Raw genomic sequence first — 72,089 nt, forward strand, 5'->3', positions numbered from 1 at the left:
GCCTATTTAATAGGCATATTTAATAAGTCTATGTTGCTGAAATAAGCCTATTTAATAAGCCTATTTAATAGGCCTATTTAATAAGTCTAAGTTGCTGAAATAAGCCTATTTAATAAGCCTAAGTTTCTGAATGAGCCTATTTAATAAGCCTAAGTTGCTGAAATAAGCCTATTTAATAAGCCTAAGTTGCTGAATAAGCCTATTTATTAAGCCTAAGTTGCTGAAATAAGCCTATTTAATAAGTCTAAGTTGCTGAAATAAGGCTATTTAATAAGCCTAAGTTGCGGAAATAAGCCTAATTAATAAGCCTAAGTTGCTGAAATAAGGCTATTTAATAAGCCTAAGTTGCTATAATAAGCCTATTTAATGAGGCTATTTAATAAGTCTATTTAATAAGCCTATTTAATAAGCCTATTTAATATGCCTATTTAATAAACCTATTTAATAAGTATTTAATGAGCATATTTAATAAGTTTATTTAATAAGCCTATTTAATAGGCATATTTAATAAGTCTATGTTGCTGAAATAAGCCTATTTAATAAGCCTATTTAATAAGCCTATTTAATAAGCCTAAGTTGCTGAAATAAGCCTATTTAATAAGGCTATTTAATGAGTTTAAGTTGCTGAAATAAGCCTATTTAATAAGCCTAAGTTTCTGAACTAAGCCTATTTAAAAAGGTATATTTAATACGTCTAAGTTGCTGAAATAAACCTATTAAAAATGCTATTTAATAAGCCTAAGTTGCTGAAATAAACCTGTTTAGTAAGGCTATTTAATAAGCATAAGTTGCTGAAATAAGCTTATTTAATAAGCGTAAGTTGCTGAAATAAGCCTATTTAATAAGGCTATTTAATAAGTCTAAGTTGCTGAAATAAACCTATTTAATAAGCCTAAGTTGCTAAAATAAGCCTATTTAATGAGGCTATTTAATAAGTCTATTTAATAAGGCTATTTAATAAGCCTATTTAATAAGCCTATTTAATAAGCCTATTTAATACGCCTATTTAATAAACATATTTAATAAGTATTTAATGAGCCTATTTAATAAGTCTATTTAATAAGCCTTTTTAATAAGCCTATTTAATAAGGCTATTTAATAAGCCTATTTAATAAGTCTATTTAATAAGTCTATTTAATAAGCCTATTTAATACGTATTTAATGAGCCTATTTAATAAGCCTATTTATTGAGCCTATTTAATAAGCCTATTTATTGAGCCTATTTAATAAGCCTATTTATTGAGCCTATTTAATAAGCCTATTTATTGAGCCTATTTAATAAGCCTATTTAATAAGTCTATTTAATAAGACTATTTAATAAGCCTATTTAATAAACCTATTTATTGAGCCTATTTAATAAGCCTATTTAATAAACCTATTTATTGAGCCTATTTAATAAGTCTATTTAATAAGCCTACTTAATAAGCCTATTTAATGAGTATTTAATGAGCCTATTTAATAAGTCTATTTAATAAGCCTATTTAATAAGGCTATTTAATGAGCCTAAGTTGCTGAAATAAGCCTATTTAATAAGCCTATTTAATAGGCCTATTTAATAAGTCTAAGTTGCTGAAATAAGCCTATTTAATAAGCTAAAGTTTCTGAATGAGCCTATTAAATAAGCCTAAGTTGCTGAAATAAGCCTATTTAATAAGCCTAAGTTGCTGAATAAGCCTATTTAATAAGCCTAAGTTGCTGAATAAACCTATTTAATAAGTCTAAGTTGCTGAAATAAGCCTATTTAATAAGGCTATTTAATAAGCCTAAGTTGCTGAATAAGCCTATTTAATAAGGCTATTTAATGAGCCTAAGTTGCTGAAATAAGACTATTTAATAAGCCTAAGTTTCTGAACTAAGCCTGTTTAAAAAGGTATATTTAATAAGTCTAAGTTGCTGAAATAAACCTATTTAAAAATGCTATTTAATTTACCTAAGTTGCTGAAATAAACCTGTTTAATAAGGCTATTTAATAAGCATAAGTTGCTGAAATAAGCTTATTTAATAAGCCTAAGTTGCTGAAATAAACCTATTTAATAAGCCTAAGTTGCTAAAATAAGCCTATTTAATGAGGCTATTTAATAAGTCTATTTAATAAGCCTATTTAATAAGTATTTAATGAGCCTATTTAATAAGCCTATTTATTGAGCCTATTTAATAAGCCTATTTATTGAGCCTATTTAATAAGCCTATTTATTGAGCCTATTTAATAAGCCTATTTATTGAGCCTATTTAATAAGCCTATTTAATAAGTTTATTTAATAAACCTATTTAATAAGCCTATTTAATAAGCCTATTTATTGAGCCTATTTAATAAGCATATTTAATATGCGTATTTATTGAGCCTATTTAATAAGTCTATTTAATAAGCCTATTTAATAGGCCTATTTAATAAGACTAAGTTGCTGAAATAAGCCTATTTAATAAGCCTAAGTTTCTGAATGAGCCTATTTAATAAGCCTAAGTTGCTGAAATAAGCCTATTTAATAAGCCTAAGTTGCTGAATAAGCCTATTTAATAAGCCTAAGTTGCTGAAATAAGCCTATTTAATAAGTCTAAGTTGCTGAAATAAGGCTATTTAATAAGCCTAAGTTGCTGAAATAGGCCTAATTAATACGCCTAAGTTGCTGAAATAAGGCTATTTAATAAGCCTAAGTTGCTATAATAAGCCTATTTAATGAGGCTATTAAATAAGTCTATTTAATAAGCCTATTTAATAAGCCTATTTAATAAGCCTATTTAATATGCCTATTTAATAAACCTATTTAATAAGTATTTAATGAGCCTATTTAATAAGTCTATTTAATAAGCCTTTTTAATAAGCTTATTTAATAAGCCTATTTAATAAGCCTATTTAATAAGTCTATTTAATGAGTCTATTTAATAAGCCTATTTAATAAGTATTTAATGAGCCTATTTAATACGCCTATTTATTGAGCCTATTTAATAAGCCTATTTATTGAGCCTATTTAATAAGTATTAAATGAGCCTATTTAATAAGTCTATTTAATAAGCCTATTTAATAGGCCTATTTAATAAGTCTAAGTTGCTGAAATAAGCCTATTTAATAAGCCTAAGTTTCTGAATGAGCCTATTTAATAAGCCTAAGTTGCTGAAATAAGCCTATTTAATAAGCCTAAGTTGCTGAATAAGCCTATTTAATGAGGCTATTTAATCAGTCTATTTAATAAGCCTATTTAATAAGCCTATTTAATAAGCCTATTTAATACGCCTATTTAATAAACCTATTTAATAAGTATTTAATGAGCCGATTTAATAAGTCTATTTTATAAGCCTTTTTAATAAGCCTATTTAATAAATATTTTATGAGCCTATTTAATAAGCCTATTTTTTGAGCCTATTTAATAAGCCTATTTATTGAGCCTCTTTAATAAGCCTATTTATTGAGCCTATTTAATAAGCCTATTTAATAAGTCTATTTAATAAGCCTATTTAATAAGCCTAATTAATAAGCCTATTTAATAAGCCTATTTATTGAGCCTATTTAATGAGTCTATTTAATAAGCCTGTTTAATAAGCCTATTTAATAAGTATTGAATGAGCCTATTTAATAAGCCTAAGTTGCTGAATAAGCCTATTTAATAAGCCTAAGTTGCTGAAATAAGCCTATGTAATAAGCCTATTTAATAAGCCTAACTTGCTGAATTAGCCTATTTAATAAGCCTAAGTTGCTGAAATAAGCCTATTTAATAAGTCTAAATTGCTGAAATAAGGCTATTTAATAAGCCTAATTTGCTGAAATAAGCCTATTGAATAAGCCTAAGTTGCTGAAATAAGGCTATTTAATAAATCTAAGTTGCTGAAATAAGCCTATTTAAAAGGCCTAAGTTGCTGAAATAAGTATATTTAATAAGCATAAGTTGCTGAAATAAGCCTATTTAATAAGTTTAAGTTGCTGAAATAAGGCTATTTAACAAGTCTAAGTTGCTGAAATAAGCCTTTTTAATCAGCGTAAGTTGCTGAAATAAGCCTATTTAATAAGCCCAAGTTGCTGAAATAAGCCTACTTAATTAGGCTATTTAATAAGCCTAAGTTGCTGAATAAGCCTATTTAACAAGCCTAAGTTGCTGAAATAAGGCTATTTAATAAGTCTAAGTTGCTGAAATAAGCCTATTTAATAAGCCTAAGTTGCCGAAATAAGCCTATTTAATAAGCCTGTTTAATAAGCCTAAGTTGCTGAAATAAGCCTATTTAATAAGCCTATTTAATAAGCCTATTTAATAGGCCTATTTAATAAGTCTAAGTTGCTGAAATAATCCTATTTAATAAGCCTATTTAATAGGCCTATTTAATAAGTCTAAGTTGCTGAAATAAGCCTATTTAATAAGCCTAAGTTGCTGAATGAGCCTATTTAATAAGACTAAGTTGCTGAAATAAGCCTATTTAATAAGACTAAGTTGCTGAATAAGCCTATTTAATAAGCCTAAGTTGCTGAATAAACCTATTTAATAAGTCTAAGTTGCTGAAATAAGCCTATTTAATAAGGCTATTTAATAAGCCTAAGTTGCTGAATAAGCCTATTTAATAAGTCTAAGTTGCTGAAATAAGGCTATTTAATAAGCCTAAGTTGCTGAAATAAGGCTATTTAATAAGTTTAAGTTGCTGAAATAAGCCTATTTAATAAGCCTAAGTTGCTGAAATAAGCCTATTTAATAAGGCTATTTAATGAGCCTAAGTTGCTGAAATAAACCTATTTAATAAGCCCAAGTTGCTAAAATAAGCCTATTTAATGAGGATGTTTAATAAGTCTATTTAATAAGCCTATTTAATAAGCCTATTTAATAAGTCTATTTAATAAGCCTATTTAATAAGTCTATTTAATAAGTGTAGTTAATAAGCCTATTTAATAAGTATTTAATGAGCCTATTTAATACGCCTATTTATTGAGCCTATTTAATAAGCCTATTTATTGAGCATATTTAATAAGCCTATTTATTGAGCCTATTTAATACCCCTATTTAATAAGCCTATTTATTGAGCCTATTTAATAAGTCTATTTAATAAGCCTATTTAATAAACATATTTAATAAGTATTTAATGGGCCTATTTAATAAGTCTATTTAATAAGCCTTTTTAATAAGCCTATTTAATAAGGCTATTTAATAAGCCTATTTAATAAGTCTATTTAATAAGTCTATTTAATAAGCCTATTTAATAAGTATTTAATGAGCCTATTTAATAAGCCTATTTATTGAGCCTATTTAATAAGCCTATTTATTGAGCCTATTTAATAAGCCTATTTATTGAGCCTATTTAATAAGCCTATTTATTGAGCCTATTTAATAAGCCTATTTAATAAGCCTATTTATTGAGCCTATTTAATAAGTCTATTTAATAAGCCTATTTAATAAGCCTATTTAATAAGCCTATTTAATAAGTCTATTTAATAAGTCTATTTAATAAGCCTATTTAATAAGTATTTAATGAGCCTATTTAATACGCCTATTTATTGAGCCTATTTAATAAGCCTATTTATTGAGCCTATTTAATAAGTCTATTTAATAAGCCTATTTAATAAGCCTATTTAATAAGCCTATTTAATAAGTCTATTTAATAAGTCTATTTAATAAGCCTATTTAATAAGTATTTAATGAGCCTATTTAATACGCCTATTTATTGAGCCTATTTAATAAGCCTATTTATTGAGCCTATTTAATAAGCCTATTTATTGAGCCTATTTAATAAGCCTATTTATTGAGCCTATTTAATAAGCCTATTTAATAAGTCTATTTAATAAGACTATTTAATAAGCCTATTTAATAAGCCTATTTATTGAGCCTATTTAATAAGCCTATTTAATAAGTCTATTTAATAAGACTATTTAATAAGCCTATTTAATAAGCCTATTTATTGAACCTATTTAATAAGCCTATTTAATAAGCCTATTTATTGAGCCTATTTAATAAGTCTATTTAATAAGCCTATTTAATAAGCCTATTTAATAAGTATTTAATGAGCCTATTTAATAAGTCTATTTAATAAGCCTATTTAATAAGGCTATTTAATGAGCCTAAGTTGCTGAAATAAGCCTATTTAATAAGCCTATTTAATAGGCCTATTTAATAAGTCTAAGTTGCTGAAATAAGCCTATTTAATAAGCCAAAGTTTCTGAATGAGCCTATTTAATAAGCCTAAGTTGCTGAAATAAGCCTATTTAATAAGCCTAAGTTGCTGAATAAGCCTATTTAATAAGCCTAAGTTGCTGAATAAACCTATTTAATAAGTCTAAGTTGCTGAAATAAGCCTATTTAATAAGGCTATTTAATAAGCCTAAGTTGCTGAAATAAACCTGTTTAATAAGGCTATTTAATAAGCATAAGTTGCTGAAATAAGTTTAATAAGCCTAAGTTGGTGAAATAAGCCTATTTAATAAGGCTCTTTAATAAGTCTAAGTTGCTGAAATAAACCTATTTAATAAGTCTAAGTTGCTGAAATAAGCCTATTTAATAAGGCTATTTAATAAGCCTAAGTTGCTGAATAAGCCTATTTAATAAGGCTATTTAATGAGCCTAAGTTGCTGAAATAAGACTATTTAATAAGCCTAAGTTTCTGAACTAAGCCTATTTAAAAAGGTATATTTAATAAGTCTAAGTTGCTGAAATAAACCTATTTAAAAATGCTATTTAATAAGCCTAAGTTGCTGAAATAAACCTGTTTAATAAGGCTATTTAATAAGCATAAGTTGCTGAAATAAGCTTATTTAATAAGCCTAAGTTGGTGAAATAAGCCTATTTAATAAGGATCTTTAATAAGTCTAAGTTGCTGAAATAAACCTATTTAATAAGCCTAAGTTGCTAAAATAAGCCTATTTAATGAGGCTATTTAATAAGTCTATTTAATAAGCCTATTTAATAAGCCTATTTAATAAGCCTATTTAATAAGCCTATTTAATACGTCTATATAATAAGTCTATTTAATAAGCCTATTTAATAAGTATTTAATGAGCCTATTTAATAAGCCTATTTATTGAGCCTATTTAATAAGCCTATTTATTGAGCCTATTTAATAAGCCTATTTATTGAGCCTATTTAATAAGCCTATTTATTGAGCCTATTTAATAAGCCTATTTAATAAGTTTATTTAATAAGCCTGTTTAATAAGCCTATTTAATAAGCCTATTTACTGAGCCGATTTAATAAGCATATTTAATATGCGTATTTATTGAGCCTATTTAATAAGTCTATTTAATAAGCCTATTTAATAAGCCTATTTAATAAGTATTTAATGAGCCTATTTAATAAGTCTATTTAATAAGCCTATTTAATAGGCCTATTTAATAAGTCTAAGTTGCTGAAATAAGCCTATTTAATAAGCCTATTTAATAGGCCTATTTAATAAGTCTAAGTTGCTGAAATAAGCCTATTTAATAAGCCTAAGTTTCTGAATGAGCCTATTTAATAAGCCTAAGTTGCTGAAATAAGCCTATTTAATAAGCCTAAGTTGCTGAATAAGCGTATTTAATAAGCCGAAGTTGCTGAAATAAGCCTATTTAATAAGTCAAAGTTGCTGAAATAAGGCTATTTAATAAGCCTAAGTTGCTGAAATAAGCCTAATTAATAAGCCTAAGTTGCTGAAATAAGGCTATTTAATAAGCCTAAGTTGCTATAATAAGCCTATTTAATGAGGCTATTTAATAAGTCTATTTAATAAGCCTATTTAATAAGCCTATTTAATAAGCCTATTTAATAAGCCTATTTAATAAGCCTATTTAATACGTTTATTTAATAAGTCTATTTAATAAGCCTATTTAATAAGTATTTAATGAGCCTATTTAATAAGCCTATTTATTGAGCCTATTTAATAAGCCTATTTATTGAGCCTATTTAATAAGCCTATTTATTGAGCCTATTTAATAAGCCTATTTATTGAGCCTATTTAATAAGCCTATTTAATAAGTCTATTTAATAAGCCTGTTTAATAAGCCTATTTAATCAGCCTATTTATTGAGCCTATTTAATAAGCATATTTAATATGCGTATTTATTGAGCCTATTTAATAAGTCTATTTAATAAGCCTATTTAATAAGCCTATTTAATAAGTATTTAATGAGCCTATTTAATAAGTCTATTTAATAAGCCTATTTAATAGGCCTATTTAATAAGTCTAAGTTGCTGAAATAAGCCTATTTAATAAGCCTATTTAATAGGCCTATTTAATAAGTCTAAGTTGCTGAAATAAGCCTATTTAATAAGCCTAAGTTTCTGAATGAGCCTATTTAATAAGCCTAAGTTGCTGAAATAAGCCTATTTAATAAGCCTAAGTTGCTGAAATAAGGCTATTTAGTAAGTTTAAGTTGCTGAAATAAGCCTATTTAATAAGCCTAAGTTGCTGAAATAAACCTATTTAATAAGGCTATTTAATGAGTTTAAGTTGCTGAAATAAGCCTATTTAATAAGCCTAAGTTTCTGAACTAAGCCTATTTAAAAAGGTATATTTAATAAGTCTAAGTTGCTGAAATAAACCTATTTAAAAATGCTATTTAATAGGCCTAAGTTGCTGAAATAAACCTGTTTAATAAGGCTATTTAATAAGCATAAGTTGCTGAAATAAGCTTATTTAATAAGCGTAAGTTGCTGAAATAAGCCTATTTAATAAGGCTATTTAATAAGTCTAAGTTGCTGAAATAAACCTATTTAATAAGCCTAAGTTGCTATAATAAGCCTATTTAATGAGGCTATTTAATAAGTCTATTTAATAAGCCTATTTAATAAGCCTATTTAATAAGCCTATTTAATAAGCCTATTTAATAAGCCTATTTAATACGTTTATTTAATAAGTCTATTTAATAAGCCTATTTAATAAGTATTTAATGAGCCTATTTAATAAGTCTATTTAATAAGCCTATTTAATAAGTATTTAATGAGCCTATTTAATAAGCCTATTTATTGAGCCTATTTAATAAGCCTATTTATTGAGCCTATTTAATAAGCCTATTTATTGAGCCTATTTAATAAGCCTATTTAATGAGCCTATTTAATAAGCCTATTTATTGAGCCTATTTAATAAGCCTATTTATTGAGCCTATTTAATAAGCCTATTTAATAAGTCTATTTAATAAGACTATTTAATAGGCCTATTTAATAAGTCTAAGTTGCTGAAATAAGCCTATTTAATAAGCCTATTTAATAGGCCTATTTAATAAGTCTAAGTTGCTGAAATAAGCCTATTTAACAAGCCTAAGTTGCTGAATGAGCCTATTTAATAAGCCTAAGTTGCTGAAATAAGCCTATTTAATAAGCCTAAGTTGCTGAATAAGCCTATTTAATAAGCCTAAGTTGCTGAATAAACCTATTTAATAAGTCTAAGTTGCTGAAATAAGCCTATTTAATAAGGCTATTTAATAAGCATAAGTTGCTGAAATAAGCTTATTTAATAAGCCTAAGTTGCTGAAATAAACCTATTTAATAAGCCTAAGTTGCTAAAATAAGCCTATTTAATGAGGCTATTTAATAAGTCTATTTAATAAGCCTATTTAATAAGTATTTAATGAGCCTATTTAATAAGCCTATTTATTGAGCCTATTTAATAAGCCTATTTATTGAGCCTATTTAATAAGCCTATTTATTGAGCCTATTTAATAAGCCTATTTATTGAGCCTATTTAATAAGCCTATTTAATAAGTTTATTTAATAAACCTATTTAATAAGCCTATTTAATAAGCCTATTTATTGAGCCTATTTAATAAGCATATTTAATATGCGTATTTATTGAGCCTATTTAATAAGTCTATTTAATAAGCCTATTTAATAGGCCTATTTAATAAGACTAAGTTGCTGAAATAAGCCTATTTAATAAGCCTAAGTTTCTGAATGAGCCTATTTAATAAGCCTAAGTTGCTGAAATAAGCCTATTTAATAAGCCTAAGTTGCTGAATAAGCCTATTTAATAAGCCTAAGTTGCTGAAATAAGCCTATTTAATAAGTCTAAGTTGCTGAAATAAGGCTATTTAATAAGCCTAAGTTGCTGAAATAGGCCTAATTAATACGCCTAAGTTGCTGAAATAAGGCTATTTAATAAGCCTAAGTTGCTATAATAAGCCTATTTAATGAGGCTATTAAATAAGTCTATTTAATAAGCCTATTTAATAAGCCTATTTAATAAGCCTATTTAATATGCCTATTTAATAAACCTATTTAATAAGTATTTAATGAGCCTATTTAATAAGTCTATTTAATAAGCCTTTTTAATAAGCTTATTTAATAAGCCTATTTAATAAGCCTATTTAATAAGTCTATTTAATGAGTCTATTTAATAAGCCTATTTAATAAGTATTTAATGAGCCTATTTAATACGCCTATTTATTGAGCCTATTTAATAAGCCTATTTATTGAGCCTATTTAATAAGTATTAAATGAGCCTATTTAATAAGTCTATTTAATAAGCCTATTTAATAGGCCTATTTAATAAGTCTAAGTTGCTGAAATAAACCTATTTAATAAGCCTATTTAATAGGCCTATTTAATAAGTCTAAGTCGCTGAAATAAGCCTATTTAATAAGCCTAAGTTTCTGAATGAGCCTATTTAATAAGCCTAAGTTGCTGAAATAAGCCTATTTAATAAGCCTAAGTTGCTGAATAAGCCTATTTAATGAGGCTATTTAATCAGTCTATTTAATAAGCCTATTTAATAAGCCTATTTAATAAGCCTATTTAATACGCCTATTTAATAAACCTATTTAATAAGTATTTAATGAGCCGATTTAATAAGTCTATTTTATAAGCCTTTTTAATAAGCCTATTTAATAAGCCTATTTAATAAGCCTATTTAATAAGTCTATTTAATAAGTCTATTTAATAAGCCTATTTAATAAATATTTTATGAGCCTATTTAATAAGCCTATTTTTTGAGCCTATTTAATAAGCCTATTTATTGAGCCTCTTTAATAAGCCTATTTATTGAGCCTATTTAATAAGCCTATTTAATAAGTCTATTTAATAAGCCTATTTAATAAGCCTAATTAATAAGCCTATTTAATAAGCCTATTTATTGAGCCTATTTAATGAGTCTATTTAATAAGCCTGTTTAATAAGCCTATTTAATAAGTATTGAATGAGCCTATTTAATAAGCCTAAGTTGCTGAATAAGCCTATTTAATAAGCCTAAGTTGCTGAAATAAGCCTATGTAATAAGCCTATTTAATAAGCCTAACTTGCTGAATTAGCCTATTTAATAAGCCTAAGTTGCTGAAATAAGCCTATTTAATAAGTCTAAATTGCTGAAATAAGGCTATTTAATAAGCCTAATTTGCTGAAATAAGCCTATTGAATAAGCCTAAGTTGCTGAAATAAGGCTATTTAATAAATCTAAGTTGCTGAAATAAGCCTATTTAAAAGGCCTAAGTTGCTGAAATAAGTATATTTAATAAGCATAAGTTGCTGAAATAAGCCTATTTAATAAGTCTAAGTTGCTGAAATAAGGCTATTTAACAAGTCTAAGTTGCTGAAATAAGCCTTTTTAATCAGCGTAAGTTGCTGAAATAAGCCTATTTAATAAGCCCAAGTTGCTGAAATAAGCCTACTTAATTAGGCTATTTAATAAGCCTAAGTTGCTGAATAAGCCTATTTAACAAGCCTAAGTTGCTGAAATAAGGCTATTTAATAAGTCTAAGTTGCTGAAATAAGCCTATTTAATAAGCCTAAGTTGCCGAAATAAGCCTATTTAATAAGCCTGTTTAATAAGCCTAAGTTGCTGAAATAAGCCTATTTAATAAGCCTATTTAATAAGCCTATTTAATAGGCCTATTTAATAAGTCTAAGTTGCTGAAATAATCCTATTTAATAAGCCTATTTAATAGGCCTATTTAATAAGTCTAAGTTGCTGAAATAAGCCTATTTAATAAGCCTAAGTTGCTGAATGAGCCTATTTAATAAGACTAAGTTGCTGAAATAAGCCTATTTAATAAGACTAAGTTGCTGAATAAGCCTATTTAATAAGCCTAAGTTGCTGAATAAACCTATTCAATAAGTCTAAGTTGCTGAAATAAGCCTATTTAATAAGGCTATTTAATAAGCCTAAGTTGCTGAATAAGCCTATTTAATAAGTCTAAGTTGCTGAAATAAGGCTATTTAATAAGCCTAAGTTGCTGAAATAAGGCTATTTAATAAGTTTAAGTTGCTGAAATAAGCCTATTTAATAAGCCTAAGTTGCTGAAATAAGCCTATTTAATAAGGCTATTTAATGAGCCTAAGTTGCTGAAATAAACCTATTTAATAAGCCCAAGTTGCTAAAATAAGCCTATTTAATGAGGATGTTTAATAAGTCTATTTAATAAGCCTATTTAATAAGCCTATTTAATAAGTCTATTTAATAAGCCTATTTAATAAGTCTATTTAATAAGTGTAGTTAATAAGCCTATTTAATAAGTATTTAATGAGCCTATTTAATACGGCTATTTATTGAGCCTATTTAATAAGCCTATTTATTGAGCCTATTTAATAAGCCTATTTATTGAGCCTATTTAATACCCCTATTTAATAAGCCTATTTATTGAGCCTATTTAATAAGTCTATTTAATAAGCCTATTTAATAAACATATTTAATAAGTATTTAATGGGCCTATTTAATAAGTCTATTTAATAAGCCTTTTTAATAAGCCTATTTAATAAGGCTATTTAATAAGCCTATTTAATAAGTCTATTTAATAAGTCTATTTAATAAGCCTATTTAATAAGAATTTAATGAGCCTATTTAATAAGCCTATTTATTGAGCCTATTTAATAAGCCTATTTATTGAGCCTATTTAATAAGCCTATTTATTGAGCCTATTTAATAAGCCTATTTATTGAGCCTATTTAATAAGCCTATTTAATAAGCCTATTTATTGAGCCTATTTAATAAGTCTATTTAATAAGCCTATTTAATAAGCCTATTTAATAAGCCTATTTAATAAGTCTATTTAATAAGTCTATTTAATAAGCCTATTTAATAAGTATTTAATGAGCCTATTTAATACGCCTATTTATTGAGCCTATTTAATAAGCCTATTTATTGAGCCTATTTAATAAGTCTATTTAATAAGCCTATTTAATAAGCCTATTTAATAAGCCTATTTAATAAGTCTATTTAATAAGTCTATTTAATAAGCCTATTTAATAAGTATTTAATGAGCCTATTTAATACGCCTATTTATTGAGCCTATTTAATAAGCCTATTTATTGAGCCTATTTAATAAGCCTATTTATTGAGCCTATTTAATAAGCCTATTTATTGAGCCTATTTAATAAGCCTATTTAATAAGTCTATTTAATAAGACTATTTATTAAGCCTATTTAATAAGCCTATTTATTGAGCCTATTTAATAAGCCTATTTAATAAGTCTATTTAATAAGACTATTTAATAAGCCTATTTAATAAGCCTATTTATTGAACCTATTTAATAAGCCTATTTAATAAGCCTATTTATTGAGCCTATTTAATAAGTCTATTTAATAAGCCTATTTAATAAGCCTATTTAATAAGTATTTAATGAGCCTATTTAATAAGTCTATTTAATAAGCCTATTTAATAAGGCTATTTAATGAGCCTAAGTTGCTGAAATAAGCCTATTTAATAAGCCTATTTAATAGGCCTATTTAATAAGTCTAAGTTGCTGAAATAAGCCTATTTAATAAGCCAAAGTTTCTGAATGAGCCTATTTAATAAGCCTAAGTTGCTGAAATAAGCCTATTTAATAAGCCTAAGTTGCTGAATAAGCCTATTTAATAAGCCTAAGTTGCTGAATAAACCTATTTAATAAGTCTAAGTTGCTGAAATAAGCCTATTTAATAAGGCTATTTAATAAGCCTAAGTTGCTGAAATAAACCTGTTTAATAAGGCTATTTAATAAGCATAAGTTGCTGAAATAAGCTTATTTAATAAGCCTAAGTTGGTGAAATAAGCCTATTTAATAAGGCTCTTTAATAAGTCTAAGTTGCTGAAATAAACCTATTTAATAAGTCTAAGTTGCTGAAATAAGCCTATTTAATAAGGCTATTTAATAAGCCTAAGTTGCTGAATAAGCCTATTTAATAAGGCTATTTAATGAGCCTAAGTTGCTGAAATAAGACTATTTAATAAGCCTAAGTTTCTGAACTAAGCCTATTTAAAAAGGTATATTTAATAAGTCTAAGTTGCTGAAATAAACCTATTTAAAAATGCTATTTAATAAGCCTAAGTTGCTGAAATAAACCTGTTTAATAAGGCTATTTAATAAGCATAAGTTGCTGAAATAAGCTTATTTAATAAGCCTAAGTTGGTGAAATAAGCCTATTTAATAAGGATCTTTAATAAGTCTAAGTTGCTGAAATAAACCTATTTAATAAGCCTAAGTTGCTAAAATAAGCCTATTTAATGAGGCTATTTAATAAGTCTATTTAATAAGCCTATTTAATAAGCCTATTTAATAAGCCTATTTAATAAGCCTATTTAATACGTCTATATAATAAGTCTATTTAATAAGCCTATTTAATAAGTATTTAATGAGCCTATTTAATAAGCCTATTTATTGAGCCTATTTAATAAGCCTATTTATTGAGCCTATTTAATAAGCCTATTTATTGAGCCTATTTAATAAGCCTATTTATTGAGCCTATTTAATAAGCCTATTTAATAAGTATATTTAATAAGCCTGTTTAATAAGCCTATTTAATAAGCCTATTTACTGAGCCGATTTAATAAGCATATTTAATATGCGTATTTATTGAGCCTATTTAATAAGTCTATTTAATAAGCCTATTTAATAAGCCTATTTAATAAGTATTTAATGAGCCTATTTAATAAGTCTATTTAATAAGCCTATTTAATAGGCCTATTTAATAAGTCTAAGTTGCTGAAATAAGCCTATTTAATAAGCCTATTTAATAGGCCTATTTAATAAGTCTAAGTTGCTGAAATAAGCCTATTTAATAAGCCTAAGTTTCTGAATGAGCCTATTTAATAAGCCTAAGTTGCTGAAATAAGCCTATTTAATAAGCCTAAGTTGCTGAATAAGCGTATTTAATAAGCCGAAGTTGCTGAAATAAGCCTATTTAATAAGTCAAAGTTGCTGAAATAAGGCTATTTAATAAGCCTAAGTTGCTGAAATAAGCCTAATTAATAAGCCTAAGTTGCTGAAATAAGGCTATTTAATAAGCCTAAGTTGCTATAATAAGCCTATTTAATGAGGCTATTTAATAAGTCTATTTAATAAGCCTATTTAATAAGCCTATTTAATAAGCCTATTTAATAAGCCTATTTAATAAGCCTATTTAATACGTTTATTTAATAAGTCTATTTAATAAGCCTATTTAATAAGTATTTAATGAGCCTATTTAATAAGCCTATTTATTGAGCCTATTTAATAAGCCTATTTATTGAGCCTATTTAATAAGCCTATTTATTGAGCCTATTTAATAAGCCTATTTATTGAGCCTATTTAATAAGCCTATTTAATAAGTCTATTTAATAAGCCTGTTTAATAAGCCTATTTAATCAGCCTATTTATTGAGCCTATTTAATAAGCATATTTAATATGCGTATTTATTGAGCCTATTTAATAAGTCTATTTAATAAGCCTATTTAATAAGCCTATTTAATAAGTATTTAATGAGCCTATTTAATAAGTCTATTTAATAAGCCTATTTAATAGGCCTATTTAATAAGTCTAAGTTGCTGAAATAAGCCTATTTAATAAGCCTATTTAATAGGCCTATTTAATAAGTCTAAGTTGCTGAAATAAGCCTATTTAATAAGCCTAAGTTTCTGAATGAGCCTATTTAATAAGCCTAAGTTGCTGAAATAAGCCTATTTAATAAGCCTAAGTTGCTGAAATAAGGCTATTTAGTAAGTTTAAGTTGCTGAAATAAGCCTATTTAATAAGCCTAAGTTGCTGAAATAAGCCTATTTAATAAGGCTATTTAATGAGTTTAAGTTGCTGAAATAAGCCTATTTAATAAGCCTAAGTTTCTGAACTAAGCCTATTTAAAAAGGTATATTTAATAAGTCTAAGTTGCTGAAATAAACCTATTTAAAAATGCTATTTAATAGGCCTAAGTTGCTGAAATAAACCTGTTTAATAAGGCTATTTAATAAGCATAAGTTGCTGAAATAAGCTTATTTAATAAGCGTAAGTTGCTGAAATAAGCCTATTTAATAAGGCTATTTAATAAGTCTAAGTTGCTGAAATAAACCTATTTAATAAGCCTAAGTTGCTAAAATAAGCCTATTTAATGAGCCTATTTAATAAGCCTATTTATTGAGCCTATTTAATAAGCCTATTTATTGAGCCTATTTAATAAGCCTATTTATTGAGCCTATTTAATAAGCCTATTTAATAAGTCTATTTAATAAGACTATTTAATAGGCCTATTTAATAAGTCTAAGTTGCTGAAATAAGCCTATTTAATAAGCCTATTTAATAGGCCTATTTAATAAGTCTAAGTTGCTGAAATAAGCCTATTTAACAAGCCTAAGTTGCTGAATGAGCATATTTAATAAGCCTAAGTTGCTGAAATAAGCCTATTTAATAAGCCTAAGTTGCTGAATAAGCCTATTTAATAAGCCTAAGTTGCTGAATAAACCTATTTAATAAGTCTAAGTTGCTGAAATAAGCCTATTTAATAAGGCTATTTAATAAGCCTAAGTTGCTGAATAAGCCTATTTAATAAGTATAAGTTGCTGAAATAAGGCTATTTAATAAGCCTAAGTTGCTGAAATAAGGCTATTTAATAAGTTTAAGTTGCTGAAATAAGCCTATTTAATAAGCCTAAGTTGCTGAAATAAGCCTATTTAATAAGGCTATTTAATGAGTTTAAGTTGCTGAAATAAGCCTATTTAATAAGCCTAAGTTTCTGAACTAAGCCTATTTAAAAATGTATATTTAATAAATCTAAGTTGCTGAAATAAACCTATTTAAAAATGCTATTTAATAAGCCTAAGTTGCTGAAATAAACCTGTTTAATAAGGCTATTTAATAAGCATAAGTTGCTGAAATAAGCTTATTTAATAAGCGTAAGTTGCTGAAATAAGCCTATTTAATAAGGCTATTTAATAACTCTAAGTTGCTGAAATAAACCTATTTAATAAGCCTAAGTTGCTAAAATAAGCCTATTTAATGAGGCTATTTAATAAGTCTATTTAATAAGCCTATTTAATAAGCCTATTTAATAAGCCTATTTAATAAGCCTATTTAATACGCCTATTTAATAAACATATTTAATAAGTATTTAATGAGCCTATTTAATAAGTCTATTTAATAAGCCTTTTTAATAAGCCTATTTAATAAGTATTTAATGAGCCTATTTAATAAGCCTATTTATTGAGCCTATTTAATAAGCCTATTTATTGAGCCTATTTAATAAGCCTATTTATTGAGCCTATTTAATAAGCCTATTTATTGAGCCTATTTAATAAGCCTATTTAATAAGTCTATTTAATAAGACTATTTAATAAGCCTATTTAATAAGCCTATTTATTGAGCCTATTTAATAAGCCTATTTAATAAGCCTATTTAATAAGCATATTTAATAAGTATTTAATGAGCCTATTTAATAAGTCTATTTAATAAGCCTATTTAATAAGGCTATTTAATGAGCCTAAGTTGCTGAAATAAGCCTATTTAATAAGCCTATTTAATAGGCCTATTTAATAAGTCTAAGTTGCTGAAATAAGCCTATTTAATAAGCTAAAGTTTCTGAATGAGCCTATTTAATAAGCCTAAGTTGCTGAAATAAGCCTATTTAATAAGCCTAAGTTGCTGAATACGCCTATTTAATAAGCCTAAGTTGCTGAATAAACCTATTTAATAAGTCTAAGTTGCTGAAATAAGCCTATTTAATAAGGCTATTTAATAAACCTAAGTTGCTGAATAAGCCTATTTAATAAGGCTATTTAATGAGCCTAAGTTGCTGAAATAAGACTATTTAATAAGCCTAAGTTTCTTAACTAAGCCTGTTTAAAACGGTATATTTAATAAGTCTAAGTTGCTGAAATAAACCTATTTAAAAATGCTATTTAATTTACCTAAGTTGCTGAAATAAACCTGTTTAATAAGGCTATTTAATAAGCATAAGTTGCTGAAATAAGCTTATTTAATAAGCCTAAGTTGGTGAAATAAGCCTATTTAATAAGGCTCTTTAATAAGTCTAAGTTGCTGAAATAAACCTATTTAATAAGCCTAAGTTGCTAAAATAAGCCTATTTAATGAGGCTATTTAATAAGTCTATTTAATACGTCTATTTAATAAGTCTATTTAATAAGCCTATTTAATAAGTATTTAATGAGCCTATTTAATAAGCCTATTTATTGAGCCTATTTAATAAGCCTATTTATTGAGCCTATTTAATAAGCCTATTTATTGAGCCTATTTAATAAGCCTATTTATTGAGCCTATTTAATAAGCCTATTTAATAAGTTTATTTAATAAGCCTATTTAATAATCCTATTTATTGAGCCTATTTAATAAGCATATTTAATATGCGTATTTATTGAGCCTATTTAATACGTCTATTTAATAAGCCTATTTAATAAGCCTATTTAATAAGTATTTAATGAGCCTATTTAATAAGTTTATTTAATAAGCCTATTTAATAGGCATATTTAATAAGTCTATGTTGCTGAAATAAGCCTATTTAATAAGCCTATTTAATAGGCCTATTTAATAAGTCTAAGTTGCTGAAATAAGCCTATTTAATAAGCCTAAGTTTCTGAATGAGCCTATTTAATAAGCCTAAGTTGCTGAAATAAGCCTATTTAATAAGCCTAAGTTGCTGAATAAGCCTATTTATTAAGCCTAAGTTGCTGAAATAAGCCTATTTAATAAGTCTAAGTTGCTGAAATAAGGCTATTTAATAAGCCTAAGTTGCGGAAATAAGCCTAATTAATAAGCCTAAGTTGCTGAAATAAGGCTATTTAATAAGCCTAAGTTGCTATAATAAGCCTATTTAATGAGGCTATTTAATAAGTCTATTTAATAAGCCTATTTAATAAGCCTATTTAATATGCCTATTTAATAAACCTATTTAATAAGTATTTAATGAGCATATTTAATAAGTTTATTTAATAAGCCTATTTAATAGGCATATTTAATAAGTCTATGTTGCTGAAATAAGCCTATTTAATAAGCCTATTTAATAAGCCTATTTAATAAGCCTAAGTTGCTGAAATAAGCCTATTTAATAAGGCTATTTAATGAGTTTAAGTTGCTGAAATAAGCCTATTTAATAAGCCTAAGTTTCTGAACTAAGCCTATTTAAAAAGGTATATTTAATACGTCTAAGTTGCTGAAATAAACCTATTAAAAATGCTATTTAATAAGCCTAAGTTGCTGAAATAAACCTGTTTAGTAAGGCTATTTAATAAGCATAAGTTGCTGAAATAAGCTTATTTAATAAGCGTAAGTTGCTGAAATAAGCCTATTTAATAAGCCTAAGTTGCTGAATACGCCTATTTAATAAGCCTAAGTTGCTGAATAAACCTATTTAATAAGTCTAAGTTGCTGAAATAAGCCTATTTAATAAGGCTATTTAATAAACCTAAGTTGCTGAATAAGCCTATTTAATAAGGCTATTTAATGAGCCTAAGTTGCTGAAATAAGACTATTTAATAAGCCTAAGTTTCTTAACTAAGCCTGTTTAAAACGGTATATTTAATAAGTCTAAGTTGCTGAAATAAACCTATTTAAAAATGCTATTTAATTTACCTAAGTTGCTGAAATAAACCTGTTTAATAAGGCTATTTAATAAGCATAAGTTGCTGAAATAAGCTTATTTAATAAGCCTAAGTTGGTGAAATAAGCCTATTTAATAAGGCTCTTTAATAAGTCTAAGTTGCTGAAATAAACCTATTTAATAAGCCTAAGTTGCTAAAATAAGCCTATTTAATGAGGCTATTTAATAAGTCTATTTAATACGTCTATTTAATAAGTCTATTTAATAAGCCTATTTAATAAGTATTTAATGAGCCTATTTAATAAGCCTATTTATTGAGCCTATTTAATAAGCCTATTTATTGAGCCTATTTAATAAGCCTATTTATTGAGCCTATTTAATAAGCCTATTTATTGAGCCTATTTAATAAGCCTATTTAATAAGTTTATTTAATAAGCCTATTTAATAAGCCTATTTATTGAGCCTATTTAATAAGCATATTTAATATGCGTATTTATTGAGCCTATTTAATAAGTCTATTTAATAAGCCTATTTAATAAGCCTATTTAATAAGTATTTAATGAGCCTATTTAATAAGTTTATTTAATAAGCCTATTTAATAGGCATATTTAATAAGTCTATGTTGCTGAAATAAGCCTATTTAATAAGCCTATTTAATAGGCCTATTTAATAAGTCTAAGTTGCTGAAATAAGCCTATTTAATAAGCCTAAGTTTCTGAATGAGCCTATTTAATAAGCCTAAGTTGCTGAAATAAGCCTATTTAATAAGCCTAAGTTGCTGAATAAGCCTATTTATTAAGCCTAAGTTGCTGAAATAAGCCTATTTAATAAGTCTAAGTTGCTGAAATAAGGCTATTTAATAAGCCTAAGTTGCGGAAATAAGCCTAATTAATAAGCCTAAGTTGCTGAAATAAGGCTATTTAATAAGCCTAAGTTGCTATAATAAGCCTATTTAATGAGGCTATTTAATAAGTCTATTTAATAAGCCTATTTAATAAGCCTATTTAATATGCCTATTTAATAAACCTATTTAATAAGTATTTAATGAGCATATTTAATAAGTTTATTTAATAAGCCTATTTAATAGGCATATTTAATAAGTCTATGTTGCTGAAATAAGCCTATTTAATAAGCCTATTTAATAAGCCTATTTAATAAGCCTAAGTTGCTGAAATAAGCCTATTTAATAAGGCTATTTAATGAGTTTAAGTTGCTGAAATAAGCCTATTTAATAAGCCTAAGTTTCTGAACTAAGCCTATTTAAAAAGGTATATTTAATACGTCTAAGTTGCTGAAATAAACCTATTAAAAATGCTATTTAATAAGCCTAAGTTGCTGAAATAAACCTGTTTAGTAAGGCTATTTAATAAGCATAAGTTGCTGAAATAAGCTTATTTAATAAGCGTAAGTTGCTGAAATAAGCCTATTTAATAAGGCTATTTAATAAGTCTAAGTTGCTGAAATAAACCTATTTAATAAGCCTAAGTTGCTAAAATAAGCCTATTTAATGAGGCTATTTAATAAGTCTATTTAATAAGGCTATTTAATAAGCCTATTTAATAAGCCTATTTAATAAGCCTATTTAATACGCCTATTTAATAAACATATTTAATAAGTATTTAATGAGCCTATTTAATAAGTCTATTTAATAAGCCTTTTTAATAAGCCTATTTAATAAGGCTATTTAATAAGCCTATTTAATAAGTCTATTTAATAAGTCTATTTAATAAGCCTATTTAATACGTATTTAATGAGCCTATTTAATAAGCCTATTTATTGAGCCTATTTAATAAGCCTATTTATTGAGCCTATTTAATAAGCCTATTTATTGAGCCTATTTAATAAGCCTATTTATTGAGCCTATTTAATAAGCCTATTTAATAAGTCTATTTAATAAGACTATTTAATAAGCCTATTTAATAAACCTATTTATTGAGCCTATTTAATAAGCCTATTTAATAAACCTATTTATTGAGCCTATTTAATAAGTCTATTTAATAAGCCTACTTAATAAGCCTATTTAATGAGTATTTAATGAGCCTATTTAATAAGTCTATTTAATAAGCCTATTTAATAAGGCTATTTAATGAGCCTAAGTTGCTGAAATAAGCCTATTTAATAAGCCTATTTAATAGGCCTATTTAATAAGTCTAAGTTGCTGAAATAAGCCTATTTAATAAGCTAAAGTTTCTGAATGAGCCTATTAAATAAGCCTAAGTTGCTGAAATAAGCCTATTTAATAAGCCTAAGTTGCTGAATAAGCCTATTTAATAAGCCTAAGTTGCTGAATAAACCTATTTAATAAGTCTAAGTTGCTGAAATAAGCCTATTTAATAAGGCTATTTAATAAGCCTAAGTTGCTGAATAAGCCTATTTAATAAGGCTATTTAATGAGCCTAAGTTGCTGAAATAAGACTATTTAATAAGCCTAAGTTTCTGAACTAAGCCTGTTTAAAAAGGTATATTTAATAAGTCTAAGTTGCTGAAATAAACCTATTTAAAAATGCTATTTAATTTACCTAAGTTGCTGAAATAAACCTGTTTAATAAGGCTATTTAATAAGCATAAGTTGCTGAAATAAGCTTATTTAATAAGCCTAAGTTGCTGAAATAAACCTATTTAATAAGCCTAAGTTGCTAAAATAAGCCTATTTAATGAGGCTATTTAATAAGTCTATTTAATAAGCCTATTTAATAAGTATTTAATGAGCCTATTTAATAAGCCTATTTATTGAGCCTATTTAATAAGCCTATTTATTGAGCCTATTTAATAAGCCTATTTATTGAGCCTATTTAATAAGCCTATTTATTGAGCCTATTTAATAAGCCTATTTAATAAGTTTATTTAATAAACCTATTTAATAAGCCTATTTAATAAGCCTATTTATTGAGCCTATTTAATAAGCATATTTAATATGCGTATTTATTGAGCCTATTTAATAAGTCTATTTAATAAGCCTATTTAATAGGCCTATTTAATAAGACTAAGTTGCTGAAATAAGCCTATTTAATAAGCCTAAGTTTCTGAATGAGCCTATTTAATAAGCCTAAGTTGCTGAAATAAGCCTATTTAATAAGCCTAAGTTGCTGAATAAGCCTATTTAATAAGCCTAAGTTGCTGAAATAAGCCTATTTAATAAGTCTAAGTTGCTGAAATAAGGCTATTTAATAAGCCTAAGTTGCTGAAATAGGCCTAATTAATACGCCTAAGTTGCTGAAATAAGGCTATTTAATAAGCCTAAGTTGCTATAATAAGCCTATTTAATGAGGCTATTAAATAAGTCTATTTAATAAGCCTATTTAATAAGCCTATTTAATAAGCCTATTTAATATGCCTATTTAATAAACCTATTTAATAAGTATTTAATGAGCCTATTTAATAAGTCTATTTAATAAGCCTTTTTAATAAGCTTATTTAATAAGCCTATTTAATAAGCCTATTTAATAAGTCTATTTAATGAGTCTATTTAATAAGCCTATTTAATAAGTATTTAATGAGCCTATTTAATACGCCTATTTATTGAGCCTATTTAATAAGCCTATTTATTGAGCCTATTTAATAAGTATTAAATGAGCCTATTTAATAAGTCTATTTAATAAGCCTATTTAATAGGCCTATTTAATAAGTCTAAGTTGCTGAAATAAACCTATTTAATAAGCCTATTTAATAGGCCTATTTAATAAGTCTAAGTTGCTGAAATAAGCCTATTTAATAAGCCTAAGTTTCTGAATGAGCCTATTTAATAAGCCTAAGTTGCTGAAATAAGCCTATTTAATAAGCCTAAGTTGCTGAATAAGCCTATTTAATGAGGCTATTTAATCAGTCTATTTAATAAGCCTATTTAATAAGCCTATTTAATAAGCCTATTTAATACGCCTATTTAATAAACCTATTTAATAAGTATTTAATGAGCCGATTTAATAAGTCTATTTTATAAGCCTTTTTAATAAGCCTATTTAATAAGCCTATTTAATAAGCCTATTTAATAAGTCTATTTAATAAGTCTATTTAATAAGCCTATTTAATAAATATTTTATGAGCCTATTTAATAAGCCTATTTTTTGTGCCTATTTAATAAGCCTATTTATTGAGCCTCTTTAATAAGCCTATTTATTGAGCCTATTTAATAAGCCTATTTAATAAGTCTATTTAATAAGCCTATTTAATAAGCCTAATTAATAAGCCTATTTAATAAGCCTATTTATTGAGCCTATTTAATGAGTCTATTTAATAAGCCTGTTTAATAAGCCTATTTAATAAGTATTGAATGAGCCTATTTAATAAGCCTAAGTTGCTGAATAAGCCTATTTAATAAGCCTAAGTTGCTGAAATAAGCCTATGTAATAAGCCTATTTAATAAGCCTAACTTGCTGAATTAGCCTATTTAATAAGCCTAAGTTGCTGAAATAAGCCTATTTAATAAGTCTAAATTGCTGAAATAAGGCTATTTAATAAGCCTAATTTGCTGAAATAAGCCTATTGAATAAGCCTAAGTTGCTGAAATAAGGCTATTTAATAAATCTAAGTTGCTGAAATAAGCCTATTTAAAAGGCCTAAGTTGCTGAAATAAGTATATTTAATAAGCATAAGTTGCTGAAATAAGCCTATTTAATAAGTCTAAGTTGCTGAAATAAGGCTATTTAACAAGTCTAAGTTGCTGAAATAAGCCTTTTTAATCAGCGTAAGTTGCTGAAATAAGCCTATTTAATAAGCCCAAGTTGCTGAAATAAGCCTACTTAATTAGGCTATTTAATAAGCCTAAGTTGCTGAATAAGCCTATTTAACAAGCCTAAGTTGCTGAAATAAGGCTATTTAATAAGTCTAAGTTGCTGAAATAAGCCTATTTAATAAGCCTAAGTTGCCGAAATAAGCCTATTTAATAAGCCTGTTTAATAAGCCTAAGTTGCTGAAATAAGCCTATTTAATAAGCCTATTTAATAAGCCTATTTAATAGGCCTATTTAATAAGTCTAAGTTGCTGAAATAATCCTATTTAATAAGCCTATTTAATAGGCCTATTTAATAAGTCTAAGTTGCTGAAATAAGCCTATTTAATAAGCCTAAGTTGCTGAATGAGCCTATTTAATAAGACTAAGTTGCTGAAATAAGCCTATTTAATAAGACTAAGTTGCTGAATAAGCCTATTTAATAAGCCTAAGTTGCTGAATAAACCTATTTAATAAGTCTAAGTTGCTGAAATAAGCCTATTTAATAAGGCTATTTAATAAGCCTAAGTTGCTGAATAAGCCTATTTAATAAGTCTAAGTTGCTGAAATAAGGCTATTTAATAAGCCTAAGTTGCTGAAATAAGGCTATTTAATAAGTTTAAGTTGCTGAAATAAGCCTATTTAATAAGCCTAAGTTGCTGAAATAAGCCTATTTAATAAGGCTATTTAATGAGCCTAAGTTGCTGAAATAAACCTATTTAATAAGCCCAAGTTGCTAAAATAAGCCTATTTAATGAGGATGTTTAATAAGTCTATTTAATAAGCCTATTTAATAAGCCTATTTAATAAGTCTATTTAATAAGCCTATTTAATAAGTCTATTTAATAAGTGTAGTTAATAAGCCTATTTAATAAGTATTTAATGAGCCTATTTAATACGCCTATTTATTGAGCCTATTTAATAAGCCTATTTATTGAGCCTATTTAATAAGCCTATTTATTGAGCCTATTTAATACCCCTATTTAATAAGCCTATTTATTGAGCCAATTTAATAAGTCTATTTAATAAGCCTATTTAATAAACATATTTAATAAGTATTTAATGGGCCTATTTAATAAGTCTATTTAATAAGCCTTTTTAATAAGCCTATTTAATAAGGCTATTTAATAAGCCTATTTAATAAGTCTATTTAATAAGTCTATTTAATAAGCCTATTTAATAAGTATTTAATGAGCCTATTTAATAAGCCTATTTATTGAGCCTATTTAATAAGCCTATTTATTGAGCCTATTTAATAAGCCTATTTATTGAGCCTATTTAATAAGCCTATTTATTGAGCCTATTTAATAAGCCTATTTAATAAGCCTATTTATTGAGCCTATTTAATAAGTCTATTTAATAAGCCTATTTAATAAGCCTATTTAATAAGCCTATTTAATAAGTCTATTTAATAAGTCTATTTAATAAGCCTATTTAATAAGTATTTAATGAGCCTATTTAATACGCCTATTTATTGAGCCTATTTAATAAGCCTATTTATTGAGCCTATTTAATAAGTCTATTTAATAAGCCTATTTAATAAGCCTATTTAATAAGCCTATTTAATAAGTCTATTTAATAAGTCTATTTAATAAGCCTATTTAATAAGTATTTAATGAGCCTATTTAATACGCCTATTTATTGAGCCTATTTAATAAGCCTATTTATTGAGCCTATTTAATAAGCCTATTTATTGAGCCTATTTAATAAGCCTATTTATTGAGCCTATTTAATAAGCCTATTTAATAAGTCTATTTAATAAGACTATTTAATAAGCCTATTTAATAAGCCTATTTATTGAGCCTATTTAATAAGCCTATTTAATAAGTCTATTTAATAAGACTATTTAATAAGCCTATTTAATAAGCCTATTTATTGAACCTATTTAATAAGCCTATTTAATAAGCCTATTTATTGAGCCTATTTAATAAGTCTATTTAATAAGCCTATTTAATAAGCCTATTTAATAAGTATTTAATGAGCCTATTTAATAAGTCTATTTAATAAGCCTATTTAATAAGGCTATTTAATGAGCCTAAGTTGCTGAAATAAGCCTATTTAATAAGCCTATTTAATAGGCCTATTTAATAAGTCTAAGTTGCTGAAATAAGCCTATTTAATAAGCCAAAGTTTCTGAATGAGCCTATTTAATAAGCCTAAGTTGCTGAAATAAGCCTATTTAATGAGCCTAAGTTGCTGAATAAGCCTATTTAATAAGCCTAAGTTGCTGAATAAACCTATTTAATAAGTCTAAGTTGCTGAAATAAGCCTATTTAATAAGGCTATTTAATAAGCCTAAGTTGCTGAAATAAACCTGTTTAATAAGGCTATTTAATAAGCATAAGTTGCTGAAATAAGCTTATTTAATAAGCCTAAGTTGGTGAAATAAGCCTATTTAATAAGGCTCTTTAATAAGTCTAAGTTGCTGAAATAAACCTATTTAATAAGTCTAAGTTGCTGAAATAAGCCTATTTAATAAGGCTATTTAATAAGCCTAAGTTGCTGAATAAGCCTATTTAATAAGGCTATTTAATGAGCCTAAGTTGCTGAAATAAGACTATTTAATAAGCCTAAGTTTCTGAACTAAGCCTATTTAAAAAGGTATATTTAATAAGTCTAAGTTGCTGAAATAAACCTATTTAAAAATGCTATTTAATAAGCCTAAGTTGCTGAAATAAACCTGTTTAATAAGGCTATTTAATAAGCATAAGTTGCTGAAATAAGCTTATTTAATAAGCCTAAGTTGGTGAAATAAGCCTATTTAATAAGGATCTTTAATAAGTCTAAGTTGCTGAAATAAACCTATTTAATAAGCCTAAGTTGCTAAAATAAGCCTATTTAATGAGGCTATTTAATAAGTCTATTTAATAAGCCTATTTAATAAGCCTATTTAATAAGCCTATTTAATAAGCCTATTTAATACGTCTATATAATAAGTCTATTTAATAAGCCTATTTAATAAGTATTTAATGAGCCTATTTAATAAGCCTATTTATTGAGCCTATTTAATAAGCCTATTTATTGAGCCTATTTAATAAGCCTATTTATTGAGCCTATTTAATAAGCCTATTTATTGAGCCTATTTAATAAGCCTATTTAATAAGTTTATTTAATAAGCCTGTTTAATAAGCCTATTTAATAAGCCTATTTACTGAGCCGATTTAATAAGCATATTTAATATGCGTATTTATTGAGCCTATTTAATAAGTCTATTTAATAAGCCTATTTAATAAGCCTATTTAATAAGTATTTAATGAGCCTATTTAATAAGTCTATTTAATAAGCCTATTTAATAGGCCTATTTAATAAGTCTAAGTTGCTGAAATAAGCCTATTTAATAAGCCTATTTAATAGGCCTATTTAATAAGTCTAAGTTGCTGAAATAAGCCTATTTAATAAGCCTAAGTTTCTGAATGAGCCTATTTAATAAGCCTAAGTTGCTGAAATAAGCCTATTTAATAAGCCTAAGTTGCTGAATAAGCGTATTTAATAAGCCGAAGTTGCTGAAATAAGCCTATTTAATAAGTCAAAGTTGCTGAAATAAGGCTATTTAATAAGCCTAAGTTGCTGAAATAAGCCTAATTAATAAGCCTAAGTTGCTGAAATAAGGCTATTTAATAAGCCTAAGTTGCTATAATAAGCCTATTTAATGAGGCTATTTAATAAGTCTATTTAATAAGCCTATTTAATAAGCCTATTTAATAAGCCTATTTAATAAGCCTATTTAATAAGCCTATTTAATACGTTTATTTAATAAGTCTATTTAATAAGCCTATTTAATAAGTATTTAATGAGCCTATTTAATAAGCCTATTTATTGAGCCTATTTAATAAGCCTATTTATTGAGCCTATTTAATAAGCCTATTTATTGAGCCTATTTAATAAGCCTATTTATTGAGCCTATTTAATAAGCCTATTTAATAAGTCTATTTAATAAGCCTGTTTAATAAGCCTATTTAATCAGCCTATTTATTGAGCCTATTTAATAAGCATATTTAATATGCGTATTTATTGAGCCTATTTAATAAGTCTATTTAATAAGCCTATTTAATAAGCCTATTTAATAAGTATTTAATGAGCCTTTTTAATAAGTCTATTTAATAAGCCTATTTAATAGGCCTATTTAATAAGTCTAAGTTGCTGAAATAAGCCTATTTAATAAGCCTATTTAATAGGCCTATTTAATAAGTCTAAGTTGCTGAAATAAGCCTATTTAATAAGCTTAAGTTTCTGAATGAGCCTATTTAATAAGCCTAAGTTGCTGAAATAAGCCTATTTAATAAGCCTAAGTTGCTGAATAAGCGTATTTAATAAGCCTAAGTTGCTGAAATAAGCCTATTTAATAAGTCTAAGTTGCTGAAATAAGGCTATTTAATAAGCCTAAGTTGCTGAAATAAGCCTAATTAATAAGCCTAAGTTGCTGAAATAAGGCTAATTAATAAGTCTAAGTTCCTGAAATAAGCCTAATTAATAAGCCTATTTATTGAGCCTATTTAATTAGCCTATTTATTGAGCCTATTTAATGAGCCTATTTAATAAGACTATTTAATAAGCCTATTTAATAAGCCTATTTAATAGGCCTATTTAATAAGTCTAAGTTGCTGAAATAAGCCTATTTAATAAGCCAAAGTTTCTGAATGAGCCTATTTAATAAGCCTAAGTTGCTGAAATAAGCCTATTTAATAAGCTTAAGTTGCTGAATAAGCCTATTTAATAAGCCTAAGTTGCTGAATAAACCTATTTAATAAGTCTAAGTTGCTGAAATAAGCCTATTTAATAAGGCTATTTAATAAGCCTAAGTTGCTGAATAAGCCTATTTAATAAGGCTATTTAATGAGCCTAAGTTGCTGAAATAAGACTATTTAATAAGCCTAAGTTTCTGAACTAAGCCTATTTAAAAAGGTATATTTAATAAGTCTAAGTTGCTGAAATAAACCTATTTAAAAATGCTATTTAATAAGCCTAAGTTGCTGAAATAAACCTGTTTAATAAGGCTATTTAATAAGCATAAGTTGCTGAAATAAGCTTATTTAATAAGCCTAAGTTGGTGAAATAAGCCTATTTAATAAGGATCTTTAATAAGTCTAAGTTGCTGAAATAAACCTATTTAATAAGCCTAAGTTGCTAAAATAAGCCTATTTAATGAGGCTATTTAATAAGTCTATTTAATAAGCCTATTTAATAAGCCTATTTAATAAGCCTATTTAATAAGCCTATTTAATACGTCTATTTAATAAGTCTATTTAATAAGCCTATTTAATAAGTATTTAATGAACCTATTTAATAAGCCTATTTATTGAGCCTATTTAATAAGCCTATTTATTGAGCCTATTTAATAAGCCTATTTGATATGTCTATTTAATAAGCCTATTTAATAAGCCTATTTAATAAGCCTTTTTATTGAGCCTATTTAATAAGCCTATTTAATATGCCTATTTATTGAGCCTATTTAATAAGTCTATTTAATAAGCCTATTTAATAAGCCTATTTAATAAGTATTTAATGAGCCTATTTAATAAGTCTATTTAATAAGCCTATTTAATAGGCCTATTTAATAAGTCTAAGTTGCTGAAATAAGCCTATTTAATAAGCCTAAGTTTCTGAATGAGCCTATTTAATAAGCCTAAGTTGCTGAAATAAGCCTATTTAATAAGCCTAAGTTGCTGAATAAGCCTATTTAATAAGCCTAAGTTGCTGAAATAAGCCTATTTAATAAGTCTAAGTTGCTGAAATAAGGCTATTTAATAAGCCTAAGTTGCTGAATAAGCCTATTTAATAAGGCTATTTAATGAGCCTAAGTTGCTGAAATAAGACTATTTAATAAGCCTAAGTTTCTGAACTAAGCCTATTTAAAAAGGTATATTTAATAAGTCTAAGTTGCTGAAATAAACCTATTTAAAAATGCTATTTAATAAGCCTAAGTTGCTGAAATAAACCTGTTTAATAAGGCTATTTAATAAGCATAAGTTGCTGAAATAAGCTTATTTAATAAGCCTAAGTTGGTGAAATAAGCCTATTTAATAAGGATCTTTAATAAGTCTAAGTTGCTGAAATAAACCTATTTAATAAGCCTAAGTTGCTAAAATAAGCCTATTTAATGAGGCTATTTAATAAGTCTATTTAATAAGCCTATTTAATAAGCCTATTTAATAAGCCTATTTAATAAGCCTATTTAATACGTCTATTTAATAAGTCTATTTAATAAGCCTATTTAATAAGTATTTAATGAACCTATTTAATAAGCCTATTTATTGAGCCTATTTAATAAGCCTATTTATTGAGCCTATTTAATAAGCCTATTTGATATGTCTATTTAATAAGCCTATTTAATAAGCCTATTTAATAAGCCTTTTTATTGAGCCTATTTAATAAGCCTATTTAATATGCCTATTTATTGAGCCTATTTAATAAGTCTATTTAATAAGCCTATTTAATAAGCCTATTTAATAAGTATTTAATGAGCCTATTTAATAAGTCTATTTAATAAGCCTATTTAATAGGCCTATTTAATAAGTCTAAGTTGCTGAAATAAGCCTATTTAATAAGCCTAAGTTTCTTAATGAGCCTATTTAATAAGCCTAAGTTGCTGAAATAAGCCTATTTAATAAGCCTAAGTTGCTGAATAAGCCTATTTAATAAGCCTAAGTTGCTGAAATAAGCCTATTTAATAAGTCTAAGTTGCTGAAATAAGGCTATTTAATAAGCCTAAGTTGCTGAAATAAGCCTATTTAATAAGCCTAAGTTGCTGAAATAAGGCTATTTAATAAGCCTAAGTTGCTAAAATAAGCCTATTTAATGAGGCTATTTAATAAGTCTATTTAATATGCCTATTTAATAAGCCTATTTAATAAGCCTATTTAATACGCCTATTTAATAAACCTATTTAATAAGTATTTAATGAGCCTATTTAATAAGCTTATTTATTGAGCCTATTTAATAAGCCTATTTATTGAGCCTATTTAATAAGCCTATTTATTGAGCCTATTTAATAAGCCTATTTATTGAGCCTATTTAATAAGCCTATTTAATAAGTCTATTTAATAAGCCTATTTAATAAGTCTAAGTTGCTGAAATAAGCCTATTTAATAAGCCTAAGTTTCTGAATGAGCCTATTTAATAAGCCTAAGTTGCTGAAATAAGCCTATTTAATAAGCCTAAGTTGCTGAATAAGCGTATTTAATAAGCCGAAGTTGCTGAAATAAGCCTATTTAATAAGTCAAAGTTGCTGAAATAAGGCTATTTAATAAGCCTAAGTTGCTGAAATAAGCCTAATTAATAAGCCTAAGTTGCTGAAATAAGGCTATTTAATAAGCCTAAGTTGCTATAATAAGCCTATTTAATGAGGCTATTTAATAAGTCTATTTAATAAGCCTATTTAATAAGCCTATTTAATAAGCCTATTTAATAAGCCTATTTAATAAGCCTATTTAATACGTTTATTTAATAAGTCTATTTAATAAGCCTATTTAATAAGTATTTAATGAGCCTATTTAATAAGCCTATTTATTGAGCCTATTTAATAAGCCTATTTATTGAGCCTATTTAATAAGCCTATTTATTGAGCCTATTTAATAAGCCTATTTATTGAGCCTATTTAATAAGCCTATTTAATAAGTCTATTTAATAAGCCTGTTTAATAAGCCTATTTAATCAGCCTATTTATTGAGCCTATTTAATAAGCATATTTAATATGCGTATTTATTGAGCCTATTTAATAAGTCTATTTAATAAGCCTATTTAATAAGCCTATTTAATAAGTATTTAATGAGCCTATTTAATAAGTCTATTTAATAAGCCTATTTAATAGGCCTATTTAATAAGTCTAAGTTGCTGAAATAAGCCTATTTAATAAGCCTATTTAATAGGCCTATTTAATAAGTCTAAGTTGCTGAAATAAGCCTATTTAATAAGCCTAAGTTTCTGAATGAGCCTATTTAATAAGCCTAAGTTGCTGAAATAAGCCTATTTAATAAGCCTAAGTTGCTGAATAAGCGTATTTAATAAGCCTAAGTTGCTGAAATAAGCCTATTTAATAAGTCTAAGTTGCTGAAATAAGGCTATTTAATAAGCCTAAGTTGCTGAAATAAGCCTAATTAATAAGCCTAAGTTGCTGAAATAAGGCTAATTAATAAGTCTAAGTTCCTGAAATAAGCCTAATTAATAAGCCTATTTATTGAGCCTATTTAATAAGCCTATTTATTGAGCCTATTTAATGAGCCTATTTAATAAGACTATTTAATAAGCCTATTTAATAAGCCTATTTAATAGGCCTATTTAATAAGTCTAAGTTGCTGAAATAAGCCTATTTAATAAGCCAAAGTTTCTGAATGAGCCTATTTAATAAGCCTAAGTTGCTGAAATAAGCCTATTTAATAAGCTTAAGTTGCTGAATAAGCCTATTTAATAAGCCTAAGTTGCTGAATAAACCTATTTAATAAGTCTAAGTTGCTGAAATAAGCCTATTTAATAAGGCTATTTAATAAGCCTAAGTTGCTGAATAAGCCTATTTAATAAGGCTATTTAATGAGCCTAAGTTGCTGAAATAAACCTGTTTAATAAGGCTATTTAATAAGCATAAGTTGCTGAAATAAGCTTATTTAATAAGCCTAAGTTGGTGAAATAAGCCTATTTAATAAGGATCTTTAATAAGTCTAAGTTGCTGAAATAAACCTATTTAATAAGCCTAAGTTGCTAAAATAAGCCTATTTAATGAGGCTATTTAATAAGTCTATTTAATAAGCCTATTTAATAAGCCTATTTAATAAGCCTATTTAATAAGCCTATTTAATACGTCTATTTAATAAGTCTATTTAATGAGCCTATTTAATAAGTATTTAATGAACCTATTTAATAAGCCTATTTATTGAGCCTATTTAATAAGCCTATTTATTGAGCCTATTTAATAAGCCTATTTGATATGTCTATTTAATAAGCCTATTTAATAAGCCTATTTAATAAGCCTTTTTATTGAGCCTATTTAATAAGCCTATTTAATATGCCTATTTATTGAGCCTATTTAATAAGTCTATTTAATAAGCCTATTTAATAAGCCTATTTAATAAGTATTTAATGAGCCTATTTAATAAGTCTATTTAATAAGCCTATTTAATAGGCCTATTTAATAAGTCTAAGTTGCTGAAATAAGCCTATTTAATAAGCCTAAGTTTCTGAATGAGCCTATTTAATAAGCCTAAGTTGCTGAAATAAGCCTATTTAATAAGCCTAAGTTGCTGAATAAGCCTATTTAATAAGCCTAAGTTGCTGAAATAAGCCTATTTAATAAGTCTAAGTTGCTGAAATAAGGCTATTTAATAAGCCTAAGTTGCTGAAATAAGCCTATTTAATAAGCCTAAGTTGCTGAAATAAGGCTATTTAATAAGCCTAAGTTGCTAAAATAAGCCTATTTAATGAGGCTATTTAATAAGTCTATTTAATATGCCTATTTAATAAGCCTATTTAATAAGCCTATTTAATACGCCTATTTAATAAACCTATTTAATAAGTATTTAATGAGCCTATTTAATAAGCTTATTTATTGAGCCTATTTAATAAGCCTATTTATTGAGCCTATTTAATAAGCCTATTTATTGAGCCTATTTAATAAGCCTATTTATTGAGCCTATTTAATAAGCCTATTTAATAAGTCTATTTAATAAGCCTATTTAATAAGCCTATCTATTGAGCCTATTTAATAAGCCTATTTATTGAGCCTATTTAATAAGCCTATTTAATAAGTATTTAATGAGCCTATTTAATAAGTCTATTTAATAATCCTATTTAATAGGCCTATTTAATAAGTCTAAGTTGCTGAAATAAGCCTATTTAATAAGCCTATTTAATAGGCCTATTTAATACGTCTAAGTTGCTGAAATAAGCCTATTTAATAAGCCTAAGTTTCTGAATGAGCCTATTTAATAAGCCTAAGTTGATGAAATAAGCCTATTTAATAAGCCTAAGTTGCTGAATAAGCCTATTTAATAAGCCTAAGTTGCTGAAATAAGCCTATTTAATAAGTCTAAGTTGCTGAAATAAGGCTATTTAATAAGCCTAAGTTGCTGAAATAAGCCTATTTAATAAGCCTAAGTTGCTGAAATAAGGCTATTTAATAAGTCTAAGTTCCTGAAATAAGCCTATTTAATAAGCCTATTTATTGAGCCTATTTAATAAGCCTATTTATTGAGCCTATTTAATAAGCCTATTTAATAAGTCTATTTAATAAGCCTATTTAATAAGCCTATTTAATAAGCCTATTCATTGAGCCTATTTAATAAGCCTATTTAATATGCCTATTTATTGAGCCTATTTAATAAGTCTATTTAATAAGCCTATTTAATAAGCCTATTTAATAAGTATTTAATGAGCCTATTTAATAAGTCTATTTAATAAGCCTATTTAATAGGCCTATTTAATAAGCCAAAGTTGCTGAAATGAGCCTATTTAATAAGCCTATTTAATAGGCCTATTTAATAAGTCTAAGTTGCTGAAATAAGCCTATTTAATAAGCCTAATTTCTGAATGAGCCTATTTAATAAGCCTAAGTTGCTGAAATAAGCCTATTTAATAAGTCTAAGTTGCTGAAATAAGGCTATTTAATAAGCCTAAGTTGCTGAAATAAGCCTATTTAATAAGCCTAAGTTGCTGAAATAAGACTATTTAATAAGCCTAAGTTGCTAAAATAAGCCTATTTAATGAGGCTATTCAATAAGTCTATTTAATAAGCCTATTTAATAAGTATTTAATGGGCCTATTTAATAAGCCTATTTATTGAGCCTATTTAATAAGCCTATTTATTGAGCCTATTTAATGAGCCTATTTAATAAGACTATTTAATAAGCCTATTTAATAAGCCTATTTAATAGGCCTATTTAATAAGTCTAAGTTGCTGAAATAAGCCTATTTAATAAGCCAAAGTTTCTGAATGAGCCTATTTAATAAGCCTAAGTTGCTGAAATAAGCCTATTTAATAAGCTTAAGTTGCTGAATAAGCCTATTTATTAAGCCTAAGTTGCTGAATAAACCTATTTAATAAGTCTAAGTTGCTGAAATAAGCCTATTTAATAAGGCTATTTAATAAGCCTAAGTTGCTGAATAAGCCTATTTAATAAGGCTATTTAATGAGCATAAGTTGCTGAAATAAGACTATTTAATAAGCCTAAGTTTCTGAACTAAGCCTATTTAAAAAGGTATATTTAATAAGTCTAAGTTGCTGAAATAAACCTATTTAAAAATGCTATTTAATAATCCTAAGTTGCTGAAATAAACCTGTTTAATAAGGCTATTTAATAAGCATAAGTTGCTGAAATAAGCTTATTTAATAAGCCTAAGTTGGTGAAATAAGCCTATTTAATAAGGCTCTTTAATAAGTCTAAGTTGCTGAAATAAACCTATTTAATAAGCTTAAGTTGCTAAAATAAGCCTATTTAATGAGGCTATTTAATAAGTCTATTTAATAAGCCTATTTAATAAGCCTATTTAATAAGCCTATTTAATAAGCTTATTTAATACGTCTATTTAATAAGTCTATTTAATAAGCCTATTTAATAAGTATTTAATGAGCCTATTTAATAAGCCTATTTATTGAGCCTATTTAATAAGCCTATTTATTGAGCCTATTTAATAAGCCTATTTATTGAGCCTATTTAATAAGCCTATTTATTGAGCCTATTTAATAAGCCTATTTGATATGTCTATTTAATAAGCCTATTTAATAAGCCTATTTAATAAGCCTATTTATTGAGCCTATTTAATAAGCCTATTTATTGAGCCTATTTAATAAGCCTATTTAATAAGTCTATTTAATAAGCCTATTTAATAAGTCTAAGTTGCTGAAATAAGCCTATTTAATAAGCCTAAGTTTCTGAATGAGCCTATTTAATAAGCCTAAGTTGCTGAAATAAGCCTATTTAATAAGCCTAAGTTGCTGAATAAGCGTATTTAATAAGCCGAAGTTGCTGAAATAAGCCTATTTAATAAGTCAAAGTTGCTGAAATAAGGCTATTTAATAAGCCTAAGTTGCTGAAATAAGCCTAATTAATAAGCCTAAGTTGCTGAAATAAGGCTATTTAATAAGCCTAAGTTGCTATAATAAGCCTATTTAATGAGGCTATTTAATAAGTCTATTTAATAAGCCTATTTAATAAGCCTATTTAATAAGCCTATTTAATAAGCCTATTTAATAAGCCTATTTAATACGTTTATTTAATAAGTCTATTTAATAAGCCTATTTAATAAGTATTTAATGAGCCTATTTAATAAGCCTATTTATTGAGCCTATTTAATAAGCCTATTTATTGAGCCTATTTAATAAGCCTATTTATTGAGCCTATTTAATAAGCCTATTTATTGAGCCTATTTAATAAGCCTATTTAATAAGTCTATTTAATAAGCCTGTTTAATAAGCCTATTTAATCAGCCTATTTATTGAGCCTATTTAATAAGCATATTTAATATGCGTATTTATTGAGCCTATTTAATAAGTCTATTTAATAAGCCTATTTAATAAGCCTATTTAATAAGTATTTAATGAGCCTATTTAATAAGTCTATTTAATAAGCCTATTTAATAGGCCTATTTAATAAGTCTAAGTTGCTGAAATAAGCCTATTTAATAAGCCTATTTAATAGGCCTATTTAATAAGTCTAAGTTGCTGAAATAAGCCTATTTAATAAGCCTAAGTTTCTGAATGAGCCTATTTAATAAGCCTAAGTTGCTGAAATAAGCCTATTTAATAAGCCTAAGTTGCTGAATAAGCGTATTTAATAAGCCTAAGTTGCTGAAATAAGCCTATTTAATAAGTCTAAGTTGCTGAAATAAGGCTATTTAATAAGCCTAAGTTGCTGAAATAAGCCTAATTAATAAGCCTAAGTTGCTGAAATAAGGCTAATTAATAAGTCTAAGTTCCTGAAATAAGCCTAATTAATAAGCCTATTTATTGAGCCTATTTAATAAGCCTATTTATTGAGCCTATTTAATGAGCCTATTTAATAAGACTATTTAATAAGCCTATTTAATAAGCCTATTTAATAGGCCTATTTAATAAGTCTAAGTTGCTGAAATAAGCCTATTTAATAAGCCAAAGTTTCTGAATGAGCCTATTTAATAAGCCTAAGTTGCTGAAATAAGCCTATTTAATAAGCTTAAGTTGCTGAATAAGCCTATTTAATAAGCCTAAGTTGCTGAATAAACCTATTTAATAAGTCTAAGTTGCTGAAATAAGCCTATTTAATAAGGCTATTTAATAAGCCTAAGTTGCTGAATAAGCCTATTTAATAAGGCTATTTAATGAGCCTAAGTTGCTGAAATAAACCTGTTTAATAAGGCTATTTAATAAGCATAAGTTGCTGAAATAAGCTTATTTAATAAGCCTAAGTTGGTGAAATAAGCCTATTTAATAAGGATCTTTAATAAGTCTAAGTTGCTGAAATAAACCTATTTAATAAGCCTAAGTTGCTAAAATAAGCCTATTTAATGAGGCTATTTAATAAGTCTATTTAATAAGCCTATTTAATAAGCCTATTTAATAAGCCTATTTAATAAGCCTATTTAATACGTCTATTTAATAAGTCTATTTAATGAGCCTATTTAATAAGTATTTAATGAACCTATTTAATAAGCCTATTTATTGAGCCTATTTAATAAGCCTATTTATTGAGCCTATTTAATAAGCCTATTTGATATGTCTATTTAATAAGCCTATTTAATAAGCCTATTTAATAAGCCTTTTTATTGAGCCTATTTAATAAGCCTATTTAATATGCCTATTTATTGAGCCTATTTAATAAGTCTATTTAATAAGCCTATTTAATAAGCCTATTTAATAAGTATTTAATGAGCCTATTTAATAAGTCTATTTAATAAGCCTATTTAATAGGCCTATTTAATAAGTCTAAGTTGCTGAAATAAGCCTATTTAATAAGCCTAAGTTTCTGAATGAGCCTATTTAATAAGCCTAAGTTGCTGAAATAAGCCTATTTAATAAGCCTAAGTTGCTGAATAAGCCTATTTAATAAGCCTAAGTTGCTGAAATAAGCCTATTTAATAAGTCTAAGTTGCTGAAATAAGGCTATTTAATAAGCCTAAGTTGCTGAAATAAGCCTATTTAATAAGCCTAAGTTGCTGAAATAAGGCTATTTAATAAGCCTAAGTTGCTAAAATAAGCCTATTTAATGAGGCTATTTAATAAGTCTATTTAATATGCCTATTTAATAAGCCTATTTAATAAGCCTATTTAATACGCCTATTTAATAAACCTATTTAATAAGTATTTAATGAGCCTATTTAATAAGCTTATTTATTGAGCCTATTTAATAAGCCTATTTATTGAGCCTATTTAATAAGCCTATTTATTGAGCCTATTTAATAAGCCTATTTATTGAGCCTATTTAATAAGCCTATTTAATAAGTCTATTTAATAAGCCTATTTAATAAGCCTATCTATTGAGCCTATTTAATAAGCCTATTTATTGAGCCTATTTAATAAGCCTATTTAATAAGTCTATTTAATAATCCTATTTAATAGGCCTATTTAATAAGTCTAAGTTGCTGAAATAAGCCTATTTAATAAGCCTATTTAATAGGCCTATTTAATACGTCTAAGTTGCTGAAATAAGCCTATTTAATAAGCCTAAGTTTCTGAATGAGCCTATTTAATAAGCCTAAGTTGATGAAATAAGCCTATTTAATAAGCCTAAGTTGCTGAATAAGCCTATTTAATAAGCCTAAGTTGCTGAAATAAGCCTATTTAATAAGTCTAAGTTGCTGAAATAAGGCTATTTAATAAGCCTAAGTTGCTGAAATAAGCCTATTTAATAAGCCTAAGTTGCTGAAATAAGGCTATTTAATAAGTCTAAGTTCCTGAAATAAGCCTATTTAATAAGCCTATTTATTGAGCCTATTTAATAAGCCTATTTATTGAGCCTATTTAATAAGCCTATTTAATAAGTCTATTTAATAAGCCTATTTAATAAGCCTATTTAATAAGCCTATTCATTGAGCCTATTTAATAAGCCTATTTAATATGCCTATTTATTGAGCCTATTTAATAAGTCTATTTAATAAGCCTATTTAATAAGCCTATTTAATAAGTATTTAATGAGCCTATTTAATAAGTCTATTTAATAAGCCTATTTAATAGGCCTATTTAATAAGCCAAAGTTGCTGAAATGAGCCTATTTAATAAGCCTATTTAATAGGCCTATTTAATAAGTCTAAGTTGCTGAAATAAGCCTATTTAATAAGCCTAATTTCTGAATGAGCCTATTTAATAAGCCTAAGTTGCTGAAATAAGCCTATTTAATAAGTCTAAGTTGCTGAAATAAGGCTATTTAATAAGCCTAAGTTGCTGAAATAAGCCTATTTAATAAGCCTAAGTTGCTGAAATAAGACTATTTAATAAGCCTAAGTTGCTAAAATAAGCCTATTTAATGAGGCTATTCAATAAGTCTATTTAATAAGCCTATTTAATAAGTATTTAATGGGCCTATTTAATAAGCCTATTTATTGAGCCTATTTAATAAGCCTATTTATTGAGCCTATTTAATGAGCCTATTTAATAAGACTATTTAATAAGCCTATTTAATAAGCCTATTTAATAGGCCTATTTAATAAGTCTAAGTTGCTGAAATAAGCCTATTTAATAAGCCAAAGTTTCTGAATGAGCCTATTTAATAAGCCTAAGTTGCTGAAATAAGCCTATTTAATAAGCTTAAGTTGCTGAATAAGCCTATTTATTAAGCCTAAGTTGCTGAATAAACCTATTTAATAAGTCTAAGTTGCTGAAATAAGCCTATTTAATAAGGCTATTTAATAAGCCTAAGTTGCTGAATAAGCCTATTTAATAAGGCTATTTAATGAGCATAAGTTGCTGAAATAAGACTATTTAATAAGCCTAAGTTTCTGAACTAAGCCTATTTAAAAAGGTATATTTAATAAGTCTAAGTTGCTGAAATAAACCTATTTAAAAATGCTATTTAATAAGCCTAAGTTGCTGAAATAAACCTGTTTAATAAGGCTATTTAATAAGCATAAGTTGCTGAAATAAGCTTATTTAATAAGCCTAAGTTGGTGAAATAAGCCTATTTAATAAGGCTCTTTAATAAGTCTAAGTTGCTGAAATAAACCTATTTAATAAGCTTAAGTTGCTAAAATAAGCCTATTTAATGAGGCTATTTAATAAGTCTATTTAATAAGCCTATTTAATAAGCCTATTTAATAAGCCTATTTAATAAGCTTATTTAATACGTCTATTTAATAAGTCTATTTAATAAGCCTATTTAATAAGTATTTAATGAGCCTATTTAATAAGCCTATTTATTGAGCCTATTTAATAAGCCTATTTATTGAGCCTATTTAATAAGCCTATTTATTGAGCCTATTTAATAAGCCTATTTATTGAGCCTATTTAATAAGCCTATTTGATATGTCTATTTAATAAGCCTATTTAATAAGCCTATTTAATAAGCCTATTTATTGAGCCTATTTAATAAGCCTATTTAATATGCCTATTTATTGAGCCTATTTAATAAGTCTATTTAATAAGCCTATTTAATAAGCCTATTTAATAAGTATTTAATGAGCCTATTTAATAAGTCTATTTAATAAGCCTATTTAATAGGCCTATTTAATAAGTCTAAGTTGCTGAAATAAGCCTATTTAATAAGCCTAAGTTTCTGAATGAGCCTATTTAATAAGCCTAAGTTGCTGAAATAAGCCTATTTAATAAGCCTAAGTTGCTGAATAAGCCTATTTAATACGCCTAAGTTGCTGAAATAAGCCTATTTAATAAGTCTAAGTTGCTGAAATAAGCCTATTTAATAAGCCTAAGTTGCTGAAATAAGCCTATTTAATAAGCCTAAGTTGCTGAAATAAGGCTATTTAATAAGCCTAAGTTGCTAAAATAAGCCTATTTAATGAGGCTATTTAATAAGTCTATTTAATATGCCTATTTAATAAGCCTATTTAATAAGCCTATTTAATACGCCTATTTAATAAACCTATTTAATAAGTATTTAATGAGCCTATTTAATAAGCTTATTTATTGAGCGTATTTAATAAGCCTATTTATTGAGCCTATTTAATAAGCCTATTTATTGAGCCTATTTAATAAGCCTATTTATTGAGCCTATTTAATAAGCCTATTTAATAAGTCTATTTAATAAGCCTATTTAATAAGCCTATCTATTGAGCCTATTTAATAAGCCTATTTATTGAGCCTATTTAATAAGCCTATTTAATAAGTATTTAATGAGCCTATTTAATAAGTCTATTTAATAATCCTATTTAATAGGCCTATTTAATAAGTCTAAGTTGCTGAAATAAGCCTATTTAATAAGCCTATTTAATAGGCCTATATAATAAGTCTAAGTTGCTGAAATAAGCCTATTTAATAAGCCTAAGTTTCTGAATGAGCCTATTTAATAAGCCTAAGTTGCTGAAATAAGCCTATTTAATAAGCCTAAGTTGCTGAATAAGCCTATTTAATAAGCCTAAGTTGCTGAATAAGCCTATTTAATACGCCTAAGTTGCTGAAATAAGCCTATTTAATAAGTCTAAGTTGCTGAAATAAGCCTATTTAATAAGCCTAAGTTGCTGAAATAAGCCTATTTAATAAGCCTAAGTTGCTGAAATGAGGCTATTTAATAAGCCTATTTAATAAGTATTTAATGAGCCTATTTAATAAGCCTATTTATTGAGCCTATTTAATAAGCCTATTTATTGAGCCTATTTAATAAGCCTATTTATTGAGCCTATTTAATAAGCCTATTTATTGAGCCTATTTAATAAGCCTATTTGATATGTCTATTTAATAAGCCTATTTAATAAGCCTATTTAATAAGCCTATTTATTGAGCCTATTTAATAAGCCTATTTAATATGCCTATTTATTGAGCCTATTTAATAAGTCTATTTAATAAGCCTATTTAATAAGCCTATTTAATAAGTATTTAATGAGCCTATTTAATAAGTCTATTTAATAAGCCTATTTAATAGGCCTATTTAATAAGTCTAAGTTGCTGAAATAAGCCTATTTAATAAGCCTAAGTTTCTGAATGAGCCTATTTAATAAGCCTAAGTTGCTGAAATAAGCCTATTTAATAAGCCTAAGTTGCTGAATAAGCCTATTTAATACGCCTAAGTTGCTGAAATAAGCCTATTTAATAATTCTAAGTTGCTGAAATAAGTCTATTTAATAAGCCTAAGTTGCTGAAATAAGCCTATTTAATAAGCCTAAGTTGCTGAAATAAGGCTATTTAATAAGCCTAAGTTGCTAAAATAAGCCTATTTAATGAGGCTATTTAATGAGCCTATTTAATAAGCTTATTTATTGAGCGTATTTAATAAGCCTATTTATTGAGCCTATTTAATAAGCCTATTTATTGAGCCTATTTAATAAGCCTATTTATTGAGCCTATTTAATAAGCCTATTTAATAAGTCTATTTAATAATCCTATTTAATAGGCCTATTTAATAAGTCTAAGTTGCTGAAATAAGCCTATTTAATAAGCCTATTTAATAGGCCTATATAATAAGTCTAAGTTGCTGAAATAAGCCTATTTAATAAGCCTAAGTTTCTGAATGAGCCTATTTAATAAGCCTAAGTTGCTGAAATAAGCCTATTTAATAAGCCTAAGTTGCTGAATAAGCCTATTTAATAAGCCTAAGTTGCTGAAATAAGCCTATTTAATAAGTCTAAGTTGCTGAAATAAGGCTATTTAATAGCCTAAGTTGCTGAAATAAGCCTATTTAATAAGCCTAAGTTGCTGAAATAAGGCTATTTAATAAGTCTAAGTTCCTGAAATAAGCCTATTTAATAAGCCTATTTATTGAGCCTATTTAATAAGCCTATTTATTGAGCCTATTTAATAAGCCTATTTAATAAGTCTATTTAATAAGCCTATTTAATAAGCCTATTTAATAAGCCTATTCATTGAGCCTATTTAATAAGCCTATTTAATATGCCTATTTATTGAGCCTATTTAATAAGTCTATTTAATAAGCCTATTTAATAAGCCTATTTAATAAGTATTTAATGAGCCTATTTAATAAGTCTATTTAATAAGCCTATTTAATAGGCCTATTTAATAAGCCTAAGTTGCTGAAATGAGCCTATTTAATAAGCCTATTTAATAGGCCTATTTAATAAGTCTAAGTTGCTGAAATAAGCCTATTTAATAAGCCTAATTTCTGAATGAGCCTATTTAATAAGCCTAAGTTGCTGAAATAAGCCTATTTAATAAGCCTAAGTTGCTGAATAAGCCTATTTAATAAGCCTAAGTTGCTGAAATAAGCCTATTTAATAAGTCTAAGTTGCTGAAATAAGGCTATTTAATAAGCCTAAGTTGCTGAAATAAGCCTATTTAATAAGCCTAAGTTGCTAAAATAAGCCTATTTAATGAGGCTATTCAATAAGTCTATTTAATAAGCCTATTTAATAAGTATTTAATGAGCCTATTTAATAAGCCTATTTATTGAGCCTATTTAATAAGCCTATTTATTGAGCCTATTTAATATGCCTGTTTAATAAGCCTATTTATTGAGCCTATTTAATAAGCCTATTTATTGAGCCTATTTAATATGCCTATTTAATAAGCCTATTTATTGAGCCTATTTAATAAGCCTATTTAATAAATCTATTTAATAAGCCTATTTAATAAGCCTATTTGATAAGCCTATTTAATACGCCTATTTAATGAGCCTATTTATTGAGCCTATTTGATAAGCCTATTTATTGAGCCTATTTAATAAGTCTATTTAATAAGCCTATTTAATAAGCTTATTTAATAAGTTTATTTAATAAGTCTATTTAATAAGCCTATTTAATAAGTATTTAATGAGCCTATTTAATAAGCCTATTTATTGAGCCTATTTAATAAGCCTATTTATTGAGCCTATTTAATATGCCTATTTAATAAGCCTATCTATTGAGCCTATATAATAAGCCTATTTAATAAATCTATTTAATAAGCCTATTTAATATGCCTATTTGATATGCCTATTTAATACGCCTATTTAATAAGCATATTTATTGGGCCTATTTAATAAGTCTATTTAAAAAGCCTATTTTATAAGCCTATTTAATAAGTATTTAATGAGCCTATTTAATAAGTCAATTTAATAAGCCTATTTAATAGTCCTATTTAATAAGTCTAAGTTGCTGAAATAAGCCTATTTAATAAGCCTAAGTTGCTGAATAAGCCTATTTCATAAGCCTAAGTTGCTGAAATAAGCCTTTTTAATAAGTCTAAGTTGCTGAAATAAGCCTATTTAATAAGCCTAAAGTTGCTGAAATAAGCCTATTTAATAAGGCTCTTTAATAAGCCTAAGTTGCTGAATAAGCCTATTTACTAAGTCTAAGTTGCTGAAATAAGGCTATTTAATAAGCCTAAGTTGCTGAAACAAGCCTATTTAATAAGCCTAAGTTGCTGAAATAAGGATATTTAATAAGTCTAAAAAGCTGACATAAGCCTATTTAATAAGCCTAAGTTGGTAAAATAAGCCTATTTAATGAGCCTATTTAATAAGTCTATTTAATAAGCCTTTTTAATAATCCTATTTAATAAGCCTATTTAATAAGTCTATTTAATAAGTCTATTTAATAAGTATTTAATGAGCCTATTTAATAAGTCTATTTAATAAGCCTATTTAATAGGCCTATTTAATAAGCCTAAGTTGCTGAAATGAGCCTATTTAATAAGCCTATTTAATAGGCCTATTTAATAAGTCTAAGTTGCTGAAATAAGCCTATTTAATAAGCCTAATTTGCTGAATAAGCCTATTTAATAAGCCTAAGTTGCTGAAATAAGCCTATTTAATAAGTCTAAGTTGCTGAAATAAGGCTATTTAATAAGCCTAAGTTGCTGAAATAAGCCTATTTAATAAGCCTAAGTTGCTGAAATAAGACTATTTAATAAGCCTAAGTTGCTAAAATAAGCCTATTTAATGAGGCAATTCAATAAGTCTATTTAATAAGCCTATTTAATAAGTATTTAATGAGCCTATTTAATAAGCCTATTTATTGAGCCTATTTAATAAGCCTATTTATTGAGCCTATTTAATATGCCTGTTTAATAAGCCTATTTATTGAGCCTATTTAATAAGCCTATTTATTGAGCCTATTTATTGAGCCTATTTAATAAGCCTATTTATTGAGCCTATTTAATAAGCCTATTTAATAAGTCTATTTAATAAGCCTATTTAATAAGCCTATTTAATAAGCCTATTCATTGAGCCTATTTAATAAGCCTATTTAATATGCCTATTTATTGAGCCTATTTAATAAGTCTATTTAATAAGTCTATTTAATAAGCCTATTTAATAAGCTTATTTAATAAGTCTATTTAATAAGTCTATTTAATAAGCCTATTTAATAAGTATTTAATGAGCCTATTTAATAAGCCTATTTATTGAGCCTATTTAATAAGCCTATTTATTGAGCCTATTTAATATGCCTATTTAATAAGCCTATTTATTGGGCCTATATAATAAGCCTATTTAATAAATCTATTTAATAAGCCTATTTAATATGCCTATTTGATATGCCTATTTAATACGCCTATTTAATAAGCATATTTATTGGGCCTATTTAATAAGTCTATTTAAAAAGCCTATTTAATAAGCCTATTTAATAAGTATTTAATGAGCCTATTTAATAAGTCAATTTAATACGCCTATTTAATAGTCCTATTTAATAAGTCTAAGTTGCTGAAATAAGCCTATTTAATAAGCCTAAGTTGCTGAATAAGCCTATTTCATAAGCCTAAGTTGCTGAAATAAGCCTTTTTAATAAGTCTAAGTTGCTGAAATAAGCCTATTTAATAAGCCTAAGTTGCTGAAATAAGCCTATTTAATAAGGCTCTTTAATAAGCCTAAGTTGCTGAATAAGCCTATTTACTATGTCGAAGTTGCTGAAATAAGGCTATTTAATAAGCCTAAGTTGCTGAAACAAGCCTATTTAATAAGCCTAAGTTGCTGAAATAAGGATATTTAATAAGTCTAAAAAGCTGACATAAGCCTATTTAATAAGCCTAAGTTGGTAAAATAAGCCTATTTAATGAGCCTATTTAATAAGTCTATTTAATAAGCCTTTTTAATAATCCTATTTAATAAGTCTATTTAATAAGTCTATTTAATAAGTCTATTTAATAAGCCTATTTAATAAGTATTTAATGAGCCTATTTAATAAGCCTATTTATTGAGCCTATTTAATACGCCTATTTATTGAGCCTATTTAATAAGCTTATTTATTGAGCCTATTTAATAAGTCTATTTAATAAGCCTTTTTAATAAGCCTATTTAATAAGTCTATTTTATAAGCCTATTTAATAAGTCAATTGAAATAAGTCTATTTAATAAGCCTATTTAATAAGTATTTATTGAGCCTATTTAATAAGCCTATTTATTGAGCCTATTTAATACGCCTATTTATTGAGCCTATTTAATAAGTCTATTTAATAAGCCTATTTAATAAGCTTATTTAATAAGTCTATTTAATAAGTCTATTTAATAAGCCTATTTAATAAGTATTTAATGAGCCTATTTAACAAGCCTATTTATTGAGCCTATTTAATAAGCCTATTTATTGAGCCTATTTAATATGCCTATTTAATAAGCCTATTTATTGAGCCTATTTAATAAGCCTATTTAATAAATCTATTTAATAAGCCTATTTAATAAGCCTATTTGATAAGCCTATTTAATACGTCTATTTAATAAGCCTATTTATTGGGCCTATTTAATAAGTCTATTTAAAAAGCCTATTTAATAAGCCTATTTAATAAGTATTTAATGAGCCTATTTAATAAGTCAATTTAATAAGCCTATTTAATAGTCCTATTTAATAAGTCTAAGTTGCTGAAAGAAGCCTATTTAATAAGCCTAAGTTGGTGAATAAGCCTATTTCATAAGCCTAAGTTGCTGAAATAAGCCTTTTTAATAAGTCTAAGTTGCTGAAATAAGCCTATTTAATAAGCATAAGTAGCTGAAATAAGCCTATTTTATAAGGCTCCTTAATAAACCTAAGTTGCTGAATTAGCCTATTTAATAAGTCTAAGTTGCTGAAATAAGGCTATTTAATAAGCCTAAGTTGCTGAAACAAGCCTATTTAATAAGCCTAAGTTGCTGAAATAAGGCTATTTAATAAGTCTAAGTTGCTGAAATAAGCCTATTTAATAAGCTTAAGTTGGTAAAATAAGCCTATTTAATGAGGCTATTTAATAAGTCTATTTAATAAGCCTATTTAATAAGCCTATTTAATAAGTCTATTTAATAAGTCTATTTAATAAGCCTATTTAATAAGTATTTAATGAGCCAATTTAATAAGCCTATTTATTGAGCCTATTTAATAAGCCTATTTATTGAGCCTATTTAATAAGTCTATTTAATAAGCCTATTTAATAAGCTTATTTAATAAGTCTATTTAATAAGTCTATTGAATAAGCCTATTTAATAAGTATTTAATGAGCCTATTTAATAAGCCTATTTATTGAGCCTATTTAATAAGCCTATTTATTGAGCCTATTTAATATGCCTATTTAATAAGCCTATTTATTGAGCCTATTTAATAAGCCTATTTAATAAATCTATTTAATAAGCCTATTTAATAAGCCTATTTGATAAGCCTATTTAATACGCCTATTTAATAAGCCTATTTATTGGGCCTATTTAATAAGTCTATTTAAAAAGCCTATTTAATAAGCCTATTTAATAAGTATTTAATGAGCCTATTTAATAAGTCAATTTAATAAGCCTATTTAATAGTCCTATTTAATAAGTCTAAGTTGCTGAAAGAAGCCTATTTCATAAGCCTAAGTTGCTGAAATAAGCCTTTTTAATAAGTCTAAGTTGCTGAAATAAGCCTATTTAATAAGCATAAGTAGCTGAAATAAGCCTATTTAATAAGCCTAAGTTGGTAAAATAAGCCTATTTAATGAGGCTATTTAATAAGCCTATTTAATGAGCCAATTTAATAAGCCTATTTATTGAGCCTATTTAATAAGCCTATTTATTGAGCCTATTTAATAAGCCTATTTAATAAGTATATTTAATAATCCTATTTAATAAGCCTATTTAATACGCCTATTTAATAAGCCTATTTATTAAGCCTATTTAATGAGCCTATTTAATAAGCCAATTTAATAAGCCTATTTATTGAGCCTATTTAATAACTCTATTTAATAAGTATTTAATGAGCTTATTTAATAAGCCTAAGTTGCTGAATAAGCCTATTTAATAAGCCTAAGTTGCTGAAAAAGGCCTATTTAATAAGCCTATTTAATAAGCCTAAGTTGCTGAATAAGCCTATTTAATAAGCCTAAGTAACTGAAATAAGCCTATTTAATAAGTCTAAGTTGCTGAAATAAGGCTATTTAATAAGCCTAAGTTGCTGAAATAAGCCTATTTAATAAGCCTTAGTTGCTGAAATAAGCCTATTTAATAAGTCTAAGTTGCTGAAATAAGGCTATTTAATAAGTCTAAGTTGCTGAAATAAGCCTATTTAATCAGCGTAAGTTGCTGAAATAAGCCTATTTAATAAGCCTAAGTTGCTGAAATAAACCTGTTTAATAAGGTTATTTAATAAGCCTAAGTTGCTGAATAAGCCTATTTAATAGGCCTATCTAATAAGTCTAAGTTTGCTGAAATAAGCCTATTTAATAAGCCTAAGTTTCTGAACTAAGCCTATTTACAAAGGTCTATTGAATAAGTCTATTTAATAAGCCTATTTAATAAGCCTATTTAATACGCCTTTTTAATAAACCTATTTAATAAGTATTTAATGAGCCTATTTAATAAGTATATTTAATAACCCTTTTTAATAAGCCTATTTAATAAGCCTATTTAATAAGCCTATTTAATAAGCCTATTTATTGAGCCTATTTAATACGCCTATTTAATAAGTCTATTTAATAAGCCTATTTAATAAGCCTATTTAATAATCCTATTTAATACACCTATTTATTGAGCCTATTTAATAAGTCTATTTAATAAGCCTATTTAATAAGGCTATTTAATAAGCCTATTTAATGACCCTATTTAATAAGCCTATTTGATAAGCCTATTTAATACGCCTATTTAATAAGCGTAAGTTGCTGAAATGTATATTTAATAAGTCGATTTAATAAGTCTAAGTTGCTAAAATAAGCCTATTTAATAAGGCTATTTAATAAACCTAAGTTGCTGAAATAAGCCTATTTAATAAGCCTAAGTTTTTGAACTAAGCCTATTTAAAAAGGTCTATTTAATAAGTCTAAGTTGCTGAAATAAACCTATTTAAAAATGCTATTTAATACGCCTAAGTTGCTGAAATAAACCTGTTTAATAAGGCTATTTAATAAGCATAAGTTGCTGAAATAAGCCTATTTAATAAGCCTAAGTTGCTGAACTAAGCCTATATAAAAAGGTCTATTTAATAAGTCTAAGTTGCTGAAATAAACCTATTTAAAAATGCTATTTAATAAGCCTAAATTGCTGAAATAAACCTGTTTAATAAGGCTATTTAATAAGCATAAGTTGCTGAAATAAGCCTATTTAATAAGTCTAAGTTGCTGAAATAAGCCTATTTAATAAGGCGATTTAACAAGTCTAATTTGCACAAATAAACCTATTTAATAATGCTATTTAATAAGCCTAAGTTGCTGAAATAAGCATATTTACTAAGCCTAAGTTGCTAAAATGAGCCTATTTAATGAGGCTATTTAATAAGTCTATTTAATAAGCCAATTTAATGAGCCTATTTAATAAGCCTATTTAATACACCTATTTAATAAACCTATTTAATTAGCCTATTTAATAAGTCTATTTAATAAGCCTATTTAATAAGCCTATTTAATAAACCTATTTAATAAGCCTATTTAATACGCCTATTTAATAAACCTATTTAATAAGTATTTATTGAGCCTATTTAATAAGCCTATTTAATAAGCCTATTTAATAAGTCTATTTAATACGTCTATTTAATAAGCCTATTTAAAAAGTATTTAATGAGCCAATTTAATAAGCCTATTTATTGAGCCTATTTTATAAGCCTATTTATTGAGACTATTTAATAAGCCTATTTATTGAGCCTATTTAATAGGCCTATTTAATAAGTCTATTTAATAAGCCTATTTAATAAGCCTATTTAATAAGCATATTTAATAAATATTTAATGAGCCTATTTAATAAGTATTTAATGAGCCTATTTAATAAGCCTATTTAATACGTCTATTTAATAAGTTTATTTAATATGTCTATTTAATAAGCCAATTTATTATGCCTATTTAATAAGCCTATTTAATAAGCCTCTTTAATAAGGCTATTTAATACGTCTATTTAATACGCCTATTTAATAAGCCTATTTAATAAGCCTGTGTAATAATCTTATTTAATACGCCTATTTAATAAGCCTATTTAATAAGTCTCTTTAATAAGCCTATTTAATAAGCCTATTTAATAAGCCTATTTAATGAGCCTATTCAATACGTATATTTAATAAGCTTATTTAATAAGCCAATTTATTATGCCAATTTAATAAGCCTATTTAATAAGCCTCTTTAATAAGGCTATTTAATACGTCTATTTAATACGCCTATTTAATAAGCCTATTTAATAAGCCTGTGTAATAATCCTATTTAATAAGCCTATTTAATAAGCCTATTTAATAAGCCTATTTAATGAGCCTATTCAATACGTATATTTAATAAGCTTATTTAATAAGCCTATTTGATGAACCTGTTTAATAAGCCTATTTACTAAGCCTATTTAATAAGCCTATTTAAGACGCCTATTTAATGAGTCTATTTAATAAGCCTATTTATTAAGCGTATTTAATAAGCCTATTTAATATGCCTATTTAATAAGCCTACTTAATAAGGCTATTTAATAAGTATTGAATGAGCCTATTTAATAAGTCTACTTAAGTATTTAATAAGCCTATTTAATATGCCTATGTAATAATCCTATTTAATAAGCCTATTCAATATGCCTATTTAATAAGCCTATTTAATAAGCCTATGTAATAAGCCTATTTAATGAGGCTATTTAATAAGCCTATTTAATAAGCCTCTTTAATAATCCTATTTAATAAGACTATTTAATAAGCCTATTTAATATGCCTATTTAATGAGGCTATTTAATAAGCCTATTTATTAAGCCTATTTAATAAGCCTATTTAATAAACCTATTTAATAAGCCTATTTAATAACTCTATTTAATAAGTCTATTTAATAAGCTCATTTAATAAGCTTATTTAATCAGCCTATTTTATAAGCCTATTTAATAAGCCTATTTAATACGCCTATTTAATAAGTCTATTTAATAAGACTATTTAATAAGCCTATTTAATAAGCCTATTTAATATGCCTATTTAATACGCCTATGTAATAAGCCTATTTATTATGCCTATTTAATAAGCCTATTTAATAAGCCTATTTAATACGCCTTATTAATAAGCCTAATTAATAAGTCTATTTAATAAGCCTATTTAATAAGGCTATTTAATAAGCCTTTTTAATGAGGCAATTTAATAATGCTATTTTATAAGTCTATGTAATAAACCTATTTAATAAGTCTATTTAATAATCATATTTAATAAGCCTATTTAATAAGTCTATTTAAAAAGTCTATTTAATAAGTCTATTTAATAAGTCTATGTAATAAGCCTATTTAATACGCTTATTTAATGTGCCTATTTAATAAGGCTATTTAATAAGTTTATTTAATAAGCCTATTTAATAAGCCTATTTAATAAAGCTATTTAATAAGTCTATTTAATAAGCCTATGTAATAAGCCTATTTAATAAGGCTATTTAATAAGTCTATTTAATGAGCCTATTTAATGAGCCTATTTAATAAGGCTATTTAATAAGTCTATGTAATAAGCCTATTTGATAAACCTATTTGATGAGCCTATTTGATAAGCCTATGTAATAAGCCTTTTCAATAAGCCTATTTTATAAGTCTATTTAATAAGCCCATTTAATAAGCCTATTTGATAAGCCTATTTGATAAGCCTATGTAATAAGCCTATTTAATAAGCCTATTTAATATGCCTATGTAATACGCCTATTTAATAAGTCTATTTAATAAGTCTATGTAATAAGCCTATTTAATAAGCCTATTCGATAAGGCTATTTAATAAGCCTTTTTAATGAGGCTATTTAATAAGTCTATGTAATAAGCCTATGTAATAAGCCTATTTAATAAGTCAATTTAATAAGCCTATTTAATAAGCCTATTTAATAAGTCTATTTAATAAGCTTAATTAATAAGCCTATTTAATAAGGCTATTTAATAAGCCTATGTAATACGCCTTTTTAATAAGTATATTTAATACGCCTATTTAATAAGTCTATGTAATAAGTCTATTTAATAAGCCTATTTAATAAGTCTATTTAATAAGCCTATTTAATAAGTCTATTTAATAATTCTATTTGATAAACCTATTTGATGAGCTTATTTAATACGCCTATTTAATGAGCCTATTTAATAAGGCTACTTAATACGCCTATTTAATAAGCCTATTTAATAAGTCTATGTAATAAGTCTATTTAATAAGCCTATTTCATAAGTCTATTTAATAAGCCTATTTAATAAGTCTATTTAATAAGCATATTTGATAAGCCTATTTGATAAGCCTTTTTAATACGCCTATTTAATAAGCCTATGTAATAAGCCTATTTAAAACGCCTATTTAATAAGCCTATTTAATAAGGTTATTTAATAAGCCTATTTAATAAGTATATTTAATAAGCCTATTTAATAAGTCTATTTAATACGCCTATTTGATAAGCCTATTTGATAAGCCTATTTAATACGCCTATTTAATAAGCCTATGTAATAAGCCTATTTAATACGCCTATTTAATAAGCCTATTTAATAAGTCTAATTAATAAGCCTATTTGATAAGCCTATTTGATAAGCCTATTTAATACGCCTATTTAATAAGCCTATGTAATGAGCCTATTTAATACGCCTATTTAATAAGCCTATTTAATAAGTCTATGTAATACGCCTATTTAATACGCCTATTTAATACGCCTATTTGATGAGCCTATTTAATAAGCCTATGTAATAAGCCTATTTAATATGCCTATGTAATAAACCTATTTAATTACCCTATTTGATAAGCCTATGTAATAAGCCTATTTAATAAGCCTGTTGAATACGCCTATTTAATAAGCCTTTTTAATAAGCCTATTTAATAGGCCTATTTAATAAGCCTATTTAATAAACCTATTTAATTAGCCTATTTGATAGGCCTATTTAATAAGCCTATTTAATAAACCTATTTCAAAAGCCTATTTGATAAGCCTATTTAATAAGCCTATTTAATTAACCTATTTAATGAGCCTATTTAATAAGCCTATTTAATAAGCCTATTTAATAAGCCTATTTAATGAGCCTATTCAATACGTATATTTAATAAGCTTATTTAATAAGCCAATTTATTATGCCAATTTAATAAGCCTATTTAATAAGCCTCTTTAATAAGGCTATTTAATACGTCTATTTAATACGCCTATTTAATAAGCCTATTTAATAAGCCTGTGTAATAATCCTATTTAATAAGCCTATTTAATAAGCCTATTTAATAAGCCTATTTAATGAGCCTATTCAATACGTATATTTAATAAGCTTATTTAATAAGCCTATTTGATGAACCTGTTTAATAAGCCTATTTACTAAGCCTATTTAATAAGCCTATTTAAGACGCCTATTTAATGAGTCTATTTAATAAGCCTATTTATTAAGCGTATTTAATAAGCCTATTTAATATGCCTATTTAATAAGCCTACTTAATAAGGCTATTTAATAAGTATTGAATGAGCCTATTTAATAAGTCTACTTAAGTATTTAATAAGCCTATTTAATATGCCTATGTAATAATCCTATTTAATAAGCCTATTCAATATGCCTATTTAATACGCCTATTTAATAAGCCTATGTAATAAGCCTATTTAATGAGGCTATTTAATAAGCCTATTTAATAAGCCTCTTTAATAATCCTATTTAATAAGACTATTTAATAAGCCTATTTAATATGCCTATTTAATGAGGCTATTTAATAAGCCTATTTATTAAGCCTATTTAATAAGCCTATTTAATAAACCTATTTAATAAGCCTATTTAATAAGTCTATTTAATAAGTCTATTTAATAAGCTCATTTAATAAGCTTATTTAATCAGCCTATTTTATAAGCCTATTTAATAAGCCTATTTAATACGCCTATTTAATAAGTCTATTTAATAAGACTATTTAATAAGCCTATTTAATAAGACTATTTAATATGCCTATTTAATACGCCTATGTAATAAGCCTATTTATTATGCCTATTTAATAAGCCGATTTAATAAGCCTATTTAATACGCCTTATTAATAAGCCTAATTAATAAGTCTATTTAATAAGCCTATTTAATAAGGCTATTTAATAAGCCTTTTTAATGAGGCAATTTAATAATGCTCTTTTATAAGTCTATGTAATAAGCCTATTTAATAAGTCTATTTAATAATCATATTTAATAAGCCTATTTAATAAGTCTATTTAATAAGTCTATTTAATAAGTCTATTTAATAAGTCTATGTAATAAGCCTATTTAATACGCTTATTTAATGAGCCTATTTAATAAGGCTATTTAATAAGTTTATTTAATAAGCCTATTTAATAAGCCTATTTAATAAAGCTATTTAATGAGTCTATTTAATAAGCCTATGTAATAAGCCTATTTAATGAGGCTATTTAATAAGTCTATTTAATGAGCCTATTTAATGAGCCTATTTAATAAGGCTATTTAATAAGTCTATGTAATAAGCCTATTTGATAAACCTATTTGATGAGCCTATTTGATAAGCCTATGTAATAAGCCTTTTCAATAAGCCTATTTTATAAGTCTATTTAATAAGCCCATTTAATAAGCCTATTTGATAAGCCTATTTGATAAGCCTATGTAATAAGCCTATTTAATAAGCCTATTTAATATGCCTATGTAATACGCCTATTTAATAAGTCTATTTAATAAGTCTATGTAATAAGCCTATTTAATAAGCCTATTTGATAAGGCTATTTAATAAGCCTTTTTAATGAGGCTATTTAATAAGTCTATGTAATAAGCCTATGTAATAAGCCTATTTAATAAGTCAATTTAATAAGCCTATTTAATAAGCCTATTTAATAAGTCTATTTAATAAGCCTAATTAATAAGCCTATTTAATAAGGCTATTTAATAAGCCTATGTAATACGCCTATTTAATAAGTATATTTAATACGCCTATTTAATAAGTCTATGTAATAAGTCTATTTAATAAGCCTATTTAATAAGTCTATTTAATAAGCCTATTTAATAAGTCTATTTAATAATTCTATTTGATAAACCTATTTGATGAGCTTATTTAATACGCCTATTTAATGAGCCTATTTAATAAGGCTATTTAATACGCCTATTTAATAAGCCTATTTAATAAGTCTATGTAATAAGTCTATTTAATAAGCCTATTTCATAGGTCTATTTAATAAGCCTATTTAATAAGTCTATTTAATAAGCATATTTGATAAGCCTATTTGATAAGCCTTTTTAATACGCCTATTTAATAAGCCTATGTAATAAGCCTATTTAAAACGCCTATTTAATAAGCCTATTTAATAAGGTTATTTAATAAGCCTATTTAATAAGTATATTTAATAAGCCTATTTAATAAGTCTATTTAATAAGCCTATTTGATAAGCCTATTTGATAAGCCTATTTAATACGCCTATTTAATAAGCCTATGTAATAAGCCTATTTAATACGCCTATTTAATAAGCCTATTTAATAAGTCTAATTAATAAGCCTATGTAATAAACCTATTTAATTACCCTATTTGATAAGCCTATGTAATAAGCCTATTTAATAAGCCTGTTGAATACGCCTATTTAATAAGCCTTTTTAATAAGCCTATTTAATAGGCCTATTTAATAAGCCTATTTAATAAACCTATTTAATTAGCCTATTTGATAGGCCTATTTAATAAGCCTATTTAATAAACCTATTTCAAAAGCCTATTTGATAAGCCTATTTAATAAGCCTATTTAATTAACCTATTTAATGAGCCTATTTAATAAGCCTATTTAATAAGCCTATTTAATAAGCCTATTTAATGAGCCTATTCAATACGTATATTTAATAAGCTTATTTAATAAGCCAATTTATTATGCCAATTTAATAAGCCTATTTAATAAGCCTCTTTAATAAGGCTATTTAATACGTCTATTTAATACGCCTATTTAATAAGCCTATTTAATAAGCCTGTGTAATAATCCTATTTAATAAGCCTATTTAATAAGCCTATTTAATAAGCCTATTTAATGAGCCTATTCAATACGTATATTTAATAAACCTATTTAATAAGTATTTATTGAGCCTATTTAATAAGCCTATTTAATAAGCCTATTTAATAAGTCTATTTAATACGTCTATTTAATAAGCCTATTTAAAAAGTATTTAATGAGCCAATTTAATAAGCCTATTTATTGAGCCTATTTTATAAGCCTATTTATTGAGACTATTTAATAAGCCTATTTATTGAGCCTATTTAATAGGCCTATTTAATAAGTCTATTTAATAAGCCTATTTAATAAGCCTATTTAATAAGCATATTTAATAAATATTTAATGAGCCTATTTAATAAGTATTTAATGAGCCTATTTAATAAGCCTATTTAATACGTCTATTTAATAAGTTTATTTAATAAGTCTATTTAATAAGCCAATTTATTATGCCTATTTAATAAGCCTATTTAATAAGCCTCTTTAATAAGGCTATTTAATACGTCTATTTAATACGCCTATTTAATAAGCCTATTTAATAAGCCTGTGTAATAATCTTATTTAATACGCCTATTTAATAAGCCTATTTAATAAGTCTCTTTAATAAGCCTATTTAATAAGCCTATTTAATAAGCCTATTTAATGAGCCTATTCAATACGTATATTTAATAAGCTTATTTAATAAGCCAATTTATTATGCCAATTTAATAAGCCTATTTAATAAGCCTCTTTAATAAGGCTATTTAATACGTCTATTTAATACGCCTATTTAATAAGCCTATTTAATAAGCCTGTGTAATAATCCTATTTAATAAGCCTATTTAATAAGCCTATTTAATAAGCCTATTTAATGAGCCTATTCAATACGTATATTTAATAAGCTTATTTAATAAGCCTATTTGATTAACCTGTTTAATAAGCCTATTTACTAAGCCTATTTAATAAGCCTATTTAAGACGCCTATTTAATGAGTCTATTTAATAAGCCTATTTATTAAGCGTATTTAATAAGCCTATTTAATATGCCTATTTAATAAGCCTACTTAATAAGGCTATTTAATAAGTATTGAATGAGCCTATTTAATAAGTCTACTTAAGTATTTAATAAGCCTATTTAATATGCCTATGTAATAATCCTATTTAATAAGCCTATTCAATATGCCTATTTAATAAGCCTATTTAATAAGCCTATGTAATAAGCCTATTTAATGAGGCTATTTAATAAGCCTATTTAATAAGCCTCTTTAATAATCCTATTTAATACGCCTATGTAATAAGCCTATTTATTATGCCTATTTAATAAGCCGATTTAATAAGCCTATTTAATACGCCTTATTAATAAGCCTAATTAATAAGTCTATTTAATAAGCCTATTTAATAAGGCTATTTAATAAGCCTTTTTAATGAGGCAATTTAATAATGCTCTTTTATAAGTCTATGTAATAAGCCTATTTAATAAGTCTATTTAATAATCATATTTAATAAGCCTATTTAATAAGTCTATTTAATAAGTCTATTTAATAAGTCTATTTAATAAGTCTATGTAATAAGCCTATTTAATACGCTTATTTAATGAGCCTATTTAATAAGGCTATTTAATAAGTTTATTTAATAAGCCTATTTAATAAGCCTATTTAATAAAGCTATTTAATGAGTCTATTTAATAAGCCTATGTAATAAGCCTATTTAATGAGGCTATTTAATAAGTCTATTTAATGAGCCTATTTAATGAGCCTATTTAATAAGGCTATTTAATAAGTCTATGTAATAAGCCTATTTGATAAACCTATTTGATGAGCCTATTTGATAAGCCTATGTAATAAGCCTTTTCAATAAGCCTATTTTATAAGTCTATTTAATAAGCCCATTTAATAAGCCTATTTGATAAGCCTATTTGATAAGCCTATGTAATAAGCCTATTTAATAAGCCTATTTAATATGCCTATGTAATACGCCTATTTAATAAGTCTATTTAATAAGTCTATGTAATAAGCCTATTTAATAAGCCTATTTGATAAGGCTATTTAATAAGCCTTTTTAATGAGGCTATTTAATAAGTCTATGTAATAAGCCTATGTAATAAGCCTATTTAATAAGTCAATTTAATAAGCCTATTTAATAAGCCTATTTAATAAGTCTATTTAATAAGCCTAATTAATAAGCCTATTTAATAAGGCTATTTAATAAGCCTATGTAATACGCCTATTTAATAAGTATATTTAATACGCCTATTTAATAAGTCTATGTAATAAGTCTATTTAATAAGCCTATTTAATAAGTCTATTTAATAAGCCTATTTAATAAGTCTATTTAATAATTCTATTTGATAAACCTATTTGATGAGCTTATTTAATACGCCTATTTAATGAGCCTATTTAATAAGGCTATTTAATACGCCTATTTAATAAGCCTATTTAATAAGTCTATGTAATAAGTCTATTTAATAAGCCTATTTCATAGGTCTATTTAATAAGCCTATTTAATAAGTCTATTTAATAAGCATATTTGATAAGCCTATTTGATAAGCCTTTTTAATACGCCTATTTAATAAGCCTATGTAATAAGCCTATTTAAAACGCCTATTTAATAAGCCTATTTAATAAGGTTATTTAATAAGCCTATTTAATAAGTATATTTAATAAGCCTATTTAATAAGTCTATTTAATAAGCCTATTTGATAAGCCTATTTGATAAGCCTATTTAATACGCCTATTTAATAAGCCTATGTAATAAGCCTATTTAATACGCCTATTTAATAAGCCTATTTAATAAGTCTAATTAATAAGCCTATGTAATAAACCTATTTAATTACCCTATTTGATAAGCCTATGTAATAAGCCTATTTAATAAGCCTGTTGAATACGCCTATTTAATAAGCCTTTTTAATAAGCCTATTTAATAGGCCTATTTAATAAGCCTATTTAATAAACCTATTTAATTAGCCTATTTGATAGGCCTATTTAATAAGCCTATTTAATAAACCTATTTCAAAAGCCTATTTGATAAGCCTATTTAATAAGCCTATTTAATTAACCTATTTAATGAGCCTATTTAATAAGCCTATTTAATAAGCCTATTTAATAAGCCTATTTAATGAGCCTATTCAATACGTATATTTAATAAGCTTATTTAATAAGCCAATTTATTATGCCAATTTAATAAGCCTATTTAATAAGCCTCTTTAATAAGGCTATTTAATACGTCTATTTAATACGCCTATTTAATAAGCCTATTTAATAAGCCTGTGTAATAATCCTATTTAATAAGCCTATTTAATAAGCCTATTTAATAAGCCTATTTAATGAGCCTATTCAATACGTATATTTAATAAACCTATTTAATAAGTATTTATTGAGCCTATTTAATAAGCCTATTTAATAAGCCTATTTAATAAGTCTATTTAATACGTCTATTTAATAAGCCTATTTAAAAAGTATTTAATGAGCCAATTTAATAAGCCTATTTATTGAGCCTATTTTATAAGCCTATTTATTGAGACTATTTAATAAGCCTATTTATTGAGCCTATTTAATAGGCCTATTTAATAAGTCTATTTAATAAGCCTATTTAATAAGCCTATTTAATAAGCCTATTTAATATGCCTATGTAATACGCCTATTTAATAAGTCTATTTAATAAGTCTATGTAATAAGCCTATTTAATAAGCCTATTTGATAAGGCTATTTAATAAGCCTTTTTAATGAGGCTATTTAATAAGTCTATGTAATAAGCCTATGTAATAAGCCTATTTAATAAGTCAATTTAATAAGCCTATTTAATAAGCCTATTTAATAAGTCTATTTAATAAGCCTAATTAATAAGCCTATTTAATAAGGCTATTTAATAAGCCTATGTAATACGCCTATTTAATAAGTATATTTAATACGCCTATTTAATAAGTCTATGTAATAAGTCTATTTAATAAGCCTATTTAATAAGTCTATTTAATAAGCCTATTTAATAAGTCTATTTAATAATTCTATTTGATAAACCTATTTGATGAGCTTATTTAATACGCCTATTTAATGAGCCTATTTAATAAGGCTATTTAATACGCCTATTTAATAAGCCTATTTAATAAGTCTATGTAATAAGTCTATTTAATAAGCCTATTTCATAGGTCTATTTAATAAGCCTATTTAATAAGTCTATTTAATAAGCATATTTGATAAGCCTATTTGATAAGCCTTTTTAATACGCCTATTTAATAAGCCTATGTAATAAGCCTATTTAAAACGCCTATTTAATAAGCCTATTTAATAAGGTTATTTAATAAGCCTATTTAATAAGTATATTTAATAAGCCTATTTAATAAGTCTATTTAATAAGCCTATTTGATAAGCCTATTTGATAAGCCTATTTAATACGCCTATTTAATAAGCCTATGTAATAAGCCTATTTAATACGCCTATTTAATAAGCCTATTTAATAAGTCTAATTAATAAGCCTATGTAATAAACCTATTTAATTACCCTATTTGATAAGCCTATGTAATAAGCCTATTTAATAAGCCTGTTGAATACGCCTATTTAATAAGCCTTTTTAATAAGCCTATTTAATAGGCCTATTTAATAAGCCTATTTAATAAACCTATTTAATTAGCCTATTTGATAGGCCTATTTAATAAGCCTATTTAATAAACCTATTTCAAAAGCCTATTTGATAAGCCTATTTAATAAGCCTATTTAATTAACCTATTTAATGAGCCTATTTAATAAGCCTATTTAATAAGCCTATTTAATAAGCCTATTTAATGAGCCTATTCAATACGTATATTTAATAAGCTTATTTAATAAGCCAATTTATTATGCCAATTTAATAAGCCTATTTAATAAGCCTCTTTAATAAGGCTATTTAATACGTCTATTTAATACGCCTATTTAATAAGCCTATTTAATAAGCCTGTGTAATAATCCTATTTAATAAGCCTATTTAATAAGCCTATTTAATAAGCCTATTTAATGAGCCTATTCAATACGTATATTTAATAAACCTATTTAATAAGTATTTATTGAGCCTATTTAATAAGCCTATTTAATAAGCCTATTTAATAAGTCTATTTAATACGTCTATTTAATAAGCCTATTTAAAAAGTATTTAATGAGCCAATTTAATAAGCCTATTTATTGAGCCTATTTTATAAGCCTATTTATTGAGACTATTTAATAAGCCTATTTATTGAGCCTATTTAATAGGCCTATTTAATAAGTCTATTTAATAAGCCTATTTAATAAGCCTATTTAATAAGCATATTTAATAAATATTTAATGAGCCTATTTAATAAGTATTTAATGAGCCTATTTAATAAGCCTATTTAATACGTCTATTTAATAAGTTTATTTAATAAGTCTATTTAATAAGCCAATTTATTATGCCTATTTAATAAGCCTATTTAATAAGCCTCTTTAATAAGGCTATTTAATACGTCTATTTAATAAGTCTATTTAATAATTCTATTTGATAAACCTATTTGATGAGCTTATTTAATACGCCTATTTAATGAGCCTATTTAATAAGGCTATTTAATACGCCTATTTAATAAGCCTATTTAATAAGTCTATTTAATAAGCATATTTGATAAGCCTATTTGATAAGCCTTTTTAATACGCCTATTTAATAAGCCTATGTAATAAGCCTATTTAAAACGCCTATTTAATAAGCCTATTTAATAAGGTTATTTAATAAGTCTATTTAATAAACCTATGTAATAAGCCTATTTAATAAGGCTATTTAATAAGTCTATTTAATGAGCCTATTTAATGAGCCTATTTAATAAGGCTATTTAATAAGTCTATGTAATAAGCCTATTTGATAAACCTATTTGATGAGCCTATTTGATAAGCCTATGTAATAAGCCTTTTCAATAAGCCTATTTTATAAGTCTATTTAATAAGCCCATTTAATAAGCCTATTTGATAAGCCTATTTGATAAGCCTATGTAATAAGCCTATTTAATAAGCCTATTTAATATGCCTATGTAATACGCCTATTTAATAAGCCTAATTAATAAGCCTATTTAATAAGGCTATTTAATAAGCCTATGTAATACGCCTATTTAATAAGTATATTTAATACGCCTATTTAATAAGTCTATGTAATAAGTCTATTTAATAAGCCTATTTAATAAGTCTATTTAATAAGCCTATTTAATAAGTCTATTTAATAATTCTATTTGATAAACCTATTTGATGAGCTTATTTAATACGCCTATTTAATGAGCCTATTTAATAAGGCTATTTAATACGCCTATTTAATAAGCCTATTTAATAAGTCTATGTAATAAGTCTATTTAATAAGCCTATTTCATAGGTCTATTTAATAAGCCTATTTAATAAGTCTATTTAATAAGCATATTTGATAAGCCTATTTGATAAGCCTTTTTAATACGCCTATTTAATAAGCCTATGTAATAAGCCTATTTAAAACGCCTATTTAATAAGCCTATTTAATAAGGTTATTTAATAAGCCTATTTAATAAGTATATTTAATAAGCCTATTTAATAAGTCTATTTAATAAGCCTATTTGATAAGCCTATTTGATAAGCCTATTTAATACGCCTATTTAATAAGCCTATGTAATAAGCCTATTTAATACGCCTATTTAATAAGCCTATTTAATAAGTCTAATTAATAAGCCTATGTAATAAACCTATTTAATTACCCTATTTGATAAGCCTATGTAATAAGCCTATTTAATAAGCCTGTTGAATACGCCTATTTAATAAGCCTTTTTAATAAGCCTATTTAATAGGCCTATTTAATAAGCCTATTTAATAAACCTATTTAATTAGCCTATTTGATAGGCCTATTTAATAAGCCTATTTAATAAACCTATTTCAAAAGCCTATTTGATAAGCCTATTTAATAAGCCTATTTAATTAACCTATTTAATGAGCCTATTTAATAAGCCTATTTAATAAGCCTATTTAATAAGCCTATTTAATGAGCCTATTCAATACGTATATTTAATAAGCTTATTTAATAAGCCAATTTATTATGCCAATTTAATAAGCCTATTTAATAAGCCTCTTTAATAAGGCTATTTAATACGTCTATTTAATACGCCTATTTAATAAGCCTATTTAATAAGCCTGTGTAATAATCCTATTTAATAAGCCTATTTAATAAGCCTATTTAATAAGCCTATTTAATGAGCCTATTCAATACGTATATTTAATAAGCTTATTTAATAAGCCTATTTGATGAACCTGTTTAATAAGCCTATTTACTAAGCCTATTTAATAAGCCTATTTAAGACGCCTATTTAATGAGTCTATTTAATAAGCCTATTTATTAAGCGTATTTAATAAGCCTATTTAATATGCCTATTTAATAAGCCTACTTAATAAGGCTATTTAATAAGTATTGAATGAGCCTATTTAATAAGTCTACTTAAGTATTTAATAAGCCTATTTAATATGCCTATGTAATAATCCTATTTAATAAGCCTATTCAATATGCCTATTTAATAAGCCTATTTAATAAGCCTATGTAATAAGCCGATTTAATGAGGCTATTTAATAAGCCTATTTAATAAGCCTTTTTAATAATCCTATTTAATAAGACTATTTAATAAGCCTATTTAATATGCCTATTTAATGAGGCTATTTAATAAGCCTATTTATTAAGCCTATTTAATAAGCCTATTTAATAAACCTATTTAATAAGCCTATTTAATAAGTCTATTTAATAAGTCTATTTAATAAGCTCATTTAATAAGCTTATTTAATCAGCCTATTTTATAAGCCTATTTAATAAGCCTATTTAATACGCCTATTTAATAAGTCTATTTAATAAGACTATTTAATAAGCCTATTTAATAAGCCTATTTAATAAGCCTATTTAATACGCCTATGTAATAAGCCTATTTATTATGCCTATTTAATAAGCCTATTTAATAAGCCTATTTAATACGCCTTATTAATAAGCCTAATTAATAAGTCTATTTAATAAGCCTATTTAATGAGGCTATTTAATAAGCCTTTTTAATGAGGCAATTTAATAATGCTATTTTATAAGTCTATGTAATAAGCCTATTTAATAAGTCTATTTAATAATCATATTTAATAAGCCTATTTAATAAGTCTATTTAATAAGTCTATTTAATAAGTCTATTTAATAAGTCTATGTAATAAGCCTATTTAATACGCTTATTTAATGAGCCTATTTAATAAGGCTATTTAATAAGTTTATTTAATAAGCCTATTTAATAAGCCTATTTAATAAAGCTATTTAATAAGTCTATTTAATAAACCTATGTAATAAGCCTATTTAATAAGGCTATTTAATAAGTCTATTTAATGAGCCTATTTAATGAGCCTATTTAATAAGGCTATTTAATAAGTCTATGTAATAAGCCGATTTGATAAACCTATTTGATGAGCCTATTTTATAAGCCTATGTAATAAGCCTTTTCAATAAGCCTATTTTATAAGTCTATTTAATAAGCCCATTTAATAAGCCTATTTGATAAGCCTATTTGATAAGCCTATGTAATAAGCCTATTTAATAAGCCTATTTAATATGCCTATGTAATACGCCTATTTAATAAGTCTATTTAATAAGTCTATGTAATAAGCCTATTTAATAAGCCTATTTGATAAGGCTATTTAATAAGCCTTTTTAATGAGGCTATTTAATAAGTCTATGTAATAAGCCTATGTAATAAGCCTATTTAATAAGTCAATTTAATAAGCCTATTTAATAAGCCTATTTAATAAGTCTATTTAATAAGCCTAATTAATGAGCCTATTTAATAAGGCTATTTAATAAGCCTATGTAATACGCCTATTTAATAAGTATATTTAATATGCCTATTTAATAAGTCTATGTAATAAGTCTATTTAATAAGCCTTTTTAATAAGTCTATTTAATAAGCCTATTTAATAAGTCTATTTAATAATTCTATTTGATAAACCTATTTGATGAGCTTATTTAATACGCCTATTTAATGAGCCTATTTAATAAGGCTATTTAATACGCCTATTTAATAAGCCTATTTAATAAGTCTATTTAATAAGCATATTTGATAAGCCTATTTGATAAGCCTTTTTAATACGCCTATTTAATAAGCCTATGTAATAAGCCTATTTAAAACGCCTATTTAATAAGCCTATTTAATAAGGTTATTTAATAAGCCTATTTAATAAGTATATTTAATAAGCCTATTTAATAAGTCTATTTAATAAGCCTATTTGATAAGCCTATTTGATAAGCCTATTTAATACGCCTATTTAATAAGCCTATGTAATAAGCCTATTTAATACGCCTATTTAATAAGCCTATTTAATAAGTCTAATTAATAAGCCTATTTGATAAGCCTATTTGATAAGCCTATTTAATACGCCTATTTAATAAGCCTATGTAATGAGCCTATTTAATACGCCTATTTAATAAGCCTATTTAATAAGTCTATGTAATACGCCTATTTAATACACCTATTTAATACGCCTATTTGATGAGCCTATTTAATAAGCCTATGTAATACACCTATTTAATAAGCCTATGTAATAAGCCTATTTAATATGCCTATGTAATAAACCTATTTAATTACCCTATTTGATAAGCCTACGTAATAAGCCTATTTAATAAGCCTGTTGAATACGCCTATTTAATAAGCCTTTTTAATAAGCCTATTTAATAGGCCTATTTAATAAGCCTATTTAATAAACCTATTTAATAAGCCTATTTGATAGGCCTATTTAATAAGCCTATTTAATAAACCTATTTCAAAAGCCTATTTGATAAGCCTATTTAATAAGCCTATTTAATTAACCTATTTAATGAGCCTATTTAATAAGCCTATTTAATAAGCCTATTTAATAAGGCTATTTAATAAGTATTTAATAATCCTATTTAATAAGCCTATTTAATAAGCCTATTTAAAAAACCTATTTAATAAGCCTACTTAATAAGCCTCTTTAATAAGGCTATTTGATAATCCTATTAAATACGCCTATTTAATAAGCCTATTTAATAAGCCTATTTAATAATCCTATTTAATACGCCTATTTAATAAGCCTATTTAATACGCCTATTTAATAAGCCTATTTAATAAGTCTATTTAATAAGCCTATTTAATAAGCCTATTTAATAAGCCTATTTAATAAGTCTATTTAATACGTCTATTTAATAAACCTATTTAATAAGTATTTAATGAGCCTATTTAATAAGCCTATTTATTGAGCCTATTTAATAAGCCTATTTATTGAGCCTATTTAATAAGCCTATTTATTGAGCCTATTTAATAAGCCTATTTATTGAGCCTATTTAATAAGCCTATTTATTGAGCCTATTTAATAAGCCTATTTAATAAGTCTATTTAATAAGCCTATTTAATAAGCCTATTTAATGAGGCTATTTAATAAGTCCATTTAATAAGTCTATTTAATAAGCGTATTTAATAAGCCTATTTAATAAGCCTATTTAATAAGTCTATTTAATAAGTCTATTTAATAAGCCTATTTAATAAGCCTATTTAATAAGCCTACTTAATAAGGCTATTTAATAAGTATTGAATGAGCCTATTTAATAAGTCTACTTAATAAGTATTTATTAAGACTATTTAATATGCCTATGTAATAATCCTATTTAATAAGCCTATTTAATAAGCCTACTTAGTAATCCTATTTAATAAGCCTATTTAATACGCCTATTTAATAAGCATATTTAATAAGCCTATTTAATATGCCTATTTAATAAGCCTATGTAGTAAGCCTATTTAATAAGCCTATTTGATAAGCCTATGTAATAAGCCTATTTAATAAGCCTATTTAATACGCCTATTTAATAAGCCTATTTAATAAGCCTATTTAATACGCCTATTTAATAAGCCTATTTAATTAGCCTATTTAATAAGCCTATTTGATAAGCCTATTTAATAAGCCTATTTAGTAATCCTATTTAATAAACCTATTTAATAAGCCTATTTAATAAGCCTATTTAATAAGTCTATTTGATAAGTCTATTTAATAAGTCTATTTGATCAGTCTATTTAATACGTCTATTTGATACGTCTATTTAATAAGCCTATTTAGTAATCCTATTTAGTAATCCTATTTAATAAGCCTATTCAATAAGTTTTTTTAATAAGCCTATTTAAGCGACTGGTTTTTTTTGCTATGATTCCCACCAGATGACCCTTTTGTGTTGCGTCCTTAACGTCGTTATTCGATTTGTTTTTATCTTTGTATACATTCTACGTGACTTTACCCAAACAACCAACGAGTAATGGATCCTCGCAGTCACGAACAGTTCAAATCCATAAAGTTGAGACTGAGATTGTGACGAAAATGTCTCGGACTAATTTTTTTATTTTCACTTACGATGATCAACGGCGTTCTTTTTTGCTAAGCTAAAGATAAATGTTTTTAAACCGTAGGATAACAACAACAACGCCTTCGTGTTCGCTTGCACTTCCAAGCCACCATTCTGAGTGTATCGACAATGAGATTGTGACAATGAACGTCATTCGAAGATATTTCATTTTTTTGCCTCATTTTGCAATGAACAAAAAAATAATATCCTAAAGTTCAACGCCGGTGTTTCACGTCTCTCTTTCTCTCTCGCTTTATGCAGATTCTGTTTCCCCTTTGTCCATATACACTGTTGCACTATCCTCTGTTAAATGTAAACATATTCATTCAAGAAGATATCTTGGTTACATTTTTTTTTACATAGAAACAACAAAGACGCGAGCCAACATTTTTTTTCGTAGGCCCCGAGGCACAGTGCCTACTACTGTGGGTGGGTGGGTGAGTGGGTGGGAGGGTGAGTGAGTGAGTGGGTGAGTGGATGAGTGAGTGGGTGAGTGAGTGGGTGAGTGAGTGGATGAGTGAGTGGGTGAGTGAGTGAGTGGGTGAGTGAGTGGGTGAGTGGGTAAGTGGGTGAGTTAGTGAGTGAGTGGGTAAGTGAGTGGGTGAGTGGGTGAGTAGGTGGGTGGGTGAGTGGGTGGGTGAGTGGGTGGGTGAGTGGGTGGATGAGTGAGTGGGTGAGTGGGTGGATGAGTGAGTGAGTGGGTGAGTGGATGGGTGAGTGGGTGGGTGGGTGGGTGAGTGGGTCAGTGAGTGGGTGAGTGGGTGAGTGGGTGGGTGAGTGGGTGAGTGGGTGGGTGAGTGGGTGAGTGAGTGAGTGGGTGAGTGGGTGAGTGAGCGAGTGGATGAGTGAGTGGGTCGGTGAGTGGGTGAGTGGGTGAGTGAGTGGGTGAGTGAGTGGATAAGTGGGTGAGTGAGTGGGTGAGTGAGTGAGTGGGTGAGTGAGTGAGTGGGTGGGTGAGTGAGTGAGTGAGTGAATGAATGAGTGAGTGGGTGAGTGAGTGAGTGGGTGAGTGGGTGAGCGAGTGGATGAGTCAGTGGGTCGGTGAGTGGGTGAGTGAGTGGGTGAATGAGTGGATGAGTGCGTGAGTGGGTGAGTAGGTGAGTGGGTGAGTGAGTGAGTGGGTGGGTGGGTGAGTGAGTGGATGAGTGAGTGGGTGAGTGAGTGAGTGAGTGAATGAGTGAGTGGGTGAGTGAGTGAGTGGGTGAGTGGGTGAGCGAGTGGATGAGTGAGTGGGTCGGTGAGTGGGTGAGTGAGTGGGTGAGTGAGTGGATGAGTGCGTGAGTGGGTGAGTGGGTGAGTGAGTGGGTGGGTGAGTGAGTGAGTGAATGAGTGAGTGGGTGACTGAGTGAGTGAGTGAGTGGGTGAGTGAGTGAGTGGGTGGGTGGGTGGGTGAGTGAGTGGATGAGTGAGTGGGTGAGTGGGTGAGTGGGTGAGTGAGTGGGTGAGTGAGTGGATGAGTGCGTGAGTGGGTGAGTGGGTGAGTGAGTGAGTGAGTGGGTGACTGAGTGAGTGAGTGAGTGGGTGAATGAGTGAGTGGGTGGGTGGGTGAGTGAGTGGATGAGTGAGTGGGTGAGTGAGTGAGTGGGTGAGTGAGTGAGTGGGTTAGAGGGTGAGTGGGTCAGTGAGTGAGTGGGTGAGTGAGTGGATGAGTGCGTGAGTGGATAAGTGAGTGGGTGAGTGAGTGAGTGAGTGGGTGAGTGAGTGAGTGGGTGAGTGAGTGGGTGAGTGAGTGGGTGGGTGAGTGAGTGAGTAGATGAGTGAGTGAGTGAATGGGTGAATGAGTGAGTGAGTTAGTGGGTGAGTGAGTGAGTGAGTGGGTGAGTGGGTGAGTGAGTGGGTGAGTGAGTGAGTGAGTGGGTGAGTGAGTGAGTGAGTGGGTGAGTGAGTGAGTGGGTGAGTGGGTGAGTGAGTGAGTGAGTGGGTGAGTGGGTGAGTGAGTGAGTGAGTGGGTGAGTGAGTGAGTAGGTGAGTGAGTGAGTGGGTGGATGAGTGAGTGGGTGAGTGAGTGAGTGGGTGGGTGGGTGAGTGAGTGGATGAGTGAGTGGGTGAGTGAGTGAGTGAGTGGGTGAGTGAGTGAGTGGGTTAGTGGGTGAGTGGGTGAGTAAGTGAGTGGGTGAGTGAGTGGATGAGTGCGTGAGTGGGTAAGTGAGTGGGTGAGTGAGTGAGTGAGTGGGTGAGTGAGTGAGTGGGTAGGTGAGTGAGTGAGTAGGTGAGTGAGTGAGTGGGTGGATGAGTGAGTGGGTGAGTGAGTGAATGGGTGAACGAGTGAGTGGGTGGGTGAGTGAGTGAGTGAGTGGGTGAGTGAGTGAGTGGGTGAGTGGGTGAGTGAGTGGGTGAGTGAGTGGATGAGTGCGTGAGTGGGCGAGTGAGTGGGTGAGTCAGTGAGTGAGTGGGTGAGTGAGTGAGTGAGTGGGTGAGTGAGTGAGTGAGTGGGTGAGTGAGTGGGTGAGTGAGTGAGTAGGTGAGTGAGTGAGCTGGTGAGTGAGTGAGTGGGTGGATGAGTGAGTGGGTGAGTGAGTGAATGGGTGACTGAGTGAGTGAGTGGGTGAGTGATTAGGCCACCGTAGTGCCCACGAATATGGCCTATGGACTAATACAGCCCTGGACATGGGGAGACACAAAGAGGTAGGGGGGTAGGGCACGGAGGGGTGGGGGGGCACTGGGAGACACGGGGAGACAGGGGGGGAGACATGGGGGACACTTGGATCCGTGAGGACATGGCAGAGAGAGAGAAACACGCAAAACTACGAATATACAACAGGCATTGTCAGAGTCGCGATCGAACACACGACCAGATGAGGGGGATCAACATCTCCTGGCCACGTGGCACCCCGTCACGTCGACGCACGAGGTGGGCGGAGGAGAGCCAGGGTGGTCGCCGCGAACTGCCGTGACCCTTGGCACTGTGTGTGTGCGTGTGTGTCCGGCAAAAACAACCCCCTACCTCATCGTTGGTGCCGGATGGCAACGCTGTGGTGGGCAGCGACATTGGGGGAGGGCCTATTTAGATTGGACATTCCGCACATGGCGTGTGTAACCACCGCAGCGGCTCTGGACGGGTGCGAGGGGCTGGTAACCCCTCTAACCTTCAATTAATTACGACAAACCCCAAGGAATATGAAAATTTATAATTAATAAGCTTGCGCCGGAGGCGGAGCCAGGAGATTGAATCTTTACCCTCGGGGGTTCCTCCAGAAACAACGAAAAACCACTTCGCGTGGCCACGTGGAATGTTCGAACGCTCGCAGGTGGAGGAGAGGCTGCCACTCCTCTGTCGGGAGCTGGACCGGTACCGCCTGGATCTCTGCGGCATTCAGGAGGTCCGGTGCACCGGCTCTGGCTCTTGCCACCATGAGGGGTGGACAGTCCTCTACTCTGGGCAGCAGACTGCCAAACAACAGGGAGTGGCTCTTCTTCTGAACAAAAGAATGAAGGGGATGTGGGAGCATGGCGGTGAGGTGTGGGAAGCTGTAAGCCCCAGGCTACTTTGGGCTCGCCTTCCCATCAACCAGAGGCGAGGAGTGGTGGTCGTGGTTACTTATGCCCCCACCGAAGATGAACATCCGTGGAGGGATGCAGGCAAAGCCGATGAGTCAAATGCCTTCTATGACCTGTCACAGGTGCTGGCTAAAGTGGCCCCTCGGGATAGAGTCATCCTGCTGGGTGACTTCAATGCCCGAGTTGGTCATGATGGTGGCACCTGGTCTGGAGTGATTGGAAGGTATGGGCCAGATCAGCCCAATAACAATGGCAGGAGGCTGCTAGATTTTTGTGCAGCGCATGGGCTTGTAATTACCAAAACGCTGTTCCGGCATCTGCACATCCACACAACATTATGGATGCATGCCGGGTCCAAGCAAGATTATATTGGCAAAAGGACAAAAATAAAAATTGGTTTTCTGTATCGACACAAGCACTGCTTCCCCCCAATGTTCCGTTTGGAATTGATAAAAGCTACCATACTGCCTCTACTTGACTACTGTGACATCGTGTATAAATCAGCCCCAAGTACTGTACTGAAGAAGCTTGATTCCATCTATCACTCGGCCTTAAGATTTGCATTGAACTGCCCATATAGGACTCACCACTGTGATCTCTACATTGGGTCAAACTTAACATCTCTTAATGTTCGACGGCTTGTGCACCAGATCTTATTT

This window comes from Petromyzon marinus (assembly GCF_048934315.1).
Source record: "Petromyzon marinus isolate PM22_M1 ecotype Great Lakes invasive population chromosome 67 unlocalized genomic scaffold, UKy_Petmar_22M1.pri1.0 chr67_unloc.5, whole genome shotgun sequence".
Classification (NCBI taxonomy): domain Eukaryota; kingdom Metazoa; phylum Chordata; class Hyperoartia; order Petromyzontiformes; family Petromyzontidae; genus Petromyzon; species Petromyzon marinus.